Raw genomic sequence first — 72,089 nt, 5'->3', positions numbered from 1 at the left:
ATAGGCGGGGCTATATAGCACTGTCTACAGGGGGGCTGTATGGCACATTCTACAGGGGGCACTATCTATAAAGGGGGCTTCTTGTGGAACCTGGGGGGGGCCAGTCAAGAGTTTTGTCTGCCTGCTATGGGGCCTAGTCTTTCATAGTTACGCCCCTGGGCGGCTTTTGGAACTGGGGAAGGACTGGACCGGGGGGAGGGGGCATGCCTTATTTTACTTACCTGACATGCCGCATGATGGTGCCCATCTGTAAGAACACTTCTCCTCCTCTCTGATGCTGTATGCAGCACGCGCCGCTAGAGAGGAACAGGTCTGCAGAAGGAGCGGTCGCGTGCTCTCTCCTCAAGAAGAGGAGTGAAGAGATGCATGATGCACGAGGTGAGCGGTGGCCTGTATTCAAAATTGAGTGCCACTTACAGCGCTCACGCTCCTGCCTTAACTAATTTAAAAGGTGTTGGTCGGCCGTAGATGGGGGACCGGGACCTGGGAGTATACTGAAAGGGAGGTCTGGGCATTTTACTGACAGCCAAGGGCTCTATGAGGGGGGAAAAAAATCCACCCAATAAAGTCCTCACGTTACTATAATGGAAGGATAGGGGGATGCAGGGGATGGGCAGTCTTAGCGTCTGACTTACTGCAGAGAGCTCTATAGGGGGGAGTATTCTGGCCCCCCTTTTAGAGCAGTCAGTCGGATGCTCAGACACCCCTAACCTTTCAGTAAGGTAACTAGTGAGGGCTCTATAGGGGGATTATTCCCACCTATAGAGCCCTCTGCTGTGAGTAAAACGCCCAAACCCCCCCCCCCTTGCAGTATACTCCCGGCCCCCCAGCGTCGGCGGATCCCTTTTAAATTAGTAGGGGCATGATCGAGCTGTTACCGATCACATCTAAGTTCATAACTTAGATGTAATCGATAACAGGTGACCTAATGGATTCAGGTCTCAGCACTAGATACAGCTGCTCTGTATACAGGATACAAAGCAGCTGTATCTCAAAAAGTACAAATCATTTTCAATAAAAAGTCATTAAAACTTGCACCAATCACATTGATAGATATATTCATATATGTATATATATATAAAAAAATACGTTTTTAAAGGTGCACATAGCCTTTGAACTGTAACTAAACTTTTATCATGTGCTCGGACCCCCCACCAATCCAAAATCCAATCATTATGACATGTCAGAAATTTGTTGATCGTTTAGCTACACTTTAAGCTTTTTTTCAATAAAAATTGTTAAAGTGGATTGTGTGGAAGAGTTGTTTCAATAAAACTTTTTTTTTTATGTCTCTGTTTTTAAATACTTCATTACCACCTTAGTAATGGCAGCTGTCTGATTGAGAGCGTCCATTACTAAGAAGGACCTTAGCGTTAGCAAGTAACTATGATGCTAGGAGCCCGGCTCCCTGCACTGTGTTCGGTTCGGTACTTGCAGCCGAAATACGTCCATCAATTACGGACTTAATGACCTAGTGTGAACATACCCTAACCGTCGTTTCAGATGGCCAGGTACTGAATCATACTCGACTCTTCCCGGTATCCCTGGCGACAGTGGGAATCGGGGTAATAATAGGGGTTAGTGATAGCCTTGTTACTGGCTAATGCTAAGCCCCAGCCTTAGTAATTGAATGGTGTCAATCAGACAGCAGCCATTACTAAGCCCACAATAAAGTATTAAAAAAACAGCCATAAGAATTTGTTTTTATTGAAATCAAAACTCCCCCATGCAACCCTCTTTCACAATTTTTTTTATTTTTTTTAAAAGTAGATCATTGAAGTAGTCCAATGAATCTACGACGTAGTCCAAACGGTCCAGCGGAACCAACCAAAAAAAGTTAGCAGTATAAAATTTAAAAGAAAATAAATTTGCCACAATAGAAACCCCTGCTACTAGTTTTGCTCTTGTAGGCCACAGCCTGGTTTAGGCCTGAGGCCTACAAGAGATCGGGAGCACGCTGATGACGTCAACTGCCTGGCACAATGACCTCACTGCATCATGCCGTCCACGCCGGGCCGCTGAATTCAGTTAAAAATCATAAGTCAATTAGGTAATAAAAAGGGAACATAGAAGATGCGTTAAACCATTTTCAGTGATAATGCTGCGTTGTTGATCAATGATACTAAAGTAATACAGTAAGTAGAATTCTTTAAATCTTTTCTATACCTCAAACAGCACTTTAGCAAATAAACAACAAATGTGTTTCTGTTTAAAAAAAATGTATATGCTGCGTGTTTGTTGTGTAAAGCTAGTAATGAGAAAACTCTGATAGATGGGGGGCGTCTTTTTATAGTTCGCCTCAGGCAGCAGAGGGGCTAGGTTCACCCCTGCTCATAGTTCTGGGTGGTCATGCACCAGGCTGATCAATTTCTCCACATCCATCTTGTCTGTTGAATGCTGGGAACTTTGGCTGGTGAGGTGCCCACTGTCCACAGATTCAAGATGTAAACTAGCAGACAGGGGGCAACGTCCCCCTATTCACTAGTCCCAGCCTGGAATCTGCAGCCAGCGGCAGCCCCAACAGGTGAAACGGGGGTCCGGTGACCCACATTATTGATACAGGTGCGAGTCCCAGAGCTGGTCTGGTGACCCCCGTTCTTGATACAGGTGCGAGTCCCAGAGCTGGGACCCGCATCTCTTAGCCAGTTTTTGGAATTTTCTGTGGATACTCCATAAATGTCTAAGTTGGGAATACCCCTTTAAGCGCTGTTTAGTGGTATTATATGGGAATTGAGTTGAAGTATTATCTGGGAACTATATGGCAGTATTATGGGAGTTCTTTAGGGGCTATTATTTGGATATTGCTTATTATTTGACCACTATATGGTGGTATTATGTGGGTTGTATATGGCAGTATTATCTTGCCAGTATTATATAAACAGTCTAAAAATGTCAAACTACCTAGGACTTCACTTTCTTTAAAACCAAACCTACCAAAGTATATCAGACCATAAGGGCAGTTTCATAGCAAATCAATTTAAAGCATGGCAATCGTTATACACTTTTTTTTTTCACAAATCAGTAATACATGTCACTACAATGTACTGAAGTGTGTGAACTACGGCATTAGGAATTTTCACATTAGAAAGAAAAGAAATTGCCTGTTTTCAATAATTTTCATTCAAGCATTGACTTCTCTCTTCTGTTTAGAAACAGAATCATTATCAAGTCATTTCAGTTGTATTATAGTCAGTTCCGTCATTAATTCTGGCCTATTAGGCATCACCCGGCAGTAACAGGATCCCAGCATCATTATTCTTCATTGTTGTTCATACTTAGATGGCCAGTGGAATTATTAGGCCTGACATTCCCCAATATAAAGATAAATTATATTAAGGTGTACCTTTTGTACCATTTGTGATCCGCTTAAAAACCTTTTAGGATATGAATTTCAGTGTAAAAAATTCAAGTGTCTAGTCTACAATAAAAAACAATGAGTGCTCTATAGTTTTTATTAGCTTCAGTCACTTGCAGGCTGTACACTCCATTCATTTCAATATAAAACAGAGTAGACTTTTATTTTTTGACGTGTCATTACATCTGTATATTATATGTGGAGTTGTCATTATACACCGTCTCTATTATATGATGACGGGGATATTCCCCAAACTGCACCACCGTGCTGCCCATACACTGACTGTATAGTCTGTCTCGCCAGCTAAGTCCTTGGTCTTCGTCATCTAATGTTGACGGATAACTGGCATCGCTGGACTCCACCGGCCGGTGAGTCTGCGCCTTGTTCACCCTCCTCGATGTAGGCCTGAGGCTCGTTCGCAAGTCAGACTGCTAGCTCTGTCCCCTAGATGTTAATATTGATGTTCAGGTCTTGACCGCTGATATTGATGTTCACAACCATTGGATAGTACATGGGGCAGTGATCTACAACCTTGATGTCTCCTCTGTCCTCAGCGGTTCATCCCTGATAAACGCATTTTATTTGTTGGCACTGCCGATGTAAAACCACTTGGTGGCCAGGATGGAGACGACCCTTTCAGTGGCTTTTCTGATATTACATGAGAAGCCTTCGCAGTGCAGTGTGGCTAGAGCTAGGCTGAGACGATATAAGTCCAGGTCTTTCATGACATTATCGTTGATGGCATCTTTAAGAAATTCAACATGTCTGACTACGGCCTCCTTGTCCTCTGAGTTGACCAGATAGCTTGGGGTCTGGAGGAGCAGGGTCTTCATCAATTTTGGATAGTTATGAGCCAGACAGCTGTAGATGGATTTCAGGTCATTGATGTTTGGAGAGATTTCAGTCCGGAAAAATCCCTGAATGTTGGCTCCTTTGATGTAGGAGAGGCAGCTCTGCAGAGATGAAGTACTGGCTGCTACTATCTCCTGGTTGTCACTATGTAATTTCAGAAGCAAAGTTGGTATAAAGCTCCTGACTTTATCTGTAAAATATCCAAATAGCGGAAGGCGGCAGCTCTCTGTCAGATCTCTTAACAGATTAATGGCCGCAATCTGGACTTCTCCGTCCGGATAGTCCATATGCTCCCGGGATATTTTAATGAATTGTCTACTGAGGACAGAAAGCTTCAGGCGTCTGATAATGGAGGATAGCGCCCTCAGTGCCGCCATGATGATCTTGGTGTTGCTGGTTTTTGACAGTCTAAACTCCATGTGGGCAATGATCTTATTCTTGTAGCTCTCCACCAGTCTTGTAGCTCCGGTGGTGGCATTCCCCAGTGCCTCCATGGCGATGCTGCACAAGATGTTATCGTCCTCTTCTATGATCTTCAGCAGATGTTGGATTGCGCACTCTTGGTATTTCTGCTTTATAAGTCTTGGATGCTTCAAAGCCTCATTGAAGAACATAGCTGCTGTCATTTTGGCCTTTGGGTCCGCATTCTTCAGGGCATTCAGCAGAAACTGGAGGAAATCTTTTGTTATTTTCCTGCCATATACCAGAGATGTCACAAGCGTGTTCATCTCAATACGCTGCTTCTCTGTATCTTCCGGTTCCTTATTCTCCGCCGAAACTTGCTCCCTGTATTTTTCTAGGAGCTCGGCGTAAGGAAGGGTCTGTAACTCGTCATCGACCTGCTCGGTCGGCTGGTTCTCCGATGATTCAGGTACATTAAAGAATTCCAGGGCAACTTTGGTGGAGTCTTGAAGCTCAGCATGGACATCAGGCAACCAGGTAGAAATGTTGTCCTTCATGTTGCTTATGGCCTTCATAAGTTGCACTTTGCAGCTGCCACCCTTCCCAATATATTCTTGGATGCTGCCGCATAAACGTCTTATAGCATAGCACAACATCTCCTTAGATAGTTGGTCAGGAGCGTCTTTGACCACTCGGCTCAGCACTGGCAGCATGTCCAAGATGTGTGGCATGATGACTGTAGCACACAGAGATGTCACTTCTATTAAAGTGTCGACAATGGCAGCATTGAAATCCTCATAAACGATGTTGTATCTCAGTTCCCCAACCACCGCATCGAGATGGAGGATGCTCAGCCAGACGATAACCTTCTTAGTCATGGCGTAGGAATAGTATTGTCCCTTCATGTACTCCACCTTCAAGTGCTCACATAGCACATTGATCATATATTCCTTCAGGTAGTGTGCCGCGTCTCTTCTGTACTGGATGACTCTGATGAAGAAGCGGCACATGGCGGCGTTGTATTGAGATGGTAACAGGTTACTCAGAATGGCTTTCTGAAACACATCCGTATAAGTGAAGAGATCTTCAGCCGCCTTCTCCTGGATGAAATAAGGGACACAGGCTCCTAAGACGTCTTCTTCCACCAAATTCCAGGTGTCCAAAGCATTTCTGAGCTCTTGATTTGTGTCCACACAGAATGTCTGATGTTTTCTATTCATGATCTTCATATCCACAAATCTGCTGAGGCGAGAAATCATCATGTGGTTACTTGTTTCTAAATCATCTTCCAAAAAGAAAATAGATTCTAGACTTCTATGTCCTCAATTGTCAGCCCCCTCCCTAATAAACATGTGATAACTGCATAAAGAGCGCCCTCCCAAGGCAGGGACAGGACAGTGCAGCCAGAGGAGACAGCGGCACTCCTCTACACTGCGCCCTCTGGTGGTGTAAGAAATTAAAGGTTTCAGAAAATGAAAGCCACATATAAGGTTATATGTAATTGTAATGGCAGGAAGGAGGTGAAGGGAACAAGTGAGCCCTAATCTACCCACCGCCCTGTCCCTGCCTACTTGCAACGACCCGCCCTAGGCGACGGGGTACAACTTGGTGGCGGTCCCTACGCTGTCTAAGTGCAAGGGAGTACAAACAAGGAACACGCAAGGGAATACAGTAGCCCACGGAACGCCGCGAGGAAACGGAGCGGTGAATGAGCCAGTCAGGATCAGGAAGTAGTGGAGTATACAAACGGGAGCACGGAGCAGAAGCAAGCCAGGGGCAGAGCAACGCAGGATAAACGGAACTGAAGCAAGGCAGCAGTGGGGCCAGGAATCCAAGAAGAATAACAAGCAAGTAGGAAGAGAAAACGGCAGGTATAAATGGACAGGGGGCGGAGCTAACTCTGACTGACCAGGCCGCGATAGGCTCTCCCACTCCTGAGCCTGCCACCCTGATTGGTGGGAGCAGGTGTCAGTCTCAGAGGTCTGGCCTCAGGTGTCGACTGATTAATCCTGGGAGTATACCCAGACGTAGTGCCTGGCAGATCCTTTACAGTACTCCCCCTTTTATGAGGGGCCACCGGACCCTTACTAAGAGGACCCGGTTTAGTGGGGAAGAGAAGGTGGAACCTCCTTATCAATACCCCAGCGTGAACATCTCGAGCAGGTACCCAAGTCCTCTCCTCCGGCCCGTATCCTCTCCAATGGACCAGGTACTGGAGGGAGCCCTGGATCATCCTACTGTCCACAATCTTGGCCACCTCGAATTCCACCCCCTCAGGGGTGAGAACGGGAACAGGAGGTTTCCTCGAGGGGGACCAGGACGGGGCTATGTAATGGCAGGAAGGAGGTGAAGGGAACAAGTGAGCCGTAATCTACCCACCGCCCTGTCCCTGCCTACTTGCAACGACCCGCCCTAGGCGACGGGGTACAACTTGGCGGCGGTCCCTACGCTGTCTAAGTGCAAGGGAGTACAAACAGGGAACACGCAAGGGAATACAGTAGCCCACGGAATGCCGCGAGGAAACGGAGCGGTGAATGAGCCAGTCAGGATCAGGAAGTAGTGGAGTATACAAACGGGAGCACGGAGCAGAAGCAAGCCAGGGGCAGAGCAACGCAGGATAAACGGAACTGAAGCAAGGCAGCAGTGGGGCCAGGAATCCAAGAAGAATAACAAGCAAGGAGGAAGAGAAAACGGCAGGTATAAATGGACAGGGGGCGGAGCTAACTCTGACTGACTAGGCCGCGATAGGCTCTCCCACTCCTGAGCCTGCCACCCTGATTGGTGGGAGCAGGTGTCAGTCTCAGAGGTCTGGCCTCAGGTGTCGACTGATTAATCCTGGGAGTATACCCAGACGTAGTGCCTGGCAGATCCTTTACAGTAATATTATATAGAGTATTTTATTTGGGTGAATTAAAGATGGAGGATCATGGGTATAGTTGCATGTCTTAATGAAATGCGCCTCATCAGTTTTGAAAATTCCTATTGTTTACCCTGATACTCACAATAAATGACCCAGATGTTCACAGGTATCTCTTACAGATGCTAACCAGTTGTGTGAACCCAGTCTTACCCATGGACAAACTCAGGATGTCATAAATGCTATAAAGGTGGTTGCAGTAGCGTAGCTTGCGAGGGGGCAGAGGGGGCGGTGGCTCCAGGTCCACTGAAATGGTGGGGCCAAGGGCCGGTCGCCCAGCGGTGGTGTGTCCCTGTTTCAACTGTATCTGCGTCCTCAGGACGCAGATACAGTTGAATTCAATACTGGAGCACGTAGCCGATGGCTCCTTGCTCCAGTATTTACTGTATAATGCCTGCTGCAGCTATGAGTGGCTTGACATAGACGGGCGCGATGTAGAGACGTTATCATGCCTGTCTGCGCAGAGCCACACACTGCACAGAGCGGTGGAGCAGAGGGATCTCCTCCTCTCATCGTGGGAATGGGGATGGGTAAATATTTATTTTATTATTTTTTATTAGGCACTATGCTGTGTAGTGGCAGCTAAGGTGGCATTATAATGGGGGCCGCAATAGGGAAGTTTGCTCTATTTGGGTGCTTTGGAGGCATTATACTGTATGAGGGCAGTTATTGGGGCATTGTACTGTATAAGGGCATCTATGGGGCATTATACTATGTGGAGGCAGCTATGGGGGCATTGTATTGTATGGGCCAGCTATGGGGCATTATACTGTATGGGTCATCTATGGGGGCATTTTACTGTGTGGAGGCAGCTATGGGGGCATTATACTGTATGTGGGCAGATATGGGGCGTTATGCTGTGTAAGAGGCACTATATGGGCGTTATACAGTGTGAGAGGCACTATATGGGCATTATACTTTGTGGGGACAGCTATAGGTGCATTATACTGTGTGGGAAAGCTATAAGGGCATTATACTGTGTGTGTGTGTGGGCCACTAAGTGGTTACTATACTTTGTGGGGGCACTAAGGGTTCATTATACTATGTGGGGGCAGCTATGGGAGCATTATTCTGTGTGGGGGCAAACATGTGGCATTATACCGTGTGGGGGCCTACTGGGTTTGGGCCCACTTAGATGTGCTCCCCCCTCCCCCTGTGACGTCTAGCTGCGCCTCAGGGTGGTTGATAAGTGGCACCAGTGTTCTATATCCGCATGTTACATGAGGGGGAAGTTCTTTTTATCAGGAAGGTCACACTATTTGTCTCTAAGAGGGGCAGACAAGGGGGTATAAAAGACCCAAGCATGACATGAGGGGAGCCACTTGGGGGCCACTTGAGGAGGGACATACTGGAAAGGAGACTTCCTGGAGTGTGGGGAGACCATGGATGGTAACTATAACGTGTCATGTAATTATTGATGATAAGGAAAAAGTGTCTCTGTAAAGTTCATTGTTTATGGCTGTCGCTATGTACAAATCTCCATAGAAGTCTCAGAATAACTAACAGTCATTTCACTCTTTATACAATATACATTTTTATACACTCAATCTTCTATTTCATTTATTGCGCCTGACCTTAGAATCTAACCCAGTAAGAGGGTGAAAGAGAAACATTCTTACAGGGGCAGCGCATGGAACTCGCTGCAATACTTCACAAGAAACATTCTACATGTTCTCCTCTTACCTCTGAATCGTGGATCTGAAGCTTCTGGATAAAGCAAGATTTCTAGAAGTCACAGGACTCAAGAAAAAGTCAAGTGAGAGCGACGTACCAAAAAGCAAGAAACTATTGGTCTATAGCGGCTCAACGGAATGTGACTGATCTGCAGCTTTTATAGAGAAGGTGAATTATGACATCACTGATGACCTCACACTTACCTTACATTCTAACACACATCAAATGCTTTTTTTTTTTCACATATCTTTATTGAATTTCAGTAATAAAAACATGACAACATTTCAATATCCAGTGATTATAAATATCATAATGCTAACAATTTATCTGCACAATTTACATCAGACAACGTATATCTCCCCAATCCCATCCCCCTCCCACCCCAAAGATCATTAAGTACCATAGAATTATAACTTTTTTATGAAAAAAATAATATTTATACTTTCCTATAAAACACTAATAAATTCCATATCCCCAATATTTCCTCCCACTTCTTTATACAATTTTACACCCGGATCGCGCTTTTAACACCCACCGTGAATTCACGTTGGCGCTGCACAGAGCCCAGCAAGCTCCGACGTGAATTTACTGTGGGCGGTCGAGAAGCAATTAATAGAATGCAAATAAAAAGACTTGATTTATTTATATTTATGCAGTAGAATTCAATACTGCGGGGTCTTGGTTGACCAATATTATTGCATTTATTATCCTTTAGTTACAAATACATCAAGATACTGTGTGAACTAGAGTCATACATTGCACTGAGCTTTAAATCACGTTATATGTAATCACATTGCACTTGGATGCCACAGTGTGAGGGCTTATTTTTTGCGGGATGAGCTGTAGTTTTTATTGGTACCAGTTTTTGGTACGTAGAAATTTATTATCACTTTTTTATTACATTTTTTAGAGCTAATTTGATCAAGGAACAGCGATTTTGTAACTAAAGGATAATAAATGCAGTGATATTGATCAACCAAGACCCCACTGTATTGAATTCTACTGCATAAATCTAAATAAATCAAGTATTTTTATTTGCATTCTATTAACCCCTTCCCGACATTTGCCGTATGGGTACGCCATGGAAAGCTAGAGCTTCCCGCAATTTTCCGTAGCCATACGCCAAATGCTTTGGACCGGCTCAGAAGCTGAGTCGGTGCCATCATCGCCGGATGTCAGCGTTGTATTACAGCTGACATCCGGCTGTAATGGCGGGGACCGAAATTAGCTTCGATCCTCGCCATTAACCCTTCAATGCAGCGTTCAAACGCGATTTCTACATTTAAGGTGTTTGCAGCTAATCGGAACCCAAGCACTGAGATTGCCGGGGTTCCGGTGGCTGCAATGGCAAACTGAGGCCTAATACTGGCCTCCCGGTCTGCCTAGCACAGAATTCGCTCAAGATCCGCCCGGCTATGGAGCCTGATCAGCTTCTGTAACCTCTGGCAAGATGGCGCCGGCTCAGAAGCTGATCCGGCATCATCAGCGGTGGAAGTCAGTTGTATGTTACAGCTGACATCCACCTGTAGCGGCAGGAAACGGAGCTAGCTCCGATCCCTGCCATTAACCCATTCGATGCAGGACTATATGTATATAGCATCATATATAACCCCTATTAGTCTCCCCCATTATCTAAAGTAATATAACAACCGACACGTAATTCTCTTTTAAAGTGGGGTTGACCCGAGGGTCGGCCATAGCTTTATTAATACAATAAAATGTAAATAACATATTGACAATATATATAAACACTAAATGACCTTAACAAAGGTCAATAAAACAACCTGTATGCCTGCCTATCCCAGAGACATGTAGGTAAATCCCGTTCTACTACCGCCATAAGGTAACCATGTACTCCTTAACTACACAGCTCACCGACCACCCACAAAAACAGAGCCAGCTCAACCCCATCCTGCAAACCCGACAAGCAAATATCCAACCCAATGTCTGTCAGGTGCACCCCATCTGGTAGCAACAATCCCCTGTTGTCACCTTCCAACTACCGACGACGGACCACCACACCACCTCTAGCCCGGACGAACTGAGACACCCTGGTATTTGAGAGGCGCCCCCCCACCTCAATGGCATTCACATCCCGAGCGCCATGCCACACCAACCGAGGAACAATCTCTGACCAGACTAACACTAACCGTGTAATGATGGTGGGTAGGGAAACAGACAAGTGAGCCCTAATCTACCCGCCACTCAGTCCCTGCCTACTTGCAACGACCCGCCCTAGGCGACGGGGTACAACTGGGCGACGGTTCCTACGCTCAATAAGTGCACGACAGACAAACAGACGGTACACAGAAGCAAGAGAAAAGGGGCAGATGCCCACGGCAACACAGTGAGCAACAAGAGTGGTGAACGAGCTGAGTCAAACCCGGAGCGTACGAGGTACCAAACGCAGAGCAGGAGAGTAGTGAACAAGCCGAGTCAAACCAGGAGTGTACGAGGTACCAAATGCAGAGCAGGAGAGTAGTCAGTAAGCCAGGGTCAATATGGAGCAAGGTCAAATAGTTCAAGAAGCTGCAGCAGGGCCAGGAAACTAAACGAGAAGAATCACAAGCAAGGAGGAACAGGAAAGGCAGGTACAAATAGACAGAGGGCGGGAGCTAGCTCCGTCTGGCCAGGCTGTGATAGGCTCTCCCACTCCTAAGCCTGCCATCCTGAGTGGTGGAAGATGGAGTCAGTCTCACAGACATAGAAGCAGGTGCAGACTTATTACCTATGGGCGTTGACACAGAAGCTGTGCCTGGCAGATTCTTTACAAACCGGGGGAAAAAAGAAGCAAACCTCTCTAAATCCGACTCTATCAGCGAGATCAACTCCCCCAACCTAACTTAACACAGATCATTTCCACCCAAATGCACAAGCAAAACAGATGCCGTCTTATGTCGACCACTTCGGGCAGCGCCTGCAACCAGTGCAGTCCCCGGAGGCCTCTCCAGTAGACTTCAGCACTTCCAAAGCCCAAAGATCTTCCCCCAGGGCGTATGGCAGTCCGCCGTTCCGCCCAGAACACATATGAGTGCCCGACAATCCACACCGATGGTCTGGAACCTAAAACGAAAACTGAATTAATGCAAAATAAGATCCGGGCGAACATAACCAGCAAAACAAACCGACTTCAATCTACCGATGCGCCGCACTGCCGCATCCGATAACCCCAATTCACTGGCCATAGTGGCCGCCCCAATATGGAAAGAATGAATATTGTCCTCCCTAGGAGGCTTACCGAACCGAACAAGAGCCTTACGGAAAATAGCGGAAAACTGGAACGTATTAAGCGGCCGACCATCCGAATGCGACAAAGATTGCACCTCCGAACTACCCACCCTCAAGAAAGCTGCCACCGCTGCCACCGGAACAAGCCAAACCCGGAACTGGCCAAAGCGAAACCCAAAAACCCCGACCAAACACATCCGTCTTAGAGCGACGAATACGCAAACGAACCCCCACCGAAAAAAACACTACATCCTTAAACAGCAGACCCCCCCGGACGAGCCGCCCCCATCGGAACTAGCTCCGAAATCCACAGAGCCCCAAAAAAACACAACGAAAAAGCCACTGAAAATAAAACGGATTCATAAGGGGAAGAACAAACCACCGGCAGAGCCACTATAAGTTCCTGCAATAAAGAAAAGGACACAGGACTACGTGACTCCCTCCTGGAGGCCAACTTCTTCCAACCCCGCAGTGCTCAACCCTTCCTTCCACGCATTACCGTAAGTAGCCCACGTAGAGGGCGCAAGGGACGACCTCATCAACGGCGCTAACTCCGTTCCAGCAGCCTCCACAAGAACGCCGGGCAGCTGGCCCCCTCCAGCTCCGCCTGAGGGCAAACAGACTGTAAAACCTGCCAATGAAAACGAGATAAATTATCAGCGACAACATTGTGAACACCTGTAATATGGCGAGCTAAAAAACGGATGTTACACTGCAAGCAACGCAACACCAAATGACGGAGCAAAGCCAAAACCGGAAGTTGGTTAACAGCAAAAACAACACTCATATTATCCGACCAAAACACCACATACCTGTTGGAAAGGTGCGCCCCCCACAATTCAACGGCGACAACTATGGGACAAAGTTCCAACAACGTCAAATTTGCACACCAACCCTTGTCCCGCCAGGAATCAGGCCAAGCTTCGGCGCACCACGCCGAACCCAGCAGTGCCCCAAATCCCACCGCACCAGCCACGTCCGTAAACAACTCCAAGTCTACGCTGGAAATTGAAGGTGCCCTCCATCACGTATGCCCATTGTAATCCTCCAAGAAAGTGCGCCAGACGCGCAAATCCGCCTTAACAGAAATAGAAATCCGCACATGATGAGACGGCACCAAAACACACACTGTAGCTAAGGACAACCGCCTGGCAAACACCCGCCCCATGGGCATAATACGACTCACAAAGGCCAAGAGACCCAACAAAGATTGAATCTGCCGCAACTCCAACTTATGCGCAGCCAAAGCCATATCCAATGCGGTACGCAATTTCACCTTCTCAGCTGGGATGCGAAAGACCATAGCAACCGAATCGATTTCAATGTCCAGAAAACACAACACTGTCACCAGTCCCTACGTCTTTTCTTCAGAAAGGGGGACCCCGAACCGCAGAGCAAGAAATTGAAAGGACCTCAACAAAAACTGACACTGCCCCGAGGAAGCGGGCCCTACAAACAAAAAATCATCCAGGTAATGAGTCACTGACCCAGAACCAGTGAGATCCCGCACTGCCCATTCCAGAAATGAGCTGAACACCTCAAAATAAGAACAAGCCCATCGGCAAACAAATGTCATAATAGAAAAACCCCTCCAAAGTACATTCCAACAGATGAAAACAATCCGCATGAACGGGCAACAAACGAAAAGCGGACCCAGTATCAGACTTGGCCATAAGGGCATCTGCCCCGGCCAAACACACCCAATCACAACCAAGCCGACTGCCCAATCAAACGAAACATACGAGACCGTCGCCAATTCGCTGTCAATCCCGTCATTCACAGACCGCCCCTTAGGATGAGACAGATGGTGAATCAGACGGAACTTGCCGGGCTCCTTCTTAGGAACCACGCCCAGGGGTGACACCAGAAGATTAGGGAACGGCAAAGCAGAAAATGGGCCGGCCATCCGGCCAAGCTCCACTTCCATTTCCACTTTCTCCCTAATGGCGGCTGGAAACTCCTCCGCCGACTACAAATTTCGTGACATAACCAGGTCCGCTTGCGCAGTAAACGCAATAAAGAACCCAAAACGAAAACCCACTCTAAGCAGGGCGGCTCCCGCCATCTTGGGATACCGGTTTGCCCATGGGAGCATCACGAACATGCGCACTGGTGTCCTCCCCTAGACCAACACCCGCAGTGCGGACGACCACCGCCACCCGACGGGAGCACCTAACCGCTGCGTGGGTGCCTCCACACGAGGAGCACTGGTGGCGGAATATACAAGAGGCATAAAATCTACAGTGTCCCTCATCAAAGATCCAACAGGCCCCTGCTATACGGACACCCCCAACCTCCTCGCCATCCCCACCCACACCGGAAGGGGAAGAGGCGGGGGTGGTGGGCTGAAAGTGCCTCTGCGCCATCATCAAGCGCAGCCACACATCAGTCGCTTTCGTATCCCAACCCACCTCCGGCCTCTGACCCAGCCGCCTAAGGAGCTCCTCGTCGTACCTCCACCAGGCCGTGCCACCGTGCGATTTATATGCACTAAAAATAGTGTCCAAATAGACAAACAACTGCCCCGCACACTCAGGCCGAGCCTGACTAAACAACCCCAAAAATAGCAAAAGCCTGCAGCCAATTATTAAACGACCGCATGACCTTAGGTTTACCCAACACACCCCTCTCAAGTCTATGCTCCTTATCAACCGTCGACGAATCAACCGACAAAAGAGACCAAATATCAATGTAAGCATTATTCCCGATTTTCTCGCGCACCTCGTCAGACACATGAGCACCCAAGGGAGACACATTACAAAAATAAGAATCTCTGAAAGCAGGGACCGAAGGAGTGGCCATTGAAGTGGAAACCTCCACTGTGTACCTCGCAACCACGGCCTGCGACGACGGTCCCACGGGCAGAGAGACGGCCCCCGCTACCAGAGATTGCACAGCAGACAATAAATCAGTGGCAGACATGTTATCAGCATTCCAAGCCCGAAGGCAGACATACTCACCTGTCCAGCAGCAGACGCACCTCCAGGCACGGACGGAACCACTTCAGCCGGCGTGGCCACTCTGGTGTAGGGGCCGCGACCCCTGCTACTCCAACCGATGAACGGCGACTTCGAGTCCCCCGGTCAGATGCAGCAGGACAACTCCTGCTACTGCTCCGGTCCGCCCTCCAACTACGCCGGGAGACGTCGGACGACGATGAGTCAGACGAAGACCGCCTATACTGCCGAGAATGACGCCGCTGGTGTCTCCGCGACCGACTGCGACCGGACACATAACGCCGCCCCGATCCAGCCCTACTAGCCCCATGCCTGTTATGGGACCGCTACTGCCACACTGAAGCGATCCGCGATGCCGAACCTGTGACCACCGCCAAAGGCCCAAGCAGAAACGGCAGCACATCAGCGGGAGGGGCCGCCACCTGACGGGCCACCCACCCAAAAGACCGGCCCGTGAAAAAGAGCTCCGAGCCGTCGTAGGAGCCCTCATCCCCCGAATCCTCCTGCCACTGCCCACGCTCCCCTTCAAACCATCCCTCCTCTCTCCCCTCTGAAGCCAGGAGCAGTGGAACGCTCCCAGCAGGCGAAGCAGCCGCCGCCGCTAAAATGGAGGCCGAGGCAAGGGCCTGCCCCACTGATCCCCTCCCGTTCAGTGGGCGGGGCCTAAGGCCCACCACACTCATGGCTCCCCTGGTCCCCTGTGTCGGGGGAACTACATCCCCCACAATGGCCGCCAACACCCCCGTTACCGGAAGCACCGACGCTGGAGGAGGCAGCACTACAGACGGGGGAGGGGCCGGAACACTTGCAGCACCAGCAGCCCTCGCCACCGGCCGCATCCCACCAGAAGTGTAAGGAGAGAGCCGTACCGGCGGACGAGAGGCCCGAGCCGAACGACGCCGCCCGGCCACAGAGGAAGGAGCCGACACAGCTGTCTCCCGCAGCAGGGACTGCAGCCAGTCACTCCCTTCTTCGGCGATAGTGGCGCGCAGCGCCCGTAGCATCTCCTGACGGTCCATTTCAGAGAGGGAAAAAACAGGAAAGAGGCCGCACACCAGTTACGCGGCCCCTTTATACCCTAACCCATTACCCTAAACCCACCCCTTTTCCTCCCTTAACGCCCCTTTCCTAACCTCTGACTCACCCAACACCCATGGACAGGGGAGGGGGAGGGAGACTACTACCGCACACTTAACCCCTACACCGCAACAGTCCCTGGCTCAGCGGCTATATGCCTGTGAGCCCCCATCGATCGCTGAATCTTAGCGGTTGCTAGCAAATCGCCAGCCCTGACTGTCAATCAGGATTGGTGACTGCAGCTATGGCAACAGGAGACACAATGGCCTCCTGCTCTGCCATTACAGAAGTCGATTAGGCCCCGCCGGGAGGTCGAAGCCTAATCAGCTTGCTGTCAGTGAATAACTGACAGATCTAATACATTGCACTTCGTAGGTAGTGCAATGTACACCGCGTTCCAAATTATTATGCAAATGTTATTTTTCGCTGATTTTCCTAAATAGTCGATGCAAATGACGGTCAGTATAATCTTCAAGCCATCAGCCGTTGGAGTATATTTTATTGAACAAATCTCCTAATGATAACAGATTTTTTTTTTTACGTATAAAACTCAAAATGCACGGTTTCAAATTATTATGCACAACAGAGATCAAAACATTTTAAAGGTTGTAAAGAGAACTAAGATGGTAATTTGTTGAATTTTCAGCATCAGGAGGTCATATTTACTGAAATCAAAAGCTTTTTCAATCAAAAAAAACTTAACAGGCCAAGTACATGTTAACATAGGACCCCTTCTCTGATATCACCTTCACAATTTTTGCATCCATTGAATTTGTGAGTATTTGGACAGTTTCTGCTTGAATATCTTTGCAGGATGTCAGAATAACTTCCCAGAGCTTCTGTTTTGATGTGAACTGCCTCCCACCCTCATAGATATTTTGCTTGAGGATGCTCCAAAGGTTCTCAAAAGGGTTGAGGTCAGGAGAACATGGGGCCACATCATGAGTTTCTCTCCTTTTATGCCCATAGCAGCCAATGACACAGAGGTATTCTTTGCAGCATGAGATGGTGCATTGTCATGCATGAAGATAATTTTGCTTCGGAAGCCACGGTTCTTCTTTTTGTACCACGGAAAAAAATGGTCAGTCATAAACTCTACGTACTTTGCAGAGGTCATTTTCACACCATCAGGGACCCTAAAAGGGCCTACCAGCTCTCTCCCTATGATTCCAGCCCAAAACATGACTCCGCCACCTCCTTGCTGACGTTGCAGCCTTGTTGGGACATGGTGGCCATTCACCAACGATCATCCACTACTCCATCAATCTGGACCATCCAGGGTTGCACGGCACTCATGAGTAAACAACACGGTTTAAAAACTAGTCTTCATATATTTCTGAGCCCACTGCAACTGTTTCTGCTTGTGAGCATTGTTTAGGGGTGGCCGAATAATAGCTTTATGCACACTTGTAAACCTCTGGAGGATCCAACACCTTGAGGTTCGCGGGACTCCAGAGGCACCAGTGGCTTCAAATACCGATGATGAACAGGAGGAATGTAAGAGGCACTCACCGCAGTGGCAATAGAAAGGATTTATTTGAACAGATCTCGGTCAATGATGATGTGAAGGATGCCAACGACCGTTTCACGCTGAGAGCGCTTTGTCAAGGCTGACACGTCACTTCCTCATTGCTCCTTTTATAACACGCCCCATGAGAGCTTACAAGTGCAATAAAGGAAAAACATAAAAAGGAACACATGAGTGCACAGAGAATAGGTAACAAGATACTTAAAATCCAACGATGCGCATGTAGTACGAAATTTATTCAACAAATTGAAACAATGATTACATTAAAAAGGAACTAAGATCGTTGCGGTCATTCAGACCCAGCGGTCCCAGTGCCTCCGTTTTTAAAATAAATTCAGCCTTGTTTCTTAATAGGGTGCCATGCCTGTCTCCCCCGATGGGGACAATTTAATCTGAGTTAATCCTGCGAAATGCAGTGTCTTGTAATTGTTACCATGGCACTCGTTCATATGCTGCATGAATCTTTGGCAGCCCTTTCCTGTGTCTAAGGATCTCACATGTTCACCAAAGCGTTTCTGCATCTGGCGTATTGTCTTGCCTATATAGAATTTTTTGCGCGGACAGAAAATCACATAGACCACAAATTGCGATTTTTCAGGTAATCATGTCATCTACGTAGAACGAACAGCCCCCCAATTTTAGGTACCTTGTTCGCAAAAGCAGATCACAAAACCTACATTGGCCACATCTATAATTCCCTTTCGGTAAAGATGCTGTTAGCCAATCTCCTGACTCAGAATGGGAAGAAAACCTCCCCTTAACAAGTACGTCTCTCAGATTCTGACTGCGACGGAAAGAAACAATTGGGCGTCTGGTCGAGACGTCCGTGAGTAAAGGATCATTCTCGACCAGATGCCAATTATTGTGAATAATTGAGCGTATTACTTCACTCATTGGGCTAAAAGCAAACGACAGCACAAAACGTTTGTTGTCTTGTTTGGAGATCACATTCCTACGTCTAGATTTTAACACTGATCGTTGAATTTGGCCAGTAACGCGAGCTAATGATTTTGCAATAAGATGTGTAGGGTATCCCCGACTAGCTAGTCTCTGACTCAGTTCCTCAGATTGTTCAAAAAATGTGTCATCTTGATTATTTAGTCTCCTTAGTCTCAAAAATTGTGCATACGGGAGGGAGTTCATAACATGACCATGATGATAGCTATCAAACCTTAGCAATTAATTAGTTGCAGTAGGTTTTCTATATCCCTTAGTACATAGTTGACCCTCGATTATGCTCACATGTACATCCAGAAACTCTATCTCTTGATCTCCAAATGTATAAGTAAAATTCATGTTCATCGTGTGGTTATTGAGATATTCAATGAACTGGACAAATTCATTCTGTGTCCCTGACCATACTATGAATATGTCATCGATATAGCGCAAAAAGATTTGTAAATGTTTAACAAAGGCATTGGATATATTGTAAATTAATACTCGCTCCAATTCTGCAAGAAAAAGGTTCGCAAAGGTGGGGGCCACAGGGGTCCCCATCGCCGTACCGGCTATCTGATGGTACCACTGTCCATCAAATTGGAAAGAGTTATGGTTAAGGACAAACTGTAACGCTTCACAGATATATTTGGAAAAAAGGGGATCGCCTTTTGTATATGCCAATTGACGACCGATAGCCTGCACACCAGCATTCTGAGGGATGCGTGTGTACAGGCTCTCGACGTCAATGGTGGCCAATTTGAAATGGGGTTGCCACCCGAAATCGTAATGATAGACAGAAATTCCTTAGTATCCCTCAGATACGAAGGGATATTCAACAACATGGGACGTAATAACCAATCTAAGTAGCGGGAGAGGGGCTCAGTGACCGAGCCTCTCCCCGCCACGATAGGATGACCTGGTGGATGGGTCATGGATTTATGTATCTTAGGAATCATATACCAATATGGCTTATGTGGTAGGGATATAATCAATTTCTCTGCGAATCGATCGGAGAAAAACCCTCCCTCTACTCCTCGCCTTAAGGCTGGATTCACACGAACGCGGCGTTTTGCGCGCGCAAAAACCACTTGACAGCTCCGTGTGTCATCCGTGTATGATGCGCGGCTGCGTGATTTTCGCGCAGCTGCCATCATAGAGATGAGGCTAGTCGACGTCAGTCACTGTCCAGGGTGCTGAAAGAGTTAACTGATCGGCAGTAACTCTTTCAGCACCCTCGACAGTGAATTCCGATCACCATATCGAGCAACCTGTTTAAAAAAAAAAAAACACGTTCATACTTACCGAGAACTTCCCTCCCGGCCGTTGCCTTGGTGACGGGTCCTTGGTGACGCGTCCTTGGTGACGCACCTCTCTTGACATCTGGCCCCACCTCCCTGGATGACGCGGCAGTCCATCTGACCGCTGCAGCCTGTGCTTGGCCTGTGCTTGGCCTGTGATTGGCTGGAGCTGTCACTTGGACTGAATTGTCATCCCGGGAGGTCAGACTGGAGGAAGAAGCCGGGAGTTATCGGTAAGTCAGAACTTCTTTTTTTTTTACACGTTCATGTATATTGTGATCGGAAGTCACTGTCCAGGGTGCTGAAACAGTTTAACTCTTTCAGCACCCTGGGCAGTGACTATCTCCTGACGTCGCGTACCGGAAATTTTTTTGCCGGGTTCGGCCAAAACGAGTTCCGCCGAACCCGGTGAAGTTCGGTTCGGTTGTCCGGGTTCGCTCATCTCAAAGACACTCCGTTTGGATGTTTGTAAACAGAAAAGCACGTGGTGCTTTTCTGTTTACATTCATCCTTTTGACAGCTCTTGCGCGAATCACGCAGTTCGCACGGAAGTGCTTCCATGCGTGGTTTTCAAGCACCCATTAACTTCAATGGGTGCGTGATGCGTGCAAAATTGGGATATTGTAAACATTTCACTTCTCTCAACACCTTTTTATAGAATACGTGCAACGGAGAACCAGCAGGCAATCAAATACCTGTTTGCTGCTTTGCAATGGCATTTTAGCAGCTGCTCTGCTAATCCTATTAATTTGTCTGGCAGAAACCTTCCTCATTATGCCTCTATCTGAACGAACCTGTCTGTGCTCTGAATCAGCCACAAATCTTTTCACAGTACGATGATCACGCTTAAGTTTTCTTGAAATATCCAATGTTTTCATACCTTGTCCAAGGTATTGCACTATTTCACGCTTTTCGGCAGCAGAGAGATCCTTTTTCTTTCCCATATTGGTTGAAACCTGTGGCCTGCTTAATAACGTGGAACGTCCTTCTTAAGTAGTTTTCCTTTGATTGGGCACACCTGGCAAACTAATTATCACAGGTGTCTGAGATTGATTACAGTGATCCAAAGATCCCTAAGACACAATACCATCCATGAGTTTAATTGAAAAACAAATAATTAAATTTTTATGACATTTAAATCCAATGTGCATAATAATTTGTAACACGGTGTATTAGAAAAAAAAAAAAATACAGTTCGACCTTCAAGTCCTCTAGTGGGACTTGAGAAGAAAATGTAAAAAAAGTTTAAAAAATGTAAAAAAAGTGAAAAAAATAAAAGTTTGAAAACATATTAAAAGTTTCAAGTAATAAAATAAAACACAATTGCCCTGTTCCCTTATCATGTCCTTTATTATTGAAAAAAAATAATAAACCATACGTATTTGGTATCACCGCGACCGTAACGACCTGAGGTATCAAAATATTATATTATTTATTGCACGTGGTGAACAGCGCAAAAAAAAAGGTAAAAAACTATACCAGAGTTTCTGTTTTTTGGTCACTTTGCCCTACAAATATTGGAATAAAGAGTGATCAAAAAGTCGCACGTATCCAAAAATGGTACCTATAAAAACTATAGCTCGTCTCGCAAAAAACAAGCCCTCATACAGCTCCGGCGACAAAAAAGTTAAAAAGTTATGGTTCTCACAACATGGCGACAGAAAAAATACATCCTTTTTAGAAAAGTAGTAAAACATAAAAAAGTGCTATAAAATATGTATCGCCAGAATCGTACTGACCCGCAGAATAAAGATAACATGTAATTTATACGTTTATGGTGAACGCTGTTTAAAAAAAACTAAAAAAAACGATGCTAGAATTGCATTTTTTGGGGTTACCTGACCTGCCAAAAAATAGGATAAAAGGTGATCAAAAAGTCGCATGTACCCCAAAATGGTACCGATAATAACTACAGCTCGTCCCGCAAATAAAAAGCCCTCATACCACTACGTCTATGAAAAAATGAAATTACTTCTGGCTCCAATAAGTCAGGAAATAAAAAATATGCAGTTGTGCCGGCCCGAGGGGAACATTTCTTCTGTTTCAAGAGGCGATTTATCAAGGACCTAAAATTAGGGACCCAGGAAGGGGAGGACCCAAACATATCCGCTGGAAGCGATGGTGCCCGTATTATACCAGGACAACACTTTCCCAGCAAAATTCCCCAAACTGCAAAGGTGCGGAGTGTGGACCAAAAGGGGGATAAGAAAGGATGCCATATATCAGTGCGACACCGGCCTGTGCAGAAAGGATTGCTTCACAGCGTAACACACATCTATGGATCATTTTATTGTTTTTTTACCCCATTATTATACCACCTGACTATGCCCCTGATGTACTCTGCCCAGCTTACATGTACCCCCACATTATAAACGGAAACACCAGCAATACTCAAACAAGTCTACTACCAAGAAAAATCCGCTCTCCAAAAGCCAAATGGTGCTCCCTCCGCTCTGAACCCTACAGTGTGCCCAAACAGCAGTTTCCTTCCATCATCATACCCGGGAGAACGCTTTTAACAATTTTTGGGGTGTGTGTCTCCAGTGGCATAAGCTGGGCATGACACATTTGCCAATGAAATGGCATGTCTAGGGAAAAAAATATAAATTTTTAATTTGCACCATCCGCAGCGCATTCATTTATGGAAAAAACCTGTGGGGTGAAAATTCTCACTAGACCCCTTAATAAATGCCGGACTGTCCGCACCGGAAATCCGCAGCAGACAGTCTGTCCATTGGTTTGCAAACCTTTTTAGTTATCTTCGTGCAGACATTGCGGACAACTCCGCTGCGGACTATAGGCTGCGGTGCGGAATTTGGTATCCGCAGCATACACTGGCTGTTGCGAACTTGATGCGTATTTGTGGCAGAATTTTTCCATTGACTTCAATGGAGTTGAAAAATTACGCAATGAAATCTGCAGACGTTATGTGTGTTGCGTTGAGGATTGCTTTCACAAACAGGATATTTCTTCATTCTGGCTGGACCTATGTGTTTCGAGGTCTATAGCCAGACTGAGATGGAATTTTTTAAAAGAGAGCAGGATGTACTCTTCACCTGAATCCGCAACGACTAATCCGCAGCAATTTACTTCACATTTTAGGCAAAGGCGCAACGGAATCTGCAACGCACGTTATGTGCGGCATTGATGCGAACAATGTCTGTAGAACTACGCCACGTGTGAACATGCCCCAAAACCGGGAAACGCCGCATAAAAATTAGAGAGCTGTCTTGTTATGGTGGCACATGCTGGGCACCACATATTGGCATATCTATGGAAAAAAATCCCATTTTCACTCTGCAACGTCGAGTGCACACTAATTTCTACAAAACACCTGCAGGGTTAACATGCTCACTACACCCCTGGGTGAATGCATTGAGGGGTGTAGTTTCCAAAATGGGGTCACTTCTGGGGGGGGGGTTTATTGTTTTGGTCCCACAGGCGCCCAGAAACCAATGCAGCAAAATCTGCACTCCAAAATGGTGCTTCTTCCCTTCTGAGCCCTGCCGTGTGCTCAAACAGCAGTTTATGACCACATATGGGGTTTTGCCGTACTCGGGAGTAATCGCTTTACAAATGTTGGGGTTCTTTTTTTCCTTTATTTGTTGAGAAAATGGAAAATTTCGCGCTAAAGCTACGTCTTATTGAAGAAAAAGGATTGTTTTTATTTTCACTGCCCAATTCTAATAAATTCTATGAAACATCTGTGGGGTCAAAATGCTTACTACACCCCTAGATGAGTTTTCTCAAGGGGTGTAGTTTCCTAAATGGAGTCACTTTTTGGGTGTTTTCATTGTTTTGTCCCCTCAGGGGCTTTGCAAATGCGACATGGCCTCAGCAAATCATTCCTGCTAAATAGGAGAAACAGTAGAAATGATCCAGCGCTGGACTTAGCGCTGGATCATTTCTACTGTTTCTCCTATCACATACCGCCAGCCGTAGCGGGGATCCGAGCAGCGAGTCAGGAGACGCAACAAGCTGGTGAGCTGGAGGTTTCCTCCCTTTGCTATTCCTGCTAAATGTCATCTCCAAAAGCCAAATAGCGCTCTTTCCCTTCTAAGCCCTGCCGTGTGTCCAAACAGTCGTTTATTACCACATGTGGGGTATTGTTTTACTCGAGAGAAATTGCTTTACAAATTTTGCAGTGCTTTTTCGCCTTCAGTCCTTGTGGAAATGAGAAAAAATTGGCTAAACCTACATTTTCTTTGAAAAAATGTAGATTTTTATTTTCAGGGCCTACTTCCAATAATTTCTGCAAAAAACCTGTGAGGTCAAAACGCTCACTATACCCCTAAATAATTTCCTCGATGGGTGTAGTTTCCAAATGGGGTCACTTGTGGGCGGTTTCCACTGTTTTGTCCCCTCAGGGGCTTTGTAAATGTGACATGGCCTCCGCAAATCATTCCTGCTAAAATTGAACCCCAAATGCCAAATGGCGCTCCATCCCTTCTAAGCCTTGCCGTGTGTCCAAACAGTTGTTTATAACCACATGTGGGGTATGGTTTTACTGGGGAGAAATTGCTTTACAAAATTTACAGTGCTTTTTCTCCTTCAGTCCTTGTGGAAATGAGAAAAAATTACCTAAACCTAAATTTTCTTTGAAAAAATTTAGATTGTCATTTTCAGGGCGTAATTCCAATAGTTTCTGAAAATAACCTGTGGAGTCAAAACGCTCACTATACCCCTAGATAATTTCCTCAATGGGTGTAGTTACCAAAATGTGGTCACTTGTGTGGGGTTTCCGCTGTTTTATCCCCTCAGGGGCTTTGCAAATGTGACATGGCCTCCGCAACCCATTCTTGCTAAATTTGAGCTCCAAAAGCCAAATAGCACTATTTCCGTTCTAAGCCCCGCCGTGTGTCCAGACAGCCGTTTATGATGACATATGGGGTATTGTTTTACTCGGTAGAAATCGCTTTACAAATTTTGCGGTGCTTTTTTTCCTTTAGTTGTGGAAATTAGAAAAAAAATCGCTAAACCTACATTTTCTTTGAAAAAATGTAGATTTTAATTTTCACGGCCTACTTCCAATAATTTCTGCAATAAACCTGTAAGGTCAAAATGCTCACTATACTCCTAGATAATTTCCTTGAGGTGTGTAGTTTCCCAAATGGGGTCACTTTTGGGGGATTTCCACTGTTTTGGCACCGCAAGAGCCCTTCGAACCTGACATGGTGCCTAAAATCTATTCTAAAAATAAGGCCCCAAAAGCCACTAGTTGCTCCTTTGCTTCTGAGGCCGGTGCTTCAGTACAGTAGCAACCTAGGGCCACATGTGGGATATTTCCTAAAACTGCAGAACCTGGGCAATAAATACTGAGTTGCATTTCTGTGTTAAAACTTTCTGTATTATAAAAAAAATTGGATTCAAAATTTATTTCTTCAAAAAAAGTATGACATTTCTAAATTTGACCTCTACATTGCTTTAATTCCTGTGAAACATCTAAAGGGTTAAGAAATTTTCTAAATGCTGTTTTGAATACGTTGAGGGGTGAAGTTTTTAAAATGGGGTGACTTTTTGGGAGTTTCTAATATATAAGGCCCTCAAAGCCACTTCACAACTGAACTGGCCCTGTAAAAATAGCCTTTTGAAATTTTCTTGAAAATGTGAAAAATTGCTGCTAAAGTTCAAAGCCTTGTAATGTCCCAGAAAAATAAAAGGATGTTCAATAAAGATCTTTAAGATGTGCGCACATTTTGGACAGTGTATAGAGCTGTCTGTCATACCTGCTACAACATCAAGCCAATTGTTTTGCTGGGATCTTTGTTTCCAGCCTAGCAGCGTCATGCTGCCATGACAACGGACACCCCCTCGTCCTCATGACACGTTATACACACCCACTACTCTCCTGTCCAATCAAAAGATGGGATGATGTAAAGGATCTGCCAGGCACATCTTCTGTGTATACGCCCATAGGTAATCAGTCTGCACCTGAGTCTATGTCTCTGAGACTGACTCCATCTTCCACCACTCAGGATGGCAGGCTTAGGAGTGGGAGAGCCTATCGCAGCCTGGCCAGACGGAGCTAGCTCCCGCCCTCTGTATTTATACCTGCCTTTCCTGTTCCTCCTTTGCTTGTGATTCTTCTCGTGTGGTTTCCTGGCCCAGCTACAGCTTCTACTATTTGATCCTGCTCCATACTGACCTGGCTTACTGACTACTCTCCTGCTCTACGTTTGGTACCTCGTGCACTCCTGGTTTGACTCGGCTCGTTCACCACTCTTGTTGCTCACGGTGTTGCCATGGGCAACTGCCCCTTTTCCCTTAGCTTTGTGTACCCTTGTCTGTTTGTCTCGTGCACTTACTGAGCGTAGGGACCGCCGCCCAGTTGTACCCCGTAGCCTAGGGCGGGTCGTTGCAAGTAGGCAGGGACAGAGTGGCGGGTAGATTAGGGCTCACTTGTCCGTTTCCCTACCCCCATCATTACAGATGATGTAATGATATGGGAGGTACGAAGGGTGGAGCCTAGTCTCCTTATAGCTGGTGTTCTCCGCGCCGCGAGCCATTGCTTAACTGAATCTGAGAGCACAGGTCCGCCATCAGGACTCATTCTCAGCAGTTCTAACTCCTCACCTGCTAATATATCACGATAGCAGTCTTCACTGCTACAATCTTATTATCGCACAATACTCCTGACAATCCCTTGCTCTTGAAGCGTAGGGGGAAACGCGTTGAGTTCTTTACAAATCGATACAAATAGCACCACAGTGTGTATATTGTAGCAAATGAATGAGATTATCCAGCAATTATCAGTTTGGGTTTTAGGGCTTGGATTGTAGCCAGGTCTTCATTATCATGCACTACTACTTGTTATCAATTGATCTACCCACACTCATATAATATGTAAGGAATGAGTTGGGGGTCTCATATAATCACTGTGGTTAATTATTAGCAGTTAGCACAGCATAACATAGTGCTTTAACCCCTTCCCGACATTTGACGTATCCATACGCCAAAGTCGGGTAGGGGAAGTATGGAACGGGCTCACGGAGTGAACCTGCTCTATACGATGCGGGTGTCGGCTGTATATATGCGGGGTGACGATGGTTGCTATGGCTGCCTGGGGGCCTAATGAAGGCCCCCAGGTCCGCCATCTTTGTGCTCCTATGAAGCCCTGCCTCAGGCAGGGCTTAATAGTTGCCTGTCAGATTCACGATATACTGCAATACATTAGTATTGCAGTATATAGTGAAAGCAATCTAACGATAGCTGGTTGAAGTCCCCTAGGGGGACTAATAAAAAAAGTAAAAATTTGTAAAATAAAAGTTTTTTATATGAAAAAAAATGTAATTAAAAGTAAAAAAAAAAACCCTTTACCCATTTTCCCCCTACAGCACAGTAAAAAAAAATAACTAAATAAACATAATTGGTATCGCCGCATCCGTAAAAGTCTGAACTATTACAATATATCATTATTTAACACACATGGTGTACGCCGTAAAAAAAAATCGTATGTACCTTAAAATGGTATAATTAAAAACTACAGCTTATCCCGCAAAAAATAAGTCCTCATACCACTTAATTGTCGGCAAAATTAAAAAGTTATGGCTCTCAGAATTTGGCGACACAAAATAAATTTTATATTTTAGACTTTGGTTTTTATTTGTAAAAGTAGTAAAACATAGAAAAAACTTTATATATATTTGTAGATTTGGTATCGCCGTAATCATATTGACCCGCAGAATAAAGTTAACGTGTTGTTTTAATTGCACAGTGAACAGTAAAAATGAAGCGCAAAAAACAATGGAGGAATCGCTGTTTATTTCATTTTCTACCCCACAAATAATATTTTTTCAGTTTCCTAGTACATTATATGGCACAATAAATGGTGCTACGAAAAACTACAACTCGTCCCGCAAAAATCAAGCCCTCATAGGACTATATCGACGGAAAAATAAAAAAAAGTTATGGCTTTTGGAAAGTGGGGAGGAAAAAACGAAAATGAAAATCTGGAAAAGGGCTCCGGCGGGAAGGGGTTAAAAGAATGCAAATAAAAAAAACTTGATTTATTTATATTTATGCAGTAGAATTCAATACTGCGGGGTCTTGGTTGACCAATATTATTGCATTTATTATCCTTTAGTTACAAATACATCAAGATACTGTGTGAACTAGAGTCATACATTGCACTGAGCTTTAAATCACGTTATATGTAATCACATTGCACTTGGATGCCACTATATTTTATTATATATACAATAAAAGTTACATCTTAATTTTCTATAATATTTCCACTTCCTTCCAGTGAATTACTTTCCTATAAAACACCAATCAACTCCATATCCCCAATATTTCCTCCCACTTCTTTATACAATTCTTCTTGTCTGCTCTTATTTCCTCATATTCTTTAATTGTCTTAACCAACTTCAACCAATCCATAACAATTGGGGATTTACCAGCCGTCCAATTTCTTGCAATTATTACTTTTGCTTAAAAGAGAACATTAAGAAACAATTTGATTTCTCAAAAATTCTGCTCCTATAAGTTCAGAAGAGCAACCTAGAGGAGCCAAAACTGTGGTTCTAGGAATATTCAATTTCCTAGAACCGCGACAGCTGACACTCCACTGTTGCCGATCAGGGGTTCATTGCCGCTGATTTTGGCAAACAACCCCTTAAAGAGGCTCTGTCACCAGATTCTCAAATCCATATCTCCTATTGCATGTGATCGGCGCTGCAATGTAGATAACAGTAACGTTTTTTTGGTTTTTTTTTAAATGTTAATTTTTGGCCAAGTTATGAGCTATTTTATATATATGCAAATGAGGTTTTAAATGGACAACTGGCAGTGGCGGATTAAGTAGACCATGGGCCCTGGGCTGTTATCCAAACTTGGGCCCCCCCTCCTCACCGCCGCCCTGCCGCGCCGTAACTATTTTTAACACTACCTTTTTGGGCAAGCATTAACAGTATTACGATTTCCCTTGTCACAGCGCGGTGTCCCTACATACTGACAGTATCACACTGTGCAGGGACACAACTTCCTGACAAGGGGAATTGTCTATCGGTCCTGGACTGCAGAAAGACTTTTTGTGAAATACAAGGATTTCCTATAATAAACATGTAAGGAGAGGTGACAGATTCTCTACAAATCTAGTGACTCACAGGTGACGACGTCTCAGATTCTAGTAGTTTTTTTCCTCTTTTCTTCTCTATCCGGTCCAGCGCTCATGACGACTTCTCCCGCCATGACTCATTTCTGCAGAATTTGCCACTCAGACGTCTCCTCACTTTTCCAACATTTCCACACCTATAAACGAAAATAAAGTTATTATGGTGCCATACTGTACCCCTAAATATAATAGCACCAAACACTGCGCGACTGAATATAATACCACACACTGTAAAACGCCACATACACACAGCCCCCTGTACATAGTGCCACACACAGTCCCTGTAGATATTACACACCTCCATAGATATCGCCATACACAGCCCCCTCTATATATCACACATCCGCCCCCCCCCCCGTAGAGAGCGTTACACACAGCCCCCTCTATATATCACACATCCCCCTCGTAGAGAGCGTTACACACAGCTCCTATAGATAGTGCCATACAGCCCCCCTGTAGAGAGCGCCACTCAACCCTCCCCCTCTTGTAAGTAGCACCAAAAAGCCCCCCCTATAAAGAGCGCCACACACATACCACTGTGGATAGCACTACACAGCCCCCCCTTGTATATAGTGCCACACAGCGCTCCCCCTTGTATATAGTGCCACACAGCGCTCCCCCTTGTATATAGTGCCTCACAGCGCACCCCCTTGTATATAGTGCCTCACAGCGCTCCCCCTTGTATATAGTGCCACACAGCGCTCCCCCTTGTATATAGTGCCTCACAGCGCTCCCCCTTGTATATAGTACCACACAGTGCTCCCCCTTGTATATAGTGCCACACAGCGCTCCCCCTTGTATATAGTGCCTCACAGCGCTCCCCCTTGTATATAGTGCCACAAGGTTATGTACACATTTAAAAACTTTATATTAGAATTATATATATATACTTTTTGAGATACGGCTGCTTTGTATCCTGTATCCGTCAGGTCAGCAGGACTGACAGGATCAGTGACACGCAGGATCCACCTCAAATCTATCACATCTAAGATTATAATTTAGTGCAGGGCCCGTTTCACTGATCCCGTCAGTCCTGCTGACCTGACGGATACAGGATACAAAGCAGCTGTATCTCAAAAAGCGAAAATATTTTTTAATAAAACGTAATTACAAAGTTGCACCAAACACACATTTTTATTAAAAAAAAATAAAACCGACGTGATTTTTGCGACGTTTTTTCCGTAGACAATGCAGGTTTCGTTTTTATACACATCTTTTTTGCTATTTTAGAATTTTTATTCATAAAGTTTGAAAATAATAGTAAAAAAATAAGCTTTTTTACGTTTCAGCTATTTTTTTGGGTAATAACATAGTTTTACCCTAAAATAGACCTTTTATTTGTGATCGTCATTGTCTACCGTAAATTTTAATATATTACATGTCTATATTAGGGTAATTGAGTCAGCGCTAGCGTTACAACAATGATTGGCGGGGGGAACGTTTTTTTTTGGGGTGGGTATTTTATGTGTATTTATTATTTTTGCACTTTACTTTATTATTTTTTTATTACTATGGTCTGTCCCTCAAAGGTCAAAAAAGACCTTTGGGGAACTTTATATATTTTTTTTCTTTCTTTTACACCATGTTTTTCCACTGTAACTGGAGCTGCACAGCAGCCCCAGTTACAGGGGAAATCAGCCCTCTCATAGTGACGATTGTCACTAATAGGGCTGTGCTGGGTCTAGTAAGACCCAGCAACAGTCTGCCACTAACGGCACCCGGCAATCATGTGACCAGTCACATGATCACCGGGAGGAATAGAGACAGCGCCGCTGCTGCTGTCTCTATTCCTTTACACAGCGTTCATTGAGCGCTGTGTAAAAAGACATCAGAGAAGACAGAAGCAGCGAAAGCTGCTTCTATCTTCTCCTCAGGGTCCCCGGCAGTCACTGACAGCCGGAGACCCGACATTCAGCTGCCCGATCGCGCGGGCAGCAAGTTAAAACCCGAGCCGTAGAAAGTCTATGGCTCGTGTTTTAAGGACCCGTCCCTGACCACTGGCCGTAAAAATACAGCCAGCGGTCGGGAACCAGTTGGGCAGGATAAGTCAACTAACCTAAGCGCCGGTGACCGACCGCCCGGCTCTTCTCTTGCAGCTATGGAGTAACAGAACAGCCGTCCGTCGCTGTTCTGTTACTCAATGGCGGCGCCCGCACTGTCAGGGAGGCGTGTCCTACCCCTGGATCCTGGCCAATTCCCTGCTCCTCCCCATCTTCGGCAGTTAGCAGCGCTAGCGCGCTGAATAGGTTTACAGGACGGCCGCCCGAATCGCCCATATGATAATCCGCCACTGACAACTGGGCGTGTTTTTTTTCGTATGTCCAACTGGGCGTGTATTGTGTTTTTAACTGGGCGTGTTTACTTGTTTCACTAACTGGGCGTTGTGAATAGAAGTGTATGATGCTGACGAATCAGTGACCAATCACCATCATACACTCCTCTCCATTCATTTACACAGCAGCATCACGTTCTTATTAGAACGATGTTCAGCCACATACACAAGTGTCCTGATAATGAATACACATGACCTCCAGCCTGGACGTCATGTGTATTCAGAATCCTGACAGTTCTGAATCTTTTCTGTGAGATTTTCAACAAGGGAAACAAAATCTCTTTTACCTCGTAATCTCGTGAGATTACGCGTGGCTTGCTGGAATCTCACAGAAAAGATTCAGAAGAGTCAGGATTCTGAATACACATGACGTCCAGGCTGGAGGTCATGTGTATTCATTATCAGGACACTTGTGTATGTGGCTGCACATCGTTCTAATAAGAACATGATGCTGCTGTGTAAATGAATGGAGAGGAGTGCATGATGCTGATTGGTCACTGATTCGTCAGCATCATACACTTCTATTCACAACGCCCAGTTAGTGAAACAAGTAAACACGCCCAGTTAAAAACACAATACACGCCCAGTTAAAAACACAATACACGCCCAGTTGGACATACAAAAAAAACCACGCCCAGTTGTCCATTTAAAACCTCATTTGCATATATATAAAATAGCTCATAACTTGGACAAAAATGAAAGTTTTTCAAAAAAACACAGGAAGTCACTGTGTCGTTCCCAATGTACTCTGTCGGTGACCATGTGCATCGGGAACCGGGAGGTCAGCTGTCCACGACAGCTGACACTCCGCTGTTTTCGATTAGCGACTCATTGCCGCTGATATTGGCAAATAACCCCTTAAATGCGGCAATCGATTGCGGGGGTTGTGATAGCATCCGGAGGCCAGACAATGACCTGCGGGTCTGCCATGTATGGAAGCCGATGAGGACCAGCCTTTGGCTGGTCCTCGTAGACTTACTGTCAGAGTGACTGTGACGTCACAGTGACAGTTGGAATACATTACACTACTAGGTAGTATAATGTATTCTAGCAGCGATCAGAGCTGCAGGTAAAAAAAAAAACGTAAAAAGTAAAAAAAGTTAATAAAAATGTTTTAGAAAAGTGTAATAATAATAAAAGTAGTTATTTCCCTATAATAATTATTTTATTATAGGAAAAAAAATTAAAACTTTAAGAAACACTGTGAACACCGAAAAAACTAAACGACAAACAATGCCAGAATCGCTATGTTTTTGGTTACCACCCCTCTCAAAATATAGAATAAAAAGTGATCAAAAAGTTGCAATAGTACCAATAAAAGCTACAACCCGTCCTGCAAAAAAACAAGCCCTTAGGCTGGGTTCACACTGAGCTTTTTAACTAGTTTTTTTACGTGAAAACAGCGCCGCAAAACAGGCCAAAAAACTGCCGAAAATGCCTCCCATTGATTTCAATGGGAGGCGGAGGCGTTTTTTTCCCGTGAGCGGAGAAACCAGCTCGTGGAAAAAAGAAGGGACATACCCTATCTTCGGGCGTTTACGCCTCTGACCTCTCATTGACATCAATGGGAGGCAGAGAAAGCGTATTTCGCTGCATTTTATGCCCGCGGCGCACAATGGAAGATCGGCGTGCAGCCAGAGGAAAATCTGCCTCAAAATTCCATTTGGGTTTGATTTTCCTCCTGCAAAAAAATCTGTGTGAACCAAGCCTTAGGGCATAAGCAGACGTGACGTATTTCTTCCGCCACTGTCCGCATCAATGCCGCACATAATCTGCGTTGCAGATTCTGTTGCGGCTTTGCCTAAAATGGGCATTAATTTGATGCGGACTAGTCGTTGCGTATTCAGGTGAAGAGTGCTTCCCTTCTCTCTATCAGTGCAGGATAAAGAGAAGGGGCAGCCATTTCCCTAGTAAAAGTAAAAGAAATTCGTACTTACCCGGCCGTTGTCTTGGTGACGCGTCCCTCTTTCAACATCCAGCCCGACCTCCCTGGATGACGCGGCAGTCCATGTGACCGCTGCAGTCTGTGATTGGCCTGTGATTGGCCTGTGATTGGCTGCAGCCGTCACTTGGACTGAAACGTCATCCCGGGAGGCCGGACTGGAGGAAGAAGCAGGGAGTTCTCGGTAAGAAGGAACTACTATTTTTTTAACACGTTGATCTATATTGTGATCGGAAGTCACTTTCCAGGGTGCTGAAACAGTTACTGCCGATCGTTTAACTCTTTCAGCACCCTGGACAGTGACTATCTCCTGACGTCGCCAAGCAACGCTCCCGTAATTACGGGTGCACACGCGTAGTCACCCGTAATTACGGGAGCCCCATTGACTTCTATGGGCCTGCCCATGGCGTAATAACGGGCGTTTTTACGTAGTGTGCATGGGGCCTCAGTCTGGCTGTAGACCTAGAAATACATAGGTCCAGCCAGAATAAAGAAATATCATGTTCGTAAAACAAATACGCTACTCAACACACATAACATCTGCAGATTTCATTGCAGAATTTAGACTCTCCATTGAAGTCAATGGAGAAATTCCGCAATGAGTCCGCAACAAGTCCGCTACACGTCCGCAACAGCCAGTGTATGCTGCGGACACCAAATTCCGCACCGCAGCCTATGATCCGCAGCGGAGATTTCCGCAACGTGTAAACGAACCTAACTAAAAAGCTGTGGAAAGCAATGGAGAAACGTGTACGCTGCGGATTTCCGCAGCAGACTATCCGCAGCAGAATTCCAGAACAATTCCGCCACGTCTGGTCATGCCCTTACACAGCTTTTTTGACAGAAAAATAAAAAAGTTATGGCCCTCAGAATCTGGGGACACAAAAAATTTCTTACTTTATAAACAAGTCATTTTATTGTGCAAACGCTGCAAAACATAAAAAAAATATATACATATGGAATCGCCGTAATCACACCGACCCGCAGAATAAAGTAACATTTAATTTATAGCGCATGATGAACGCAGTAAGAAATAAAGAATTTAAAACGCCAAAATCACTGTTTTTAGGTCACCTTAGCTCTAAATAAAATGTAATAAAAAGTGATAAAAACCTGAATGTACCCAAAAAATGGTACCAATAAAAAACTACAGCTCGTCCCACAAAAATAAGCCCTCAGACCGCTTAATCTACCAAAATATAAGTAAGTTATGGCTCTCAGAATGTGTTGATACAAAACATTATTTTTTTTTTTTTAACAAATAGTTTTTTCTTTGAAAAAGTAGTAAAATATAAAAAAAACTATACACATTTGGTATCACCGTAACCGTATTGACCCGCAGAATAAAGTTAAGTTGTCTTTATTACCGCACGGTAAAAGTGGTAAAATCAAAACCCCAAAAACTATGGAGGAATCACAATTTTTTCTAATTTCACCCCGCAAAGAATTTTATTTTCTGTTTTCCAGTACATTATATGGTACTTTAAATAGCGTCAATAGAAACTACAACTCCTCCCACAAAAAATAAGCCCTCACACCGCTCTATTGATGGAAAAATAAAAAGGATATGGCGTTTGGAAGGCTGGAGTGAAAAACTAAGATTGAAAAGCAAAAAAAGATCAGTCCTGCAAAGGTTAATTAATTTCTAATAAAAAAACAAACTATTACCACATGTCGGGTATTGTCGTACTCGGGAGAGATTGCGTTACAAATGTTGGGCGGCTTTCTCTCCTTTATCCCTTGTGAAAATGAAAAAACTCAACTTTATAGTGGACAAAAATGTATATATTATTTTTCAAGGCCCATTTCCACTAAATTCTGTGGGGTCAAAATGCTAACTATATGCCTAGAAAATTTCCTTGAGGGGTGTAATTTTCCAAATGGGGTCACTTTTGAGGTGTTTCCACTGTTTTGGTACCTCCAGTGCATTGCAAACACGACATGGCACTGAAACCAATCCAGCAAATCTGCGCTCCAAAATCCAAATGACGCTCCTTCCCTTCTGAGGCCTGCTGTGGGTCCAAACAGCAGTTTATTACCACATATGGGATATTTCCGTAATTGGGAGAAGATGCTTTAAAAATGTTGGGCTGCATTTTCTTCTTTATTCCTTGTAAATATGACAAATTTCTATGTTTTTTGAGAAAAAAAAAGATTTCCATTTTCACAGGCTAACTCCAATAAAGATAGCAAAATACCTGTGGGGTCAAAATGCTAACTATACCACTAGATAAATTCCTTGAGGGGCGTAGTTTCCAAAATGGCGTAAATTTTTTTTTGGGGGGGGGGGTTTCACTGTTTTGGCACCACAAGACCTCTTCACACCTGACATGGTGCCTAAAATATAATCTAAAAAGAAGCAGACCCCAAAATCCTGTAGGTGCTCTTTTGTTTCGGAGTTCGGTGTTTCGGTCCATTAGGACACTAGGGCCACATGTGGGATATTTCTAAAAACTGCAGAATCTGGGCAATAAATATTGATTGCGTTTCTCTGGTAAAATCTTCTGTGTTTAATTTAGACCAAAAAAAAATGGAATTTGTAAATTTCCCCTCTAATTTGCTTTATTTCCTGTGAAACGCCTAAAGGGTTAAGAAACTTTCTGAATGCTGTTTTGAATACTTTGAGGGGAGCAGTTTTTAAAATGGGGGTGAGTTATTGGGGGATTCTAATATATAAGGCCCTCAAAACCACTTCAGGACTAAACTGGTACCTGTAAAAATAGCCTTTTGAAATTTTCTTGAAAATGTGAGAAATCGCTGCTAAAGTTCTAAACCTTTTAACGTGCTAGAAAAATAAAAGGATGTTCAAAAAATTATGCAAACATAAAGTAGATATATGGGAAATGTTAACTAGTGACTATTTTGTGTGGTATTACCATCTGTTTTACAAGCAGATAAATTTACATTCAAGAAAATGCACATTTTTGCACATTTTCCCAAAATGTGGGTGTTTTTCACTAATAAATATTGAATTTATAAACCAAATTTATCCACTAACGTAAAGTACAATATATCACGAGAAAACAATCTCAGAATCGCTTGGTTAGGTAAAAGCATTCCCAAGTTATTACCACATAAAGTGACACATGTCAGATTTGAAAAAATCTGCTGCGTCCACAAGGCCAAATCAGGCTGCGTCCTAAAGGGGTTAAATAAAAATAAAAAATTACGTTATTATTGCACTAGACATAAAACAGGCCATATGTATGATCAGCTGAAGGGGCCGTGGCGATTGTGCGAGGTCTCCTGCTTACCCTGTGACACACTTGGATCTGCGCATACTGTATACCGCACCTACATCAATGAGACGGTAATCATTGAAATGGCCGCAGCGTCGCACATGCAGAGCGGCTCATTTCAACAAAACATTTTCGTGTGTGCGTAAAGTTTGACCACAAACAAGCAAACATTAATGGCATAATAGCAAAACAGGTCATAAATAACCAATTACAGCAAAGTGCAATTTGTGTATTTACTTACTTATTTTCTGACGCTGTAACTTGTTCCCTGCTCCCACCTGTGCTGCAAAAGCTCCTTTCCAAGTTCCTCCCCCGCTGCATCCTTTTTATAGCGGTCCTGACCGCGTGTCCCATAGTTCTGGGGGGTCATGCACCAGGCTGATCAATTTCTCCACATCCATCTTGTCTGTTGAATGCTGGGAACTTTGGCACATCCTGCTGTTGCTTGGCAACGGATCCGTCAAAAACTGACCCATAGGCTTCAATGGCCGTCTAAAGAGTTATTCCCAACTGGTGAGGCGCCCACTGACCACAAACTCCAGACGGAAACTAGCAGACAGGGGGCAACGGCCCCTTCTTCACTAGTCCCAGCCTGGTATCTGCAGCCAGTGGCAGCCCGACCAGGCAAAACGGGGGTCCGGTGGCCCCCGTTCTTGATACAGGTGCGAGTCCCAGAGCTGGGACCCGCATCTATTGTACAGTTTTTGGCCATTTCTGTGGATACTCCATAAATGTCTAAGTTGGGAATACCCCTTTAAGCGCTGTTTAGTGGTATTATATGGAAATTGAGTTGAAGTATTATCTGGGAACTGTATGTCAGTATTATGTGGGCTCTTTAGGGGCTATTATTTGGATATTGCTTATTATTTGACCACTATATGGTGGTATTATGTGGGCTCTTTAGGGGCTATTATTTGGATATTGCTTATTATTTGACCACTATATGGTGGTATTATGTGGGTTGTATATGGCAGTATTATCTTGCCAGTTTATGGTGGTATTATATAAACAGTCTAAAAATGCCAAACTACCTAGGACTTCACTTTCTTTAAAACCAAACCTACCAAAGGATATTAGACCATAAGGTCAGTTTCATAGCAAATCAATTTAAAGCATAACAATAGTTATACACTTTTTTTTCACAAATCAGTAATACATGTCACTACAATGTACTGAAGTGTGTGAACTACGGCATTAGGAATTTTCACATTAGAAAGAAAATAAATTGCCTGTTTTCAATCATTTTCATTCAAGCATTGACTTCTCACTTCTGTTCAGAAACAGAATCATTATCAAGTCATTTCAGTTGTATTATAGTCAGTTCCGTCATTAATTCTGGCCTATTAGGCATCACCCGGCAGTAACAGGATCCCAGCATCATTATTCTTCATTGTTGTTCATACTTAGATGGCCAGTGGAATTATTAGGCCTGACATTCCCCAATATAAAGATAAATTATATTAAGGTGTACCTTTTGTACCATTTGTGATCCGCTTAAAAACCTTTTAGGATATGAATTTCAGTGTAAAAAATTAAAGTATCTAGTCTACAATAAAAAACAATGAGTGCTCTATAGTTTTTATTAGCTTCAGTCACTTGCAGGCTGCACACTCCATTCATTTCAATATAAAACAGAGTAGACTTTTATTACATCTGTATATTATATGTGGAGTTGTCATTATACACCGTCTCTATTATATGATGACGGGGATATTCCCCAAACTGCACCACCGTGCTGCCCGTACACTGGCTGTATAGTCTGTCTCGCCAGGTAAGTCCTTGGTCTCCGTCATCTAATGTTGACGAATAACTGGCATCGCTGGACTCCACCGGCCGGTGAGTCCACGCCTTGTTCACCCTCCTCGATGTAGGCCTCAGGCTCGTTCACAAGTCAGACTGCTAGCTCTGCCCCCTAGATGTTAATATTGATGTTCAGGTCTTGACCGCTGATATTGATGTTCACACCCATTGGATAGTACAAGGGGAAGTGATCTACAACCTTGATGTCTCTGTCCTCAGCGGTTCATCCCTGATAAATGCATTTTATTTGTTGGCACTGCCGATGTAAAACCACTTGGTGGCCAGGATGGAGACGACCCTTTCAGTGGCTTTTCTGATATTACATGAGAAGCCTTCGCAGTGCAGTGTGGCCAGAGCTAGGCTGAGACGATATAAGTCCAGGTCTTTCATGACATTATGGTTGATGGCATCTTTAAGAAATTCAACATGTCTGACTACGGCCTCCTTGTCCTCTGAGTTGACCAGATAGCTTGGGATCTGGAGGAGCAGGGTCTTCATCAATTTTGGATAGTTATGAGCCAGACAGCTGTAGATGGATTTCAGGTCATTGATGTTTGGAGAGATTTCCGTTCGGAAAAATCCCTGAATGTTGGCTCCTTTGATGTAGGAGAGGCAGCTCTGCAGAGATGAAGTACTGGCTGCTACGATCTCCTGATTGTCACTATGTAATTTCAGGAGCAAAGTTGGTATAAAGCTCCTGACTTTATCTGTAAAATATCCAAATAGCGGAAGGCGGCAGCTCTCTGTCAGATCTCTTAACAGGTTTATGGCCGCAATCTGGACTTCTCCGTCCGGATAGTCCATATGCTCCCGGGATATTTTAATGAATTGTCTACTGAGGACAGAAAGCTTCAGGCGTCTGATAATGGAGGACAGCACCCTCAGTGCCGTCATGATGATCTTGGTGTTGCTGGTTTTTGATAGTCTAAACTCCATGTGGGCAATAATCTTATTCTTGTACCGCTCCACCAGTCTTGTGGCTCCGGTGGTGGCATTCCCCAGTGCCTCCATGGCGATGCTGCACAAGATGTTATCGTCCTCTTCTATGATCTTCAGCAGATATTGGATTGCGCACTCTTGGTATTTCTGCTTTATAAGCCTTGGATGCTTCAAAGCCTCATTGAAGAACATAGCTGCTGTAATTTTGGCCTTTGGGACCGCATTCTTCAGGGCATTGAGTAGAAACTGGAGAAAATCTTTTGTTATTTTCCTGCCAGATACCTGAGATGTCACAAGCGTGTTCATCTCAATACGCTGCTTCTCTGTATCTTCCAGTTCCTTATTCTCCGCCGCAACTTGCTCCCTGTATTTTTCTAGGAGCTCGGCGTGAGGAAGGGTCTGTAACTCGTCATTTACCGGCTCGGTCGGCTGGTTCTCCGATGATTCGGGTACAGTAAAGAATTCCAGGGCAACTTTGGTGGAGTCTTGAAGCTCAGCATGGACATCAGGCAACCAGGTGGAAATGTTGGCCTTCATGTTGCTTATGGCCTTCATAAGTTGCACTTTGCAGCTGCCACCCTTCCCAATATATTCTTGGATGCTGCCGCATAAACGCCTTATAGCATAGCACAACGTCTCCTTAGATAGTTGGTCAGGAGCGTCTTTGACCACTCGGCTCAGCACTGGCAGCATGTCCAAGATGTGTGGCATGATGACTGTAGCACATAGAGATGTCACTTCTGTCAAAGTGTCGACAATGGCAGCATTGAAATCCTCATAAACGATGTTGTATCTCAGTTCCCCGACCACCGCTTCCAGATGGAGGATGCTCAGCCAGACGATAACCTTCTTAGTCATGGCGTAGGAATAGTATTGTCCCTTCATGTACTCCACCTTCAAGTGCTCACATAGCACCTTGATCATATATTCCTTCAGGTAGTGTGCCGCGTCTCTTCTGTACTGGATGACTCTGATGAAGAAGCGGCACATGGCGGCGTTGTATTGAGATGGTAACAGGTTACTCAGAATGGCTTTCTGAAACACATCCGTATAAGTGAAGAGATCTTCAGCCGCCTTCTCCTGGATGAAATAAGGGACACAGGCTCCTAAGACGTCTTCTTCCACCAAATTCCAGGTGTCCAAAGCATTTCTGAGCTCTTGATTTGTGTCCACACAGAATGTCTGATGTTTTCTATTCATGATCTTCATATTCACAAATCTGCTGAGGCGAGAAATCATCATGTGGTTACTTGTTTCTAAATCATCTTCCAAAAAGAAAATAGATTCTAGACTTCTATGTCCTCAATTGTCAGCCCCCTCCCTAATAAACATGTGATAACTGCATGAAGAGCGCCCTCCCAAGGCAGGGACAGGACAGTGCAGCCAGAGGAGACAGCGGCACTCCTCTACACTGCGCCCTCTGGTGGTGTAAGGAATTAAAGGTTTCAGAAAATGAAAGCCACATATAAGGTTATATGTAATATTATATAGAGTATTTTATTTGGGTAAATCAAAGATGGAGGATCATGGGTATAGTTGCATGTCTTAATGAAATGCGTCTCATCAGTATTGAAGATTCCTATAGTTTACCCTGATTCTCACAATAAATGACCCGGACGTTCACAGGTATCTCTTACAGGTGCTAACCAGTAGTGTGAACCCAGCCTCACCCATGGACAAACTCAGGATGTCATAAATGGTAAAGGTGGTTGATAAGTGGCACCAGTATTCTATATCCGCATGTTACATGAGGGGGAAGTTCTTTTTATCAGGAAGGTCACACTATTTGTCTCTAAGAGGGGCAGACAAGGGGGTATAAAAGACCCAAGCATGACATGAGGGGAGCCACTTGGGGGCCACTTGAGGAGGGACATACTGGAAAGGAGACTTCCTGGAGTGTGGGGAGACCATGGATGGTAACTATAACCTGTCATGTAATTATTGATGATAAGGAAAAAGTGTCTCTGTAAAGTTCATTGTTTATGGCTGTCGCTATGTACAAATCTCCATAGAAGTCTCAGAATAACTAACAGTCATTTAACTCTTTATACAATATACATTTTTATACACTCAATCTTGTATGTCATTTATTGCGCCTGACCTTAGAATCTAACCCAGTAAGAGGGTGAAAGAGAAACATTCTTACAGGGGCAGCACATGGAACTCGCTGCAATACTTCACAAGAAACATTCTACAAGTTCTCCTCTTACCTCTGAATCGTGGATCTGAAGCTTCTGGATAAAGCAAGATTTCTAGAAGTCACAGGGCTCAAGAAAAAGTCAAGTGAGAGCGACGTACCAAAAAGCAAGAAACTATTGGTCTATAGCGGCTCAACGGAATGTGACTGATCTGCAGCTTTTATAGAGAAGGTGAATTATGACATCACTGATGACCTCACACTTACCTTACATTCTAACACACATCAAATGCTTTATTGAATTTCAGTAATAAAAACATTACAACATTTCAATATCCAGTGATTATAAATATCATAATGCTAACAATTTATCTGCACAATTTACATTAGGCAACATATATCTCCCCAATCCCATCCCCCGCCCACCCCAAAGATCATTAAGTACCAGAAAAAATAATAATTATACTTTCCTATAAAACACCAATCAACTCCATGTCCCCAATATTTCCTCCCACTTCTTTATACAATTTTTCTTGTCTGCTCTTATTTTCTCATATTCTTTAATTGTCTTAACCAACTTCAACCAATCCATAACAATTGGGGATTTACCAGCCGTCCAATTTCTTGCAATTATTACTTTTGCTTAACCCCTTAGTGACCAGCCTATTTTATACCTTAATGACCAAACTATTTTTTAAGTTTTTCCATCGTCGCAATTCAAGAGCTATAACGTTTTTATTTTTGTGTAAACATAGCTGTATAAGGTCTTGTTTTTTGCTGGACATGTTGTATTTTTTTCATAGCACCATTTTGGGGTACATATAATTTATTGATTAACTTTTCTTAACTTTTTTTGGGGGGGGAATAGAAATAAACCTATTATCTGTGTGGTATAAATAACACAATAATGTTATTCAGCGGGTTGTTACATTTGCAAAGATACCAAATTTATATTGATTTTGTTTGTTTTACTACTTTTATACAGCAAAAACAAATTGTTTTCAAATTTATTTGATTTTGTGTCTCTGTCTGAAGATCCATAGCTGGTTTGTTTTTTTCCGCAGATGAGTGAGGGTTTTTTTTATTTTTGTGGGACGACTTGTAGTTTTTATTGGTACCATTTTGGAGTAGATGCGACTTTTTGATCACTTTTTATCACATTTTTTTCAGGCAGGATTCATAGAAAACAGCAATTTTTGCATTGTTTTTTATTTTCTTTTTTACGGCATTCACAGTGCGGGTTAAATGATGTAATAACTTTATAGTTGGGGTCATTATGGACGCAGCAATAACAAATATGTGTAACTTTTTTACTTTATTTTGTTATTTTTAATAATAAAGCATTTTGTAAGGGGAAAAAGTGGGTTTCCCACTTTTTTTTTCACTGTTTTTTAATTAACTTTATTAAACTTTTTTACTAGTCTCACTAGGGGACTTAACTATGCGATCATCCGATCGCTTTTATAATACACTGCAATACTTTTGTATTGCAGTGTATTACTGCCTTTCCGTTTAAACGGACAGGCATCTGCTAGGCCTCTGGCATGACCTAGCAGGCATTCATTACAGGCCGACCTGGGGGCCTTTATTAGGCTCCCGACTGCCATAGAAGACACGACACCCGGCGATCATATTGCCGGGTGCCGTTACCATGAGAGAGGGAGCTCCCTCCCTCTCTCCAAAACCACTCAGATGCGGCGCTCACTAGCACCGCATCTGAGTGGTTAAACGGGTGAGATCGATACTGATATCGATCTCACCCGTTAGAGCAGGGATGCGCCCAGCCCTCAGCTACCTCTAGTAGCTGAGAGCAGGGAGATATAACGGCCCTCTGCTCTGTATATTTATTCTGATGCAGCGCCGTGAAAAGGCGTATGCGTCAGAATAAAGCCCATTAGTGGCAGCCGTGAAAAGGTGTATTGGCGGTCACTAATGGGTTAAAAGAGAACATTAACCCCTTCGCGCACCCAGACATGCCATTACGTCCGGGTGTGGGGGGTGATGTTTGTAGCTGAAACAATGTTTGAGGAGAAGAAAAGAGGCAGGAGATTTACTGTCAGAAAAGTCAAAATAAAACAAATGTGGTCGCTGTGATAGGTTTTCACAGCGACCACATGTTCAGGGACCATCAGATTGGTCCCTGATACTCTGCCCAGTGCCCAGAGCTGTTGGTAACAGCGTGGGCACAGGGCTGTGTGCACGCGATCGCGTGCACACTGTTTTATAAGCAGGAATGCATGTGATCGCTGTGATTGGTTGTCACAGCGACCACATGTTCAGGGACCATCAGATTGGTCCCTGATACTCTGCCCAGAGCTGTTGGTAACAGCGAGGGCACAGGGCTGTGTGCACGCGATCGCGTGCACACTGTTTTCTATGCAGAAATGCATGTGATCGCTGTGATTGGTTGTCACAGCGATCACATGTTCAGGGGCCAAAATATTGACCCCTGACATTCTGCCCAGTGCCCATGGCTGTTAGCAACAGCCAGGGCATAGAGCTGTGTGCACGCGATCCCGCGTGCACAGTCTCTGAAGTGCGGCCGTATATATACTATACGCCGGACTTTAGAGACCCTGACCGCTGGCCGTATAAATACGGCCAGCGGTCGGGAACCTGTTAATACTTATTGCCGAGATTCTTCAGTTTTGAGAAATATCCCACATGTGGCCCTAGTGCGGTAATGGACTGAAGCACCGGCCTCCGAAGCAAAGGAGCACCTACAGGATTTGAGCCCTCCTTTTTACTATTCACCATGTCCGGTTTGAAAAAGGTCTTGTGGTGCCAAAACAGTGGAAACCCCCCAATAGTATTTATAGTATTATTTCTTATAAAATCTAGTTTTAGCTCAGATATTTTAATTTTCATAAAGAATAAAGGAGAAAACGCAACCCAACATTTGTAAAGCAACTTCTCCCGAGTACGGTGATACCCCATACGTGGTCATAAACTGCTGTTTGGATACACACAGGGCTAAGAAGGGAAGGACCGCCATTTGACTTTTGGAGCTCAATTTTTGCTGGAATGGTCTGAGAGTGCCGTGTCACATTTGCAAAGCCCCTTAGGGACCAAACCGGTGGAAACCCTCCAAAAGTGACCCAATCTAAGAAACTGCTGTTCTGCTTTTTCCGGAAATAAATGTATCGGTGTACAGGCTCATAGACTTTTATTGAGTCCGTACTCCGATACATTCATTTCCGGAAAAAGGCGAGCAGACACAAAGCAAAGTAATGAGACGGGGTCCCAGACTCAGGCAGAGCCGCTTCTAGTGCTCTGCCTAGGACTCCTCCTCTTCTCCTAACATCACTATCACTGTATGATCTCAGGGGCCACCCCAGACAGTGATGTTAATAGGAGAGAAGGAGTCCCAGGCAGAGTGCTAGAAGCAACTCTGCTCCGGTACTCCGTCTGTGGCGAAGCCCCTGACATCACTGTCCATATATGAACAGTGATATCAGGAGCAGAGCAGGAGTCCCAGGCAGAGAGCTAGTAGTGCTCTGCCCGGGTTTATGGCTCTGGGGTGGCCCCTGACAACACTGTCCATATATGGACAGTGACGTCAGAGGCTTTTCCTGAAGCAGAATCCCCAGCCAGAGCCTCGGCAATTCTCTGGCTAAGGATTCCACTCCTAGACTGGGCCCCAAAGGCACTACCTACAGGGGCTGTGTGGTACTAACATGGAGGTCTGTGTGGCACTACCAGAGAGGGGGGGGGCTGTATGGCACTACCAGGGAGGGTGGCTGTGTGGCACTACCAGGGAGGGGGCAGTGTGGCACTATCTACAGAGGGCACTCAATTTATGGGGGTACAAACTGGGGGCCAAACTTCTATATGGGGGCACAAAGTGATGACATTTTCTGCCATTTTACTGCTGCCGTGAGTTCCCCGCCCAAGGGCCCACATAAACCTGGAGCCGGCCCGATAGATAGATAGATAGATAGATAGATAGATAGATAGATAGATAGATAGATAGATAGATAGATAGATAGATAGATAGATAGATAGAATAAGATAAGATAAGATAAGATAAGATAAGATAAGATAGATAGATAGATAGATAGATAGATAGATAGATAGATAGATAGATAGATAGATAGATAGATAGATAGATAGATAGATAAGATAGATAGATAGATAGATAGATAGATAGATAGATAGATAGATAGATAGATAGATAGATAGATAGATAATGCCGGGGCCCTTCTTCACAAGAATGACGCTGTACAGTGCCATGTTGTTACCGGTGGCGGCAAATACAACATCCTGATATTGGCCAGTGTCATTTTTGTGAAGCAGGGTCCCAGCGTCAGGTGCCAGAAGTGAAGGCTCCCAAAGGAGAAGAGGCGCCCGACCAGAGGTGGTAATAAGAAGACCCGTGAGTGGTAAGTACATAGGGGTATGAATTTTTTGGGGAGGGGGGTGGGTTGTACAGGGGTGTAAATTAATTTAGGGGTTTGATCCGGGGTCTGAACAAAGAAGATTAGTTGGGAGTCTGAATGAATTTAAGGGTCTGGTTGGGGCCTGAATTAATAAAGGGGTCTAAAATAATAATGGAGAATGGTATGAAATAATATTGGGATCGCGTCAGGAGGCAGAAAATTGTAGGGGTCTGGTCAGGGGTCTAAATTAGTTTGGGGGTCTGATGGAGAATGTGTATTCATTCAGGGGTCTGAATTCATTTGAAGATCTGGCCTTGGGCCTGTATTAATTTTATCATCTGGTCTGGTGTCTACGCAGGTGATGTAAATGCAATGTATGAGGAGAAGGTGGACACTTCATCCAGGCATGGAAGATATAAGGGCCTGCAGGACACAGAATCAGCAGCCAGAACTGTATATTGGTGAGTGACTTTTTTTATGTTGCCCCCCCTGCACACCTACTATCTCCCCCTGACCTCCCACAAAGTTTCTGCCCACCTGCCTTCCCCCGCCCCACCACAGAGCCCCTGTCAGTTTCGTCTCCCCCGTGGCCCCAGTTCCGCCCCTGCCACTTTCTGCTATCTTAGCCCCCACAGACAGCTACCTGAACACAGTGACTCCTACAGATAAGCAGCAAGAAGAAGCAACATCCGAAGACGCCATCTTTACTAGATTGTGGATTTACAGTCACCATATATACAATAAGCAGAAAAGGAAATATATATTAGAATGGTGGAAGGAGTTGGGACTGTCTGGATTCAGCATGCCTGGTAAACCCGGTATTGTGTGTGTGGTAGACTGCAAGGACCCATTACCAACCTTACCTGCCCAGGACCTTACACCATCACTTCATTTATAATAAAAACACCAACACCTTCTTTGTGGAAATGTGGAAGTGGCCACAGCTTTATTAATTCTATACAAATCGGCATGAAGACATCTTTTTCTGAAAAAACAGCAGAAAATGTGTGATAGGAAACGGTGATAAATCCCAGCATGCCTCCGACACACACTGCTCTGCCGGATCTACATAGATTATTAAATAATGATTAAAAACACCACCAAAACGCCACCACAAAGTGCATTGTTCTATAGAGTTATCCCCCTCCTGAGTAATAGTAAGTGGTAAAATGAATACATTATATTATAATATAACGCCTATGATGTGACCATGAAGCAACGCTGCAACTGTAAGGCTGTGTTCACACAGAGTTTTTTGCAGGAGGACAATTTTGCCTCAAAATTCAGTTTGGGATTTTGAGGCAGATTTTGTCCTTCCTGCACGTCGTTTGCCGTGATTTTAGCAGCGTTTTTTGCCCGCGCCCATTGAGTGCTACGGGCAAAAAACTCAGCGAAATACTCTTTCTCTGCCTCCCTTTGATGTCAATAGCAGGTCAGAGGCTTAAACGCGCGAAGATAGGGCATGTCGCTTCTTTCTCCCGCGAGGCGGTTTTACTGCTCGCGGGAGAAAACCGCCACCGCCTCCCATTGAAATCAATGGGAGGCATTTTCGGACGGTTTTTGACGAGTTTTGCGGAGCGGTTTCAGAGCCAAAAAACTTGTCAAAATACTCAGTGTGAACAGCGCCTAACTGTAATCTTCAGCGGCTTCTGGATTAGGAAAATGGGGAAAACACGCCGTAATACATCAATAACAATTTATCTGATATTTATAATTGACTTCTACAAGATAACTTTATTTCTGATCTAACAGTTTTTCCAGCTCTGGTCAACGTCAAGACCCCATTGTGACATCATCAGCTGGGTTGTGTCATTGTGACATCATCAGCTGGGTTGTGACATCATCAGCTGGGTGCCTATCAAAGGACAGGTAAAAGGAAAACTGATCACTTTCTCTGATTTCGGATAGAAGGAGGAGAAGGCTACTGCGTTTGTAAGCGACAAATATTTATATACTACTTTTCTGAACAACATATATATCACCAATATGTTGAGCCCAGGCTTGGCTGTTCTGCCATGTCTCTGGGCAGCGTGGACCTTCATCGGTATTATTACCACTTACACCATGACTATGGCTGAAGGTCATTATGAGACACCATTGATAAGCATCAGGTAAGAGACTCTTTATAGACAATGTAGAGACACTTAATAAAGACGAAATGTTAATAGTAACAAGAATTCTGGGTCATGAGGTTCTAGATTAGAAAAATATTATTTTAGACCCTTTTGTATATAACTCCAGGGAATTCATGGGAATGGGTTTAATGTAAGGAAATCAGAAGAAAAAAAAATGAACATACTGTATTTCATATGAAAGGAATATCCCCATCATATTAGGTTATAGTATCTGACTAGGATATGCCATCACATTCTGATTGGTGGGGGTCTGACTGGGCAGTTGGTTGGCAGCCAGATCAGAGAGAAGCTGTGCCATATGGGAGGTAAAGTGAGACCCCGGCTACATAACCACTGCTGCCGTCCAGTACCAGCTTCTCCATGACTTGAGTCGTCACTTTTTATGATTTGACAGCACTGACTGGGATATCGGCCTGGGGAAAGTGATGTAGAAAGTGATTCCAGATCATAAAGGGTCAATTCTGATAATAACCTGATATTAGGGAATCATGATGGAACAACCAGAGCTTCACTATAATGTATCCAGCACTTATTCCAGCAGTGGCCAAATTAAGATTCATTTCTTGGTCACTTAGTAACATGGAGGAATTGCTAGAACTCCGGCAGTGAAGTCACTTGTGTTACTGAGAGCTCTAGTCACCTGCACGGAGCTCTACTAATGTTACATATGGATTTTATCTCTTCTCAGCGACACTGGAGCGAAGATCCCAGAGTCCATAGTGCTGATGATAGTGACCACCGTCTCTAACCTACTAAGTAAGTGCCTTATATTTATATCTGGGATAGAGCTTAATATAAGTCCTATATCTGTCTCTGGGAAAGATGAGAAACAACCAACATGGCCGCTATGACAGCTCCAACAGAGGTTGTTACCCAACTTTCCCAGACTCCGGAATGGTGAATCTGCCTAGTTATTGGGTGATACGACCCGTGAACATGTTATTATCTTCACATTTATATAACATATCATTATTGTGTGTAGTACATGTAACATCTATGGGCTGATGTCTTGTTCTGTATTTCAGAAGTCGCCATCATGTACGTAATGTACAGACTAATAGAGATCAGAGCGGCTGAGAGACAAATCTGTGGCGCCATCTTCCGGAAACTGCTGCTGGCTCTCGGATGGACGGCCTGTGTGGGGAACTTGATAGCCATATATTTACAGGTTAGTGTATATAGTGTTAACCAGGACCCTACACTGTGGAGTAAGGGCCCCTCAGGGTGCCGGACCCTCAGCTGCTCATCTATGACCCCTGACCAAGGAGCACTGCAGGGACTGTGTATAACCTGACAATGGAAGGTGTCCAGGATAATCTAATAATATGGGGGACATGTGCGCTGTATGATGACATGTAATCCATGATGGGACATGTAATATATTCTGTGTGTTTCCTTCTAGGAATCCTGTGTGAGAAATTATATTGGCTTTGCAGCAATGTTATGTACCGGACTCTACAGTATCTGCCTGGCAGGACCTCTGTACACGGCATCCAGGAACGTCCGCTGTGTACGCTGTACGAAAGCTGCCCTGTCTGTACTGATGTTTCTGGCCTTCCTGAGCAGTATCCTTTCCAAGTCACCACGTTATCATTTATAGCGAGCAGCATCTTTATTGTAATGATAGATCTCCTTATTCCTGTGCCCCGTCATCATCACTACAGATAACACCAATGTGGGTGATGAGTAGAGATGAAGTCACCAGCGCTGCCAACCCTGGACTTCTCCTGGGGACATGACCACCAGCACCCACAGCTGAAGCAAATAAAGGGACATATTGAATATTCTTTTTTTGGGCACATTACAAGTGGGCATTGGGGAAGTTCTGTCTCCATAAAGTGACCCATAATATTAACCCCTACCTCTCCTGCTAACTTCTAATGGAGCCGCCATTATGTGGAAGAAATAGTTATTATATTTCAGCTTATGCATCACAGAAGGGACTATAAACAGCACTGAGGTATAATGAGGGGCTTTGTGGCTCATGCCTCAGTGGCTGTTTAGTGGCAGGACCCCTCCTCTATGTCATTACATCATCGTCTGCCGCGCTCCTTACAGCTTAGATTATCCACTTACATGTGACACATATAAAGTCCATCTTACAGGTGTGCGGTTATTTTCCTATATACATCCTCCTTGCAGAGTTGGCATGTAAAATGGCTATGTATGCCCTCTGTACCAGCGATCACTGTATACAGGTATGTGTGTTTTACCATTCAGGATCAAGTTCTTCATAGTTCTATACAGCCATTTCTTATATATATCTTATTCTGGGAAAGCCGGGTGTCAACAATACGACTGCCATGAAAACGCCCTTAACAGGGGGTGACGCCAGTTTTCTTGACGTTTTGGGTGATCTGCTGAGTTCTGCAGTAATATGGAAGCGGAGGACGTATCACTGCTATTCATGATGATGTAGAACCTGGATGACAACTATTAGCGCTGTCATGGCGGACATATAGGTTGTTACTCTGCTTTTACAGACACAGATACAACTAAGAAGCGGCTGTATAGAATATAATATATACAATCCCGGGGCCCCCGGTCCCAGTAATAATTTATCACTACATGGAAGGGTAAGAAGAACAGAAAAGACAAAGTCAAATGTATTTTTTTTCCCTTTTTTTCAGTCTGCAAAAACGTCCCTAACAATCCTGGAATGGCTGGTGTTATTCAGCTCCTGTATAAGTCAAATCCTGCTGTATCGGGATTTCCAGGTCAGTATATGAGATCAGATCTATTCTACATATTCACACTGCTCCCTCCTTATTTCTTACACATTTGGCGGAGGAGGGGACTGTGGCGCTCTCAGCTGTCGGACCCTCTCTCTTCTGTTTTCCGCTCAGTCCTCCCCTCTCCAGAGACTGTTATATGTCGGGGAATCTCAGGGAATAGGAATGGATATAACGTGTCCTGTTCTTCTTTCTCTTGTCAGGTTCTAACAATAAAATTCAGGAAGAGCCTAAAGGAGGACTGGATAATCCTGAGGGACGACCTGGAGGAAACATCACCCAGCAATGAAGAAAAGGAGCCAGACCCTGAGAAAATGGGGCCCTAGGCTGTATTACAGTGTTAGGACCCTTCGTCTGAACTCCAGCGCAGCTTTACAGAGACGTAACCCGAGGCTCCTGGACCCCAATGTAAAACCAGTAACATGACCCCAAACTATCATGAGGCATTTATAGCACTGGTCTCCTCATATGGGGCAGAGAACATTTGGGCCCCTCAAGCTCCAGGGCCCTGGTGCGACCACAACCTCTGCATCCATTATAGTTCCGCTGCTGAAGATTTATTATATTTGTATATATTATTTTATACATAAAACGTTATTTTCATAAAAAATTTAGATATAAAGATTTACTTTTTTACTACTTGTTTTCTCCTTTCTACCAAACAATATATTCTGCTGCGCTGCACATAGAAAGACGACCATGTAGTGTAAGAATACCGCCCGACAGTCCCGTATTATTGGTATGTTTTGTGGGCATTCCTGGGTGGATCGGAGGCAGGGCCTAAATGTTCCCCAAATGGAGATTAAAATGTTGGGAGGTATAGCGGAGTAAAGTGGGATGACAAGGGGTGGAGCAGGGATATGGGTATTGAGATTTGACTACTTAAAAAGGGTTTAAAAAAATTGAGGGGAAAGAAAGGGTTAAAGGGGTTGTCTCATGGAGATAACCCCTTTTTATATGTGTTATTAGGGCATATGGACGTCATAGAGGGGGTCACCCCTCTCAGCACCCACCTCTAAGAGCCAGGCCAGAGAGCCGCTAACACACAGCAACTCTCGCTCTGGCAGACTGGACATCCATGTATTACATTCACAGCTATTCATCTGAATGGCGGCCACGTAATTCTCTGTTTGCCGTGCCGGGCATGTCGGGTGCCAGACCCTGATCGCCATGGCGTCTCCCACACCATTACTTCTTTATTAGGAAAACAGGAAGATTGTAGAGATGACGTCATTTATATCCTTAGTGTTGTCAGGTTTACAGCTGAATATATTGTAATTGTGATGCTGCTGACACGGCGTTCTACCCAATCTCACCATTTTTCAGTTAAATCTTTTGCACTCCAAAACGTCCAATCAGGGCTGGCGGTAGCACCCGGTAATTTGGCAGGAGGGAGGACCCGCTGCTTTTTGGTCTGTGTTTATCTTCTAAGTAATTTCACTTACACAGGACATTGCTTTATTCTTACGCAGGGGTGTAGCTAAGGGGAGGGCTACCAGGGCATGTTCTTCCCGAGTGCTGGGTGCCAGGAGGTGCAAACAAGTCACTTTGCTTTGGTCAGGATATTTAGATTTAGAAGGGTGGGGGCAGCAAACTAAACCATTGCCCCGGGTGAAGGAAAGTCTAGCTATGTATCTGTCTTACGTCTCACACGGGATATTGGGATCGGGTCCTCCCGGCTCTGTGGTGGTGCTCAGGGGTTTCCTCTCTATATGTATTTATTTTTCAGACTCTCTTTGTACCTCGTCTCTGCTGGGATTACACTCAGGACCTTGCGCATGGGAAGCAGAAACACTAGTACTGACCACAAGCTGCACCAATACAAATGAGGGGATTTTTCATGCCCGAATCCTTATTCAGACGAACGCGGGGAAACTCGGTCTTGAGTCTATGGAGGGATCCGTGAAAATGGAACAAAATAGGACATGTTCTGTTTTTTAACAGACCCTTCACACAGTGAGTTGAAACAACGGCCGTGTGAACGACCCCATTGAAATACACGCGACCGTGTGACGGCCGTTATTTTAACGGCCATCACAGACGTTCATCTGAATAAGACCCAACAGTATAAGAATTCATAAATATAACGTACTGGCATATAGAGATATACAGTATATACATATATATATATATATACAGAGAAAGAGAGAGAGAGAGAGATAGCAGGACATTACAGCTAAAAAAATCTAAAGTAAAGGTTTCCTAGTGGCACTAAAACATTTTTACAATTATTAAGTTCATGTTTCAAAAAATAATGCCACCAAAAAATGACAATATTTTTGAATACATTTTATTGAAAAAACATCACAAAACAGTAAATAACAGCCGTATTTCTTTTCCTATACAACACAGATCGAAAAATGAAATAAAAGAATATAATGGAGAATAGTTTTTTTCCTGCATTTCTCCCATAGTATGAGCTAATATAAATGAAACACTAATTTATATGTATTGCAAAATCTCAATTAAAAAATCTACCACTCATCTCGCAAAAAAATAAAAATAAAGATACAGAAGTAGCAATCCTTATCTTGTCTCTGATAACTTGCTACTGTGTGATAACTTATTACTTAAAAGCACATGTTGCGAATTTTGCTTTGGAAAATACGCAGCAAAACTGCAGGAAACCGCAAGAAATTTGCAGGAAAAAAACGTGCGTTTTTTTATGCGTTTTTCGGTGCGGTTTTTACGTTTTGTGAAAATCGCAGCGTTTTTATGCTGCGGGTTTTGCTGCGTATTTCTGTAGAACTACAGGGATAGAATTCGCAAGCGGAATCGCAAGTTAAATTGACGTGCTGAGGTCCCGAAAATTACCGCTGCGTGGACATGAGATTACATAGAATCTCATTGATTATGCTGGTACTGTATTACGCTGCGGTTTTGCTGCACGTAATACATATCGTTTGCATTGACCCTAAGGGCTCTTTACACCTAAAAAAAAAACAAAAAACAATTCTGCTCCCGTCAGGTCAACGGGACTAACGGGTTCAGTGACAGCGGGTCCTGAGACGCAGGATTCACCTGTCATTGATCACATCTAAGTTATGAACTTAGATATGATCGATAACAGCTTGATGCTGCTTGTCAGGACCCGCTGTCACTGAACCCGTCAGTCCCGCTGACCTGACAGATTCAGGTGTCAGCGCAAGATACAGCTGCTCTGTATACAGGATAAAACCAGAATACAAGTTGTGAGCATTATATATGTGTACAATTGTGTCACGCACACTTAATGCCAGAAAAAAGGTCGGAGCAGGCTAAGTTAAGAGTTTGTACCAAAATCTCTTAATTCCACAAATTCAGTCCAGTGATCCAGGTGATATCCTCCTCTAAGGCCACGTTCACACGTGGCGGAGTTTTTCCGCTGCAAATGTTGGTGCAGATTCGGGGCAATTACGCAACGAATGTGCAGCAACATTTGCATATTTGACAGGTAATTCAGACGTTGCAGATATCTCAGCGGACTTACCACAGATTTCAGTTTTTGCATTGCAAAGGCTGAAATACGCAGTGAAATTCTGCTTTTTCTCCGCAACAGTCAGTGCATGCTGCAGAGGGAAAATTCCGCACCGCAGCCTATGGTCCGCACAGTTATTTTCCGCAACGTCTGAACGAACTTGCCTAAAAATGTATAGAAACAAATGTAAAAAACGGCTGCTGCAGAATTCCACTGTGGACTGTCCGCAGCGGAATTCAACAGCAATTCCGTCACGTCTGAACATGGCCTAAAACACCTTGAGCAAAGGTAACAGCACAATAAAACTGTTGCAGCAGATGTCCGTGCTGGCTGGGCTCAGTAGTACTACGACCGTCCTGGGCTCTTTTTGATGTTAATATGAGCCAACTACGAGAAAGGTGACACATAGGGTAGTACTGCCAGTAAATTGTGATAAAAAAAAACAAGTTTATTGCTATGAACAAATAGAACTTTTTAAAACACCATATAAAATCAAGGCACGCCAAGTTAGCCCAACACAGGGTTTTGTCGTATCTTCTCGTAATAAGTCAAGTTAACCCCTTCCCGTCGCAGCCACTTTTGGACCAAATGACCTGTGTCACTTTATCTGGTAATAACTTTGGAATGCTTTCCCCAATCCTAGCGATTCTGAGATTGTTTTCTCGTGACACATTGGACTTTATGTTAGTGGTAAAATTTGGTTGATACATTCAGTATTTAATTGTAAACACCAAAATTTCGCAAAAAATTGCAAGAATTAGCATTTTTATAAATTTTCATGTATCTACTTGTAAGACAGGCAGTTATACCACACAAAATAGTTACTAATTAATATTTCCCATATGTCTACTTTAGATTGACATCGTTATTTGAACACACTTTTAGTTTTCTAGGACGTTACAAGGCTTAGAACTTTAGCAGAAATTTCTCACATTTTTAAGAAAATTTCAAAAGGCTATTTTTACAGGGGCCAGTTCAGTTCTGAAGTGGCTTTGAGGGGCCCATATAAACCCCCATGAATCACCCCATTTTAAAAATTGCAACCCTCAACGTATTCAAAGCATTTATAAAGTTTCTTAAACCTTTAGGCGTTTCACAAGAGTTAAAGAAAAGTACATCCCTCAACGAAATTATCTAAGGGTATAGTGAGCATTTTGGCCGCACAGGTTTTTTTGCAGAAATTATTTGAAGTAGGCCTTGAAAATTCTAATCTAAATTTTTTTCAATACAATGTAGGTTTAGCTAATTTTTTTTCACTTCCACAAGAACTAGTAGAACTTGTAGAAATTCATTTTTAATCCATTTTTTGTTCTATAACACAGAAGGTTTTACCAGAGAAACACAACTCAATATTTATTGCCCAGATTCTGCCTTTTTCTAGTGTGATAATGGACTGAAACACCGGCATTAGAAGCAAATCTGCACCTAGTGGATTTTGGGGCCTTCTTTTTATTAGATTATATTTTAGGCACCATGTAAGGTTAGAAGAGGTCTTGTGGTACTAAAACAAAGAGAACAGCCCCATTTTGGAAACGACACACCTCAAAAGATTCATCTAGGTGTAGTGAGCATTTTGACCCCAGGTGTTTCATAGATTGTATTAGAATTGGGCCATGAAAATGAAAAATTTAATTTTTTTCAAATAAAACACAGTTTTTTAATTTCCACAAGGACTGAGGGAGAAAAAGTACCCCAACATTTGTAAAGCAATTTCTCCTGAGTACAACAATACCCCATATGTGGTCATGAACGGCTGTGTCAACACACGGCAGACCTCAGAAGGGAATGAACGACCTTCGGCTTTTGGAGATGAAATTTAGCAGGAATGGTTTGCGGAAGCCATGTCGCATTTGCAAAGCCCCTGAGGGGACAAAACAGTGCAAACCCCCCACAAGCGACCCCCAAATTTCAAACTACATCCCTCAAGGAACTTATCTAAGGGTATAGTGAGCATTTTGGCCACACATGTTTTTTTGCAGAAATTATTTGAAGTAGGCCTTGAAAATTCTAATCTAAATTTTTTTCAATACAATGTAGGTTTAGCTAATTTTTTTTCACTTCCACAAGAACTAAAAGAGAAAAAGCACCACAACATTTATAGAGCAGTTTCTCCCGAGTACAACAATACCCCATATGTGGTCATAAACTGCTGTTTCATTATTTGGAAGGGCTCAGAACATAAAGAGCACCAAGGAACATTTGAGGCCTACTATGCTGGTATTTACTGCCCTGTGTCATGAAAACAGAGACTTTGGGGTGTCAAAATATTAGAAACCTCAGAAAAGTGACCCCATTTTGGAAACTAAACCCCTAAAAGAATTAATCTAGAGGTATAGTGAGAAATTTTAGATTGTAAAGTAAGACTCTTCAAGATATTCATCTAGGGGTATAGCAAAAAAATATATATATATTTGTGAATTGACACTCCTGTAGGTATTCATCTAGGGGTATAGTAAGTACATTTAATTTGTGCAGTGACTGAGGACTACCTGAAAAACCCCAATGGAGGGAGAGGGAATGGCAGGTCCCACTACCAACCTACCCATCATTCCATAAAATCCAGCCCAAAAAGTAAATCAAAGGTCTCAGCAAAAAATATTTGCTAAGACAACCAATCTCATCTGGATTTATTCTTCTCACCCAGTTTTGCAATCTAGGAGAGACAGACGCTCCCTCAGGTTCTTGTAAAAGTGAGCATTTTGATTTTTATTTTTATTTTTTACAAATTTTAAATGAGCAATGAGGCTGGTCAGTAAAAAAAAATAAAAAAATTGTCATGGCCAATAAGGTGACAGAAAAGGTGGATGAAGAATAAATAAAATTAAAAATCCAATGACATATGATATATTTTGAAACATTGTTTCATGCACAGGCCGGGATTTGTGGGACACGTCTCACTTTGGTATGTGGTGTCCTTACGAATGCCTCGCTTGGCGCACACCTGCCATTTTTTTAGGGTCTTCTGTTTTTTTTCAGTGGGGGGGATTTCTGTGGGGAAAGGCTGGCCGGGAATTATCCTGCTGACGGAAGAACCGGATGAACTGCCCTCTCCTACCTTGTCAGAAAATATCAGGGCCTTGATGACTTATTCCTGAAATTGCAGGAACGTGTCCCCACTGCCGGCATATCTGCAGAGGACAAAGGCGTTGTATAAAGCCATCTGTGTAAGATGCACAGACAGCTTCTTATACCATACTCTGGTCTTGCGCATGGCGCTGTATGGTTTTATGACCTGGTCAGACAGGTCAACGCCACCCATATATTTGTTGTACTCTTGTACACAATATGGTTTGGGAACTTGGGTGGTGGATCCGCGTACAGGGACAAGGCTGCTTCTGCTGTCATGAATGCTGGTCAGTATAAGGATGTCCCTTTTATCCTTATACTTCAGGAGGAGCAGATCGTCGCTGCAGACAGCTCTGCTCTCTCCTAATTTTAGTGTCTGACCCAGCAAAGTTTTGGGGAGGCCCTTCTAATTATTGCAGATTGCTCCGCACGCCAATGTGGATCTGGACGAGAGAACTTTTAGTAATGGGACACTGTTGTAAAAGTTGTCCAGATATAAATGATATCCTTTGCCGAGCAAAGAATGAACAAGATCCCATACGATCTTGCCCCAAAAATCTCTAGGAAGAGGGGGCATTCTGGGGGATCTATAAGGTAATGTTTCCCCTTCATAAACGAGTGGGTGTAACCGGTGGCACTTTCACAAAATTTGTACAGTTTTATGCCGTACCGGGCTCTTTTATTGGGTAGATACTGCCTGAAGTGCAGTCTACCGTTAAAGCTGACTAGTGATTCATCTACTGAAATATTTTGTTGGGGGATATAAACTTTGGAAAAACTTTGGGAGTAGTGGGCAATTACTGGTCTAATTTTATGGAGCCTATCAAAACTTGGGTCCTGTGGGGGTGGGCAGTGATGGTCGTCGTTGTAGTGCAGGAACTTCAGGATAGCTTCAAATCGTGTCCTGCTCATAATTGTTCGGTACAGCGGAGTATTGTATAAAATATCAGGGGACCAATAGTCTCTAATACTTGGTTTATTGACGAGACCAAAGCTTAAAAATAGGCCCCTGAACTTCCCTAATTCCACTGTGTTTGTGGGGTTCCAATTTTGGCCTCTGGCGTAAAACGAGTGAGGGTTCTGGGATATGATCTGCATATATGTTGGTCTGCTGGATCATCAAAATTAAAAGGGTGTCAGAAAAGAAAAGTTTAAAATAATCTATGGGGCTGAACCCTGTAGTATCAACTTGAATGCCTGAGAGGGTCTGTAAATTCTGGCACGTGGGGGGTATAATTAATCGCAGCTACCCATGTAGGCTCGGGCAGAGCAGGACCTACGGCTCTTCTGCACTGACGGGGTGGGGTGCAGAGTCAGAGTCGCTGTATACCGACGAAGATGAGAACAACTGCGCTTCACCTTCGCTTTCCGTATCGGAGCAGAGCATTTCAAATGCTTCCTCAGGTGTGAAAACCCTTCTAGTCATATTGGGGGATTTTACATATACGAACTAAAGCTAATTTTTTTGCAATTAATTTTTTTTCTTTTTTTTTTTTAACAAAACCCCCCGCTACTCCCAAGTGAGCAATGAGAACATACCGGCGACCATCGACCCTGCTGTATTTGATAAGTGAGGATGTGTCATAAATGATAAATGAGAGGTGTCATTGCTACCTAACAGGGATCTCGGGCAGTGGGCAATCTAGGGACACAGCAGGCCGATGGCGACCGGGTACTGCGACAGGTGATGTGACAGTTGATGTCTGGGCACAGGTCACAAGTCACAGAAGGGCACTTTGGGTGGATCAATCAGATGACCAGTGGGCATCTCTGGTCAGTGGGCAGAAATTGGGCAGATCTGAGGGTTTTATCAGTTCTCCACTTCTCTTATCTTAACTTCACTTCACTACGACCGACTCTTACAAACAGAGCTTGTCAGAGCCGGCGATGCCTGTGAATCCTGCCTCCTGTGCTGTGATTGGCTAGTCAGTGCTGACTGGCCAATCACAGCACTTGATGACACGGGAGCATTACAATTGGTCCCGTGCCAGTAAGTCCTGCCCGGCAACTGTCAGTAACAGTTGTGTTCAGGATGCTGTCACCGTGTCACTTAACATGGTGACAGTTTAAAGCCAAGACGTGACTTTATGCCCAATTGCGATAAAGCACTTGCAATCTGGACGTACAGTCACACCCATTTGCGGGAAGTGGTTAAAGATGGCTACATCTGTATGACTGTTAATAGCCTGTCGTGGTGCGGGGGGGTGATATTTGGTGCGGGCTCACGCGTTGAACGCAGCGGGTGTCAGCTGTGTACTAATCACGATCGCAGCATCTAAGACGATAGAAAGAGGGGGCAACCCCCTCCGACAGCTCATCAGATGGTTGTCATGGCAGCCTCAAAAGTTTTAAAAAAAAATCCTTTTTCCCATTTTTCCTCTAAAGTAATGTAAAAAATAAATACATTTAAAAAATTGCTATCGCTGCATCTGTAAAAGTCAGAACTATCACAATATATCATTATTTAACCCACACCGTAAGTGCCGTAAAAAATCGCTGTATGTTGGTCACTTTTAAAATTTAAAAAGGTGATCAAAAAGTCCCATGTAGCCAAAAATTATCCAATGGAAACTACAGCTCGCCCCACAAAAAATAAGCCCTCATACCACTCAATCGACTTAAAAATAAAAAAGTTATGGCTCTCAGAATGTGGCGACAAAACACTAATTTTATTTTTAACAATTAGTTTTTTCCTTGTAAAAGTAGTAAAACATAAAAAAAAAAACGATATAAATTTGGTATCGCCGTAATCAAATTGACTGGTAGAATAACGTTAACATGCCATAATTACCGTGCGGTGAAAGCCGTAAAAACGAAACCCCCCAAAAGATTGAGGAATCGCTGTTTTTTTCCCATTCCACCCCACAAAGAATCTCCAGTTTCCCAGTACATTATATGGTACAATAAATTGCAACTCGTCTTGCAACAAACAAGCCCTTATATGGCTTTATCGACAAGGAAAAATAGAAAAGTTATGGCTTTTGGAAGATGGGGAGGAAAAAATAAAAATGAAAATCCCAAAAAATGTCTGTGACAAGAAAGGGTTAATAACAAGGGAAATTAACCCAGCGCTATTTCGCATGTCAAAATGACGGCAACCACGAAGGAACTTGATGGACCCATTATAAGATCTAGGGTAGTGCAGATAGCAAGTCCAACACTGATTTTGATCCTTTTATTTCACCATGGCTCCCCCTCTCAATCTTATACAGTAAACCAACATGGCTTCTCTCTCATTGTTATACAGTACAGTACACCAGCATGGCTCCCCTCTCATTGTTATACAGTACAGTACACCAGCATGGCTCCCCCCTCATTGTTATACAGTACAGTACACCAGCATGGCTCCCCTCTCATTGTTATACAGTACAGTACTCCAGCATGGCTCCCCTCTCATTGTTATACAGTACACCAGTATGGCTCCCCTCTCATTGTTATACAGTACAGTACTCCAGCATGGCTCCCCTCTCATTGTTATACAGTACACCAGTATGGCTCCCCTCTCATTGTTATACAGTACAGTACTCCAGCATGGCTCCCCTCTCATTGTTATACAGTACAGTACACCAGCATGGCTCCCCTCTCATTGATATACAGTACACCAGCATGGCTCCCCTCTCATTGTTATACAGTACAGTACACCAGAATGGCTCCCCTCTCATAGTTATACAGTACAGTACACCAGCATGGCTCCCCTCTCATTGTTATACAGTACAGTACTCCAGCATGGCTCCCCTCTCATTGTTATACAGTACAGTACACCAGCATGGCTCCCCTCTCATTGTTATATAGTGCACCAGCATGGCTCCCCTCTCATTGTTATACAGTACAGTACACCAGCATGGCTCCCCCCTCATTGTTATACAGTACAGTACACCAGCATGGCTCCCCTCTCATTGTTATACAGTACAGTACAACAGCATGGCTCCCCTCTCATTGTTATACAATACAGTACACCAGCATGGCTCCCCTCTCATTGTTATACAGTACAGTACACCAGCATGGCTATCCTCTCATTGTTATACAGTACAGTACACCAGCATGGCTCCCCTTTCATTGTTATACAGTACAGTACACCAGCATGGCTCCCCTCTCATTGTTATACAGTACACCAGCATGGCTCTCCTCCCATTGTTATACAGTACAGTACACCAGCATGGCTACACTCTCATTGTTATACAGTACAGTACACCAGCATGGCTGCCCTCTCATTGTTATACAGTACAGTACACCAGCATGGCTCCCATCTCATTGTTATACAGTACAGTACACCAGCATGGCTCCCCTCTCATTGTTATACAGTACAGTACACCAGCATGGCTTCCCTCTCATTGTTATACAGTACAGTACTCCAGCATGGCTCCCATCTCATTGTTATACAGTAGAGTACACCAGCATGGCTCCCCTCTCATTGTTATACAGTACACCAGCATGGCTATCCTCTCATTGTTATACAGTACAGTACACCAGCATGGCTCCCATCTCATTGTTATACAGTACAGTACACCAGCATGGCTCCCCTCTCATTGTTATACAGTACAGTACACCAGCATGGCTCCCATCTCATTGTTATACAGTACAGTACACCAGCATGGCTCCCCTCTCATTGTTATACAGTACAGTACACCAGCATGGCTCCCCTCTCATTGTTATACAGTACACCAGCATGGCTCCCCTCTCATTGTTATACAGTACACCAGCATGGCTCCCCTCTCATTGTTATACAGTACAGTAGACCAGCATGGCTCCCCTCTCATTGTTATACAGTACAGTACACCAGCATGGCTCCCCTCTCATTGTTATACAGTACAGTACACCAGCATGGCTCCCCTCCCATTTCACCATGGCTGCCCTCATTCTTAGACCCCGGCCAGGCTCTCTCCATATCCTCCCTCACTACGAACCTTAACACCTCAGGGGCAGTCTGCAGGTTCCCTTGCGCAGAAATCACACTGGGGTGTTCAGTGCTGCATGATGCGTGCTGCATCCTTCTCTTCTCTGACAAACTCCATTCTCACCCTTCCTCTTCTTTGACGCTCTGTGGTGCTAGAAATGCTGCTCCTCCTGCTCTCTCTGGTCCTGTGATGGGGTGCAGTGCGGACGCGCATCAAGATGATTTACCGCACACGTCCAAAGTCCAAATTGTGTTTTTTTTCAAAAGAGTTCCCACTGAAAAACTTTCTCAAAAAAGCATTTGGTCGTCTTATAGAGGAGCAGCTTCCATAGACTATAACGGTGGGGAAATCTGTCACAGAAAAATTTGGTCGGGTGTATATACAGTGGAGGAAATAAGTATTTGATCCCTTGCTGATTTTGTAAGTTTGCCCTCTGTCAAAGTCATGAACAGTCTAGAATTTTTAGGCTAGGTTAATTTTACCAGTGAGAGATAGATTATATATATTTAAAAAAAAAAAAAAAGAAAATCACATATTCAAAATTATATATATTTATTTGCATTGTGCACAGAGAAATAAGTATTTGATCCCTTACCAACCATTAAGAGTTCAGCCTCCTCCAGACCAGTTACACGCTCCAAATCAACTTGGTGCCTGCAGTAAAGACAGCTGTCTTACATGGTCACCTGTATAAAAGACTCCTGTCCACAGACTCAATTAATCAGTCTGACTCTAACCTCTACAACATGGGCAAGACCAAAGAGCTTTCTAAGGATGTCAGGGACAAGATTATAGACCTGCACAAGGCTGGAATGGGCTACAAAACCATAAGTAAGACGCTGGGTGAGAAGGAGACAACTGTTGGGGCAATAGTAAGAAAATGGAAGACATACAAAATGACTGTCAATCGACATCGATCTGGGGCTCCATGCAAAATCTCACCTCGTGGGGTATCCTTGATCCTGAGGAAGGTGAGAGCTCAGCGGAAAACTACACGGGGGAACTTGTTAATGATCTCAAGGCAGCTGGGACCACAGTCACCAAGAAAACCATTGGTAACACATTACGCCGTAATGGATTAAAATCCTGCAGTGCCCGCAAGGTCCCCCTGCTCAAGAAGGCACATGTACAGGCCCGTCTGAAGTTTGCAAATGAACATCTGGATGATTCTGAGAGTGATTGGGAGAAGGTGCTGTGGTCAGAGGAGACTAAAATTGAGCTCTTTGGCATTAACTCAACTCGCCGTGTTTGGAGGAAGAGAAATGCTGCCTATGACCCAAAGAACACCGTCCCCACTGTCAAGCATGGAGGTGGAAACATTATGTTTTGGGGGTGTTTCTCTGCTAAGGGCACAGGACTATGTCACCGCATCAATGGGAGAATGGATGGAGCCATGTATCGTCAAATCCTGAGTGACAACCTCCTTCCCTCCACCAGGACATTAAAAATGGCTAGTGGCTGGGTCTTCCAGCACGACAATGACCCGAAACATACAGCCAAGGCAACAAAGGAGTGGCTCAAAAAGAAGCAAATTAAGGTAATGGAGTGGCCTAGCCAGTCTCCAGACCTTAATCCCATCGAAAACTTATGGAGGGAGCTGAAGATCCGAGTTGCCAAGCGACAGCCTCGAAATCTTAATGATTTACAGATGATCTGCAAAGAGGAGTGGGCCAAAATTCCATCTAACATGTGTGCAAACCTCATCATCAACTACTAAAAACATCTGACTGCTGTGCTTGCCAACAAGGGTTTTGCCACCAAGTATTAAGTCTTGTTTGCCAAAGGGATCAAATACTTATTTCTCTGTGCACAATGCAAATAAATATATATAATTTTGACAATGTGATTTTCTGTTTGTTTTTTTTATAATCTATCTCTCACTGGTAAAATTAACCTAGCCTAAAAATTCTAGACTGTTCATGTCTTTGACAGTGGGCAAACTTACAAAATCAGCAAGGGATCAAATACTTATTTCCTTCACTGTATATATACTCAGAACTGCCACTCTCTGTCTGGGCAGCAGGGTTCTTTGGCTCCTGATCATTTGTGAAGGTTTTTGTTGTTTACTATTTTGGATTTGACTATTCGATTAAGGTGGAGATCCCTAAGGCTGAATGCACACATTGCGTAATTTGATGCGGAAAATCCGCATCAGAACCGCTGGTATATGCATGTAACTCCGCAGCTAAAACCGCAATAGTGCGTTTTTGGTGAGGTTTTTCCGGTTTGATGCGTTTCTTGGCGCATTTTTATGCTGCGGATTTTGGTGCGATTTTCCTCTCCACTAGGCAGATAGAATTTGCAAGCGGAAACGCAAGATGAATTGACGCTGCGGATTCTAATAAACGCACCACAGGTCAATTTCAGTCCTGAAAAATACTGCAGTGTGTACATGAGATTTCCTGGAATCTCATTGACTATGCTGGTTCTGTAATACGCTGCGGATTTGCCAAACGCAAATCCGCGCGGCAAAACCGCACATAATACGCATCGTGTGCATTGACCCTTAGGGCTTGTCCACACACAATGGAATTGCTGCAGAACATTGCTGCAGCATATCCGTTGAAAGTAGCAAACTTTTAGCTGTGGCAAAAAATGCACCATTCCCTGCAGTTTTCACTTTGCTGCTAATTTGCTGCGTTTTTCTCAATGTTGGTGGATGGTCACATCTCCTCCGAAAAACGCAGCAATTTAGTCTACTTTCCGCAGGTGGAATTGACATGCTGCGGTCCGAAAAATACCCACCGCAGGTCAATTTCTGGTCGTAATTTTTACGCAGCGTGTGGTTGAAATTTGTTAAATCTCATTCACTATACTGCTACTGTATTCTGCTGCATTTTTTCCGTCCGAAATTCCAGACGGAAAAAACGCAGCAATACCGCAACGAGTGGATGTGCCCTTAGACTCCGGTTTAGTCTAGCTGTATCCAATAGTGACAAGCTCCAGACCGAGTTCTGACCGTGACGATATTGTCCTATGACAATGAGTTTATACTCCACTAATTCATCATTTCTTTGATTTTTACATTGTCAGAATCTGCAGCAAACCTCAGAGTCCGCTCATGTTGTACGGCTCCTGCATTGAACGAAGGAATCATATTGTATAAGTGATTAAGAGAAAGGATGAATATAACATAATGAAGCAGAGCATTGCACCAATGGTACCAGGATCCCACCTGCACTTACAATAATAGGAATAATCATAATAAGACAAAGATTATAATCTTAATTTTAGATAACATAATAATAGTAACAAATTCAAATAAAACATACAGATGTAGCGTTCATTAGAAATTGAATGTGTCGGGGGGCGTGTCCTGATGGCAGCAGAGATGGCTGTGTGTTGAGCTAGCTCCACTTCCACCTACAACTAAAGCGACAGATAAAGCATTCTCAGGGTGTTAAATCTTATCAGCAAATCATCCTAAACTCAGAAGACAGATTCTCTCTGTTAATCATTCACTACTGGAGGAGAAATCAAGCAGATAACAGCACTGTGACCTGGAATCCACAGAGACCGCATGGTGCAGGGAGCTGAAAACCAGATAAGACTCAGCTCCACATACCAGAAGACTGATCTGATACCATCCTTGTGCAGGCAGCCTCCCCTGCTTCAACAAGACTTCACATCACACTCCAGATCATCTTCAGAACCAAAAGACCTATCACAAGCCACTATCCAAGAAAGGAAGAAGATGCAACCCCTAACTATGCTTCTGAGAGAACATAAAATCCTCTATAAATGGGGTTTTCCAACTAAAGTCATAATAACCAAAGGAAACAACACATTTGTTATTCGGAACGTAGAAGATGGCCTGAACCTGCTCAAAAAATGGAACATTAAACTATCACCTCTACAAGACAAGCCGGAAATACAAGAAGCAAGGCCTAAACGAGATGAAAGACCGCCACATTCAAAAGACCCTGACTGAGACTTCGTATATAGGTGGGGCTGGGGGCCTACACCCATCTCTGGAATTCTTACCCCACGATCATTTCAGCCATGTTGGCTGTACACTGTGACATTTATGGTTTGAACTTTCTTGTTCTTTGTTTTTGTTGTTTTGATTATTTTCAACAGGTCACCATACTACAAGAACACCACAGGAAAACAGAACGTAATATTCCATCCAACTGTCAATCAAACATCACATCTCAATACAACATGAAATCCTATTGGTCAAATCCGATGCAGACTCCTCTAAACTGCAAGTATATTACACTACACAAAGCTGTCAAGTATTCCAAAACAAATGACTATTAAAATCTTATCACTCAACACGAAGGGTCTTAATCACCCCTTCAAAAGATCCTCGCTTTGGTCTGAAAGCAAGTTAGAAAATGTTGACATTATATGCGCTCAAGAGACTCATCTTTTAGAAGCAGATGCCCACAGAATCAAACATCTCAATTTCCCACATATATACCATGCCCATACCTCACAGAAAAAGGCAGGAGTATTGATTGCTTTTAAACGTACTTTAATATTTGAAGAATTAAATGTATTAGCTGACCCAAAAGGGAGGTTCCTTGTGCTGGTATGCAAACTAAATAACAGAGTATACACAATTTGTAATGTATATGCTCCTAACAGCAAGCAAATCAATTTTCTTAATAAAGTACTTAGGAAAATTAAAAAAATACAAAAAGGCAGTTTCATTCTATGCAGTGATTTAAATCTAATTTCAGATCCATTAATGGATACAACAGCTAAGCACAAGAGACCGCCCTCAACATTATTGTCATGGTTACATAGTAACGACTTGTATGATACTTGGCGATGTCTTCATGCCAACAAAAAGGACTACACATATTATTCTTCTCCACATAGAACATACACAAGAATAGACTATTGTCTCACAGATAAAAATTCTCTACAGCTATGCACTGAGGTCAAGATAGGTGACATAACTTGGTCTGATCATTCACCTTTAGTTATAAAAATGAATGAACCTCATATTCCACAAATAGAGAATGTATGGAGACTAAACAACTTTCTACTAGCACATACCGAAACCCAGAAACTCATTCAGAAAGAGATCAAGGACTACTTCGAACTCAATGCCACACCTGATATCAGTGTATTTACTCTCTGGAACGCTCATAAGGCGTACATACGAGGTATTTTTATTAAAATATCAGCATTCCACAATAAAAAGAGGAAAAAACAATTGGATGACATTACCACAGAACTGAGAAGTCTAGAAACACAACAAAAAAATAACCCATCATTTCTTACCCACCAAAAATTAACTCATACCAGAGACAAACTCAGATCCTTACTACTATACAAATATGAACATAACTTAAGTAAACTCCGTATGAAATACTATAGCCTAAACAATAAAGCCAATGCTTTCATGGCCAAAAGAGTTAAAAATATACAGATGAAAAATAAAATTGCCCATCTGATCTCACCGACCACATCTAAGAAAATTCTTAATCCAAAAGAAATAGCAGATAATTTTGGAGAGTATTACTCATCATTATATAACTTAAAATCTGACCCTACAATTTCTCAACCAACTACTGAAAATATTCAAACATTTCTTGACAAATTCAATCTTCCTACTTTATCCAACGATCAACTGAATAACCTAAACAAACCAATCACAAACTTAGAAATTCTTAGAGCTGTCACAACACTCAAAGGATCTAAAGCCCCAGGCCCAGATGGCTATACAAATGAATACTATACGACCTTCAAAGACATCCTTTCCCCTCACATGGAAACCTTGTTTAATGAAGCAATGCAGTTAGGATCATTTCCTAAAGAAATGCTTTTAGCTACAATTACAACCATACCTAAACCTAATAAAGACCCGACTTTAACCACCAATTATAGACCCATCTCTCTGCTAAATGGAGACATTAAACTCTATGCAAAAATTCTATCACATAGATTGGAAACTATACTGCCTGGTCTGATAAACCCAGACCAAGTAGGCTTCATTAAAAACAGACAAGCCTCTGATGCTACAAGGCGATTTATTGACATAATAGATTGGGTGGAGAGGAATAGAACGCCCTCTCTGCTCTTATCTTTAGATGCAGAGAAGGCATTTGATAGAATAAACTGGACATATACTTTTCAGACTCTAGAAAGGTTTGGGTTTCATGGCCTGATCTTACAAGCAATCAAAGCACTATACTCTAACCCCTCAGCTAGGGTACTCACAAATGGAATGTTATCCAAACAATTTGACATATCCAATGGCACAAGACAAGGATGCCCTCTTTCCCCTTTAATATTTGTATTAGTAATAGAACCCTTTGCAGAACTCATAAGATCACACACTCAAATACAAGGTGTACAAATTAATAATTCTACTCATAAAATTGGCTTATTTGCAGATGACATTATAATAGCCTTGAGAAATCCATTATCTTCCCTCCAAACTGTATCAGAAACAATCAAGATATTTAACTCCATATCTTACTACAAAGTCAATGATAATAAATCATTACTTCTAGGTTTAAACATACAACCGCAAATGAAGGACATTATAACCCATTCCTTTCCATTTAAATGGCACGATCAATCTATCCCATATCTAGGTATAGAACTAAACTCGTCACTCAAGGCCTTGATTGATAAGAACTTTAAGCCTCTAATCGTTCAACTTCAGAAAGATTTAGATCATATGAGTAAATCTGAACCATCCTGGTGTGGTAGAATTGCGTTATATAAAATGATGACCTTACCTGTTATACTATATAAATTACGAACAATTCCCATTCTTATCCCCCTCCATATAATAAACCAACTACATAAACAAATGACTAACTTTATCTGGTCGGGCAAAAAACCAAGGATAGCTTTAAAAACGATGTCACAACATAAATCTGATGGAGGCTTTAGTGTTCCGAATCTGAAGTTATATCACCATGCTGCCATACTAGACCAACTCAAAGAATGGTGGCTCCCTCATTCTGATAAGAAATGGGTAGACGGGGGGCGGAGCTTGCCGCTGACTGAGATGGCGGCGTAAGACAAGTTCTCCTGCATACCGAGTAGCTAAGAAGCGGCTCACAGCGACAGATCGCCTTGAAAAGAAGCGGAATCACGAGGGTTCCACTCCTTAAACTTCCTAGCACCGGGGAGCAACATGACTAAGAGGAGGGGAGCAAAGGTAGAGCTGAAAAAGCTCCCGGACTACTTCCCAGCGACGGACCGCATCCAAGATGGCGCCGGCTCGCCTCATGAGAGGGAGGACACGCGTCCCTGTGCCTCAACAACGGCTAACCCAGGTCAGTCAGCAGAAAGGGACATATCTAACCAGGGGAGCACAGAGGATGTGGGTAACCCGGCCAAACGGGGGGCGACTCGTTCAGCACCCTCCCCGCCTAACAGCATAAACCCAAGGCAGGAGAAAGCACAGTCCCCTGCTCCATTAACGGCCTGCGTGGGTGGCCTTACAGCAACCAATGTTCCTGAAATGGCGGCCATCTCAGACGATGCACCCCTTACTACTGCTATCATGAAGGGGTTAATACAGTCGTTGCAAAGCTCAATATCGGAGACATTACATAAAATGATGTCACAGATTCAAACGTCGGTGGATGACCTGGGGCGCCGCACGGACCACATTGAACGCAAAATGGGTGATTATGCTGCATCCCATAACACGCTTATAGATGCTCACTCTGCCCTTAAAGACGAAGTGGTATGGCTGAAGTCCAAACTAATGGATCAGGAAGATAGATCCAGACGTAATAACTTAAAGGTACGGGGGGTCCCAGAGACCGTCTCCCCTGGGGACTTGCAGAATTATCTACAGGACATGTTTAAAGCTTTGTCTCCTACGATAGCTCCTCTAGACCTGACTCTAGATAGAACACACAGGATCCCTAAATCCCGCTCAGCTCCTATTGATTCTCCAAGAGATGTATTAACAAGAGTACATTTTTATCAAACTAAAGACCGCATCCTTCAAGAGTCCAGAAGATTGGGAAAACTTCCTGAACCCTACACCCAAGTCTCGATTTTTCCGGATCTATCTGCTTCTACGTTGATGCTTCGCAAGCAATTCCAACCAATTACAGTCACTCTCAGGGAGCACAATTTTAAGTATAAATGGGGATTCCCGGTCAAGTTGATCGTCAATAAGAATGGTTCTACTCATGTGATATCGTCCCCTTCGGATGGAGTATCGCTGCTGCGACAATGGAATATTCCGACCACTAACCTGGCGGCCGTCCCTTCAAGAGCATCTCCACGCCGTATTCCCCCCGAGTGGGAAACGAATTAAGGACACCCTATGGACGGACTCTCAAAGGTGACTGTCTGATCATAAACGCGCGATATATGCTGCCTTGATGCCTTTTTCTCTCCCCCCATGGAGGTTCTTTCGGCGCAGTGTAGACGCCATGTGTTTCTCATTTATGCTTTAATGCTTTTGGTTTTTATGTTTAACGTTGCCAGGTTTTGTCCATCCAGATGTCTTGCTTGGATCACCCGCAGCCAGCGGGCGACAACCAGGTATTTAGCTCTCACTAACGCACCTTCAGATTTAACACTATGCCGGTTACAATATCCTCCTTGAATGTTAAAGGGCTTAACAGCCCTTTCAAGCGCCACATGATGTGGAAAGAGGCGCTAAACTTGAAATGTGAGGTTTTCTTTGCACAAGAAACTCATTTCTCGCAACTCAACCCCCCTAAATGCACACACTCTAAATTTGCGCATGTTTATCAGGCTAATAGCTCCAAGAAAACCAAAGGAGTCCTTACGGCAATTAAGGAATCGGTGGTTTTTAAAGAGCACGAGGTGATCTTAGATCCCCAGGGCAGATTTTTGATCCTCATTTGTGTTACTTTGGTTAATCTATATCTCCCGAACTCTCATCAACTCAGGGCCTTCCATAAAATCCTCCGTAAAGTTCGGAAAGTGGAAAAGGGTTTACTAATTATTGGCAGCGATTTTAATGAGGTAATGCACCCTATAATTGACTCCTCGAACGCACTTAGGCCACGCTCCCAATTACACCACACGATACATGGGGAGGAGCTGTATGACATTTGGCGATGTCAGCATGGAAACGAACGTGACTTTACGTATTTCTCAGCACCCCATAGGGTGTATTCTAGAATTGACATGTTCCTGGTATGTAAAAGAAGCCTGCGATATATGTCTACATCGTTGATAGGAGATATATCGTGGTCTGACCATGCTCCGATTACTTTGGTGGTTTCGGATACGTCCCCCTCCCCTCCCTTTTCTTCTTGGAAATTGAACGATCTGGTCCTAGATCACCCAATGACTGAGGATCTTATGAATAACCACCTCAATTTATACTTTGAGGTGAACTCTTCCTCCTCCGAGAATAGTTTCTCCCTATGGAACGCGCATAAGGCGTATATGAGGGGAATGGGGATTCAGGCCGCGTCTAGATTAAAAAAGCATCGGGAAAAAACGACTGCTGACATTCTCTCCCAATTATATAGTTTAGAATCCCTCAATAAAAAACAGTAACTCCGGACACTTCCCTCCGCATCAAAGCTCTTAGAGGGCAACTCCAGAGTGTGCTTACGTCAAGATATTTGTCATTGGCAAAGTCCATGCAGCTGGGGTTTTACATTCAAGGGAATAGAACGGGAGCCTTACTAGCCAAAATGATCAAAAAGCGTAATGCTAAACAAAGAACTGCGCACCTATTAGATCGACAGGGGGGCCACATCACTCACCCTCAGGAGAT

General features: G+C 43.9%; 2 protein-coding genes and 1 long non-coding RNA gene across 3 annotated transcripts; 1 reads left to right on the top strand and 2 right to left on the bottom strand.

Moving 5' to 3' along the window:
- Positions 1 to 17,979: 17,979 nt before the first annotated feature.
- On the bottom strand, positions 17,980 to 26,043 carry LOC142741613 (uncharacterized). Its single transcript, XR_012881204.1, has 2 exons — positions 25,954 to 26,043; positions 17,980 to 18,121 (listed from the first exon to the last, which is right to left on the bottom strand). It is a non-coding gene; the product is annotated as an uncharacterized LOC142741613 (long non-coding RNA).
- A 12,406-nt stretch (positions 26,044 to 38,449) lies between these two features.
- On the bottom strand, positions 38,450 to 41,901 carry LOC142741612 (uncharacterized). The gene is made up of 2 exons (XM_075850976.1): positions 41,802 to 41,901; positions 38,450 to 40,810 (listed from the first exon to the last, which is right to left on the bottom strand). The coding sequence occupies exon 2, from the start codon at positions 40,798 to 40,800 to the stop codon at positions 38,896 to 38,898; it is 1,905 nt and encodes a 634-aa protein (XP_075707091.1). The 5' UTR covers positions 40,801 to 40,810; positions 41,802 to 41,901; the 3' UTR covers positions 38,450 to 38,895.
- Positions 41,902 to 48,019: 6,118 nt separating this feature from the next.
- On the top strand, positions 48,020 to 51,519 carry LOC142741611 (uncharacterized). Its single transcript, XM_075850975.1, has 7 exons — positions 48,020 to 48,218; positions 48,931 to 48,998; positions 49,268 to 49,410; positions 49,645 to 49,807; positions 50,385 to 50,440; positions 50,873 to 50,959; positions 51,178 to 51,519. The coding sequence occupies exons 1-7, from the start codon at positions 48,094 to 48,096 to the stop codon at positions 51,298 to 51,300; spliced, it is 765 nt and encodes a 254-aa protein (XP_075707090.1). The 5' UTR covers positions 48,020 to 48,093; the 3' UTR covers positions 51,301 to 51,519.
- Positions 51,520 to 72,089: the final 20,570 nt, after the last annotated feature.

Source organism: Rhinoderma darwinii, chromosome 2 (assembly GCF_050947455.1).
Source record: "Rhinoderma darwinii isolate aRhiDar2 chromosome 2, aRhiDar2.hap1, whole genome shotgun sequence".
NCBI classification, from domain to species: domain Eukaryota; kingdom Metazoa; phylum Chordata; class Amphibia; order Anura; family Rhinodermatidae; genus Rhinoderma; species Rhinoderma darwinii.
Note: the sequence above shows the minus strand (reverse complement) of the source record. Positions and strands in the feature narration are given on the sequence as shown.

What these genes read in the sequence shown, in the direction of transcription:
- LOC142741612 (XM_075850976.1), bottom strand. Translation starts at nt 40,800, where the DNA reads ATGAAGATCATGAATAGAAAACATCAGACATTCTGTGTGGACACAAAT.
- LOC142741611 (XM_075850975.1), top strand. Translation starts at nt 48,094, where the DNA reads ATGTTGAGCCCAGGCTTGGCTGTTCTGCCATGTCTCTGGGCAGCGTGG. An exon ending in TGATAGCCATATATTTACAG is followed by an intron (nt 49,411 to 49,644) that starts GTTAGTGTATAT and finishes GTTTCCTTCTAG; the next exon opens with GAATCCTGTGTGAGAAATTA. An exon ending in GTTTCTGGCCTTCCTGAGCA is followed by an intron (nt 49,808 to 50,384) that starts GTATCCTTTCCA and finishes TCCTCCTTGCAG; the next exon opens with AGTTGGCATGTAAAATGGCT.